The 62500-nt window shown below is 36.3% G+C and overlaps 3 protein-coding genes across 3 annotated transcripts in view; 1 reads left to right on the top strand and 2 right to left on the bottom strand.

The window, feature by feature from the left end:
- The window catches only part of LOC144445256 (CMP-N-acetylneuraminate-beta-galactosamide-alpha-2,3-sialyltransferase 2-like), a 12540-nt gene extending 6034 nt beyond the window's left edge, over positions 1-6506 (bottom strand). Inside the window, exon 1 of the mRNA XM_078134799.1 lies at positions 6168-6506. Within this exon, the coding sequence (XP_077990925.1) occupies positions 6168-6506 (339 nt within the window). The remainder of the gene's footprint in view (positions 1-6167) is intronic.
- Positions 6507-28502: 21996 nt separating this feature from the next.
- Positions 28503-34380, top strand: LOC144445255 (putative thiopurine S-methyltransferase). Its single transcript, XM_078134798.1, has 8 exons — positions 28503-28707; positions 29963-30055; positions 30672-30804; positions 31509-31561; positions 32082-32156; positions 32431-32516; positions 33233-33277; positions 34265-34380. Exons 1-8 carry the CDS (start codon positions 28577-28579, stop codon positions 34378-34380), a joined length of 732 nt encoding a protein of 243 aa, XP_077990924.1. The 5' UTR covers positions 28503-28576.
- A 12695-nt stretch (positions 34381-47075) lies between these two features.
- LOC144445254 (uncharacterized) lies at positions 47076-56685 on the bottom strand. The gene is made up of 7 exons (XM_078134797.1): positions 56424-56685; positions 54780-54992; positions 53507-53925; positions 52710-52926; positions 51520-52299; positions 50923-51069; positions 47076-50326 (listed from the first exon to the last, which is right to left on the bottom strand). Exons 1-7 carry the CDS (start codon positions 56683-56685, stop codon positions 47538-47540), a joined length of 4827 nt encoding a protein of 1608 aa, XP_077990923.1. The 3' UTR covers positions 47076-47537.
- Positions 56686-62500: the final 5815 nt, after the last annotated feature.

The following is a 62500-nucleotide window of genomic DNA, read 5'->3' as shown; positions in this document are numbered from 1 at the left end:
TTAAGCATGTAACGGTACAGGGACAGGCAATCCGATATGCAAAATAGGTAGTTAGAAAAAATTTATTACAGAACCACAGACGAGTCTGTGTGATAGAACTAACAAATTATCGGTTTAAATGTGTTGCTAAGATGAGACATGTCCAACATTGCATGATGGCGTACATCTGCCTCTGTTTACACACGACAACGCCTACGTATACCTCAAGGCTGAACAAATGCCCGCCATTATATAAAATCAACTGCATTTCAAAAGCGAACCTTTCAAATACGTCTTTTGTTAGTAAAGAGTGAACACTTGTGTAGTTCATTATTATATACCATGTGTTGGGCACACCCACAAATGAAAAGGTGTATGTGAAAAAGATGTTCATATGTCAAAACGGTGGTATATCCCTGCAGCCTGAATTGTTAACTATTAAATGATGCTTAGGATTAATGAATAAAACTTTTTATTTACTTAACTTGTTAGCTGATTGGACCATGGATGTATTAGAGAAGGCCCTCCCCTAATACATCCATCTCACCCTAATACATCTATGATTGGACACAGGTTGCCGATGAAAATGAACCTGATTATACAGGCCAAGGCCAACGTATACCTCAAGGCTGAACAAATGACCCGCCATTATATGAAATCAACTGCATTTCAAAAGCGAACCTTTTGAGTACGTCTTTTGTTGGTAAAGATAAACCTGTGTTGGCATTGTTTTATTTACCTGGACTTCGCTAAGGAATTTGACACTGAACACTTCATTGACTGCATGGAATAATTTACCTGCCTTTGACGTCACATCACAAATGTTGAACTTCTTCAAGAACAGCTTAAATATACATTGAGAAATTGAAAATGCTCTGCGACTATTGACCTCATTACTCTACTCATCATTTAAGTTACCTGGAGTGAACTGTGGCGATCTTAATTAACCTTTGAACAGCTTATAGTCTTTCAGCCATACGTATTTAATAATATAATGTCCTGTGGTATGATACGGCATAGCATGGTATGATTATAAAACAACCTAGATTTTAACTGAATGCCTCCCGTAAGGGCAAACCACAGGTTTTTGTTCATACACACAGTAGTTAGTCCACAGGCATTTCAACGGAGTAAAGGTTGCACGTGACTCAGTGACAAACTGGGGGTTTTCTACTTCACTACCCTGGCACCAGTTCATTAGGATGTTTTTAAAAAAACAACACAATTTTAAGAGTTGGTAGATCATGGGAGTTTGTCACCTACTAAATCATTAACGACCTTGTTTTGTTATGTACATACATTTTATAATTTTCTTTTCATATAAGGTTTATTCATTTTGTATTTTTTTTACTTGTCTATTTGAAAGAAACACTTTGCTCTGCGAGATTGTTCTGCGCGCGGTCAATTATTAGTCTATAGCAAAAGGTGTATGAGAAACCATACACGGATTGTCTCTTGGGTACACGATAGAAACCGTCCACAGACGGTAGACTGGCCTTGCTACCACTCGGCCAATACACGTCTACGGACGGTATCCATTACCTTAAAGTATAACACGTATATGGTTTCTTATTTGTACTGCTTGGCTGTAAATCAAACACGGCTAGCAAACACTTACATATGAAACGGCAAAATAAATCATTGAGGGAAAACTTTATTAACGGACAAATTCCTGTGAACACAGACAAAAGTTAGGATTCTAGATTTGTATATTGTCTCAATCTAGCTGATTAAAATCGATCTGATGTGGTGAAAGCGGCTAGGTGCTTTACTTATTTACCAGTATTTCCATTCGGGAAGGAGGCGATCACTCGGAACAAAACAAATGACACAAAACGATGGAAATAGAGGTAAATAAAGACATGTAGCCGCTTTCACCACGTCAGATTTTAATCAGATTGTGCCGACCCTAAACGTTTTTCGAAAACAATATTGAAAAATCGACAAATTGTGCAAAGTTTGCGAGAAAGAGCGAGATTTGGTGGCATTACCGTACTGTGATTTTAAAAACATGACAGAATAAAGTGTTGCCGATAACAGAACACAATTTGCTGATATTCACAAAGTTTTGATGTGACGCGAGGTCACAGTAAACTCTCAGCTGTCATGAATTAATACTTAGAACAAATGTTAGCATTTCGCGATTAGTATTCTTCGGAGATGACAACATTAAGTTATTACAAGATCAACAGTGTCAAATAATGACTTATTACGGGCAGCTGGAAGACCAATGACGTGATCACATTGTTTGGCTACTTTTCAGTATTGTTTGCATTAAATTACGACAACAACACGTTTATTCATTTATATTATTGATTATTTTATCATCCAATCATTTGAGTATTGTATAATTTATGTTTTTAAGAATTTAAAATTGGAATACAGTATGGATTTATTTTAGAATGGAGCGAGCTGAAGGAAACGGCTAGGGTTAGACTGGGAGCTTCGATCTGCTCCGTGGCTACTTTTAAAATGGTTCCAAGTTAACCATGAATATTGTATGTAGTCTGAGTGAATTACATAAAGTCCAAGATGGTCCCTGGTACAAGTGGAGATATGAGAGTGATTCTAGCATAGTGACATGATCTGCCAGCTAGGTGTGAAGATCAAAGAGTAACACTGGTGGATAAGTAACAATGATGGAGAATTAATGTTAACATTAGAGGTCAATATTTGTTACAACAGTGTAGCACACAATGTCGTCTGCATATTATACAGAAACTACGAACAAACCAATGAGAAATGTCTGTACGTACAATGTAATGACCTGAACCAGAACATTATAAAATAAAATAAAAAATAGAAAGTTCCCTACCTACCCACCCTGTTTTGAAATTGGGCGTTATCAGAACCATATCATGTATTTACTTGGCCCTACTATACAGGCATGTACGTACATCGTATACTTATGGTCTACGAGGAGGGTGGGCAATCGTTAATGGTTTCATACTGCAATTGTAACTTAGTTCGGTAATGCCCAAGATATATATTTGATGAGATTGACACATACATTCTTAAATGTACAGTATATTGATATCATTTGAATGCTGTTATTTATCAGCTTACGTATATGTGGTGTATAGCTTGCATATATATGCCTTATCGGAGTGACAGGTAATTCGTCTGTAAATGTGCATGGAAGATTACATCCGAATATAGCAGTTTGTTCAAACCCCGTTCTGATGATTTAGAATTCGACCAGGCTGCTGCAAGGAACATATGCCTTTCTGAGCTCTGAGTTCACGTGTACACTGCTATTTAAAATTAGCATACATTCTTTTGGACTGGGGCACATGATGTACTCCCCAACACACACACACACACACACACACACACACACACACACACACACACACACACACAAAGAATACCACCCCACACGATACCACCCCACCCCACACCCACGACCACCATCCAGCTCTTGAACGAATGACTCAGAAACACTGAAGTTCACCTAACTATTCAACAGTATGAAAAAGACGCACATGTCATATTGTTTGTTTGAAGACATGACATTTGTGTCACCCTGTACTATAGGTAACGCGGTACATAACCGTCAGAGTCGGTTGAATGACTATCAATCCAAGGTCATATGCCTAGATGTTTTATTCATGAGCAAAGTACTAAAGAAAGAAATGTCAGAACAGCAAATACACATGTTATCACAGCTCAAGTTGGAGTGTTCACCAAGTTTGGAATAGTTAGGGGGTTCACTGATACTGCACACATCAAGTCTCAGATTCGACTCTACTCTCAAAGAAAATGACTTAAAGTAGATATTTGTGGTCAGTTTAATTTTGCCCAGAGTTTGGCCAGATTAGTCCCAGTGAAAGTGAATGTCACTATATGTAAGTAAACCATTCAGGAATTTTAAAACCGGGTGAAATGTGAGTGCTGATTGTCAAAAGTTGACCCAAAGAAAAGGTTAAGTCGGGCTGAAGATGGCTCTGGCCCCCAGAACGTGATGGCAGTATTATGTATCATATGCGTTTATAATCGAAGCCGATCTTTCGGAATCTTGATGTTGTTGTTTTGCTAGATAGCAGCTTTGTTACTGCTAATTGAAAATAGAGGAAAGGAGAGTGGTTCGTGCTCTAGAAAAACAACACAGTTTTCTTGAATCTTGATATTTCAACTGAAGAAATAACTAAAATTGAAAATCATTCAAAATTCAAAAAATCAGTAGGGCTTGATAAATTATCATATGAGGTTTTCAAGAATGAAAATGCAATCAATCAACTTCATAAACTTTTTCAATTATACTTTACTTTTGGCAAAGTACAACAGTGTGGGGAAAAGCAATAATAAAACCAATAACTCAAAGTGCAATAAATGTTAATGATCCTCGGGTACCTCTAAATTACAGGGGGTATTAGTCTTCTCTCACTTGAACTGTTAGTAAACTGTTCTCAGGAATTTAGAATAACAGACTGGTTCAATACTTAGAATATTACTGTAGTTGAACAAAATGGTTTTAGGCAGGCAAGAGCCTGTATTGATCATATATATGTTATTACTACCATTGTAAGAAATGGAAAAGCCAAACCCACATTTGCAGCATTTGTGGACATGGAAGAAGCTTTCGATTGGGTGAATAGAGATATGCTTTTCTTTAAACTACTTCAAGGTGGTATCAATGGGAAATTTTACAACGCTGTCAAGAGTTTGTATGAAAATCCAATTTCATATGTAAATATTAATGGTTCATTCTCACCATGGTTTTCTACTATTTAAATTCTGGTGTTAGACAAGGAGATGTTCTGTCCCCTACCCTTTTTGTATTTGAATGATCTTGCCATAGAAATTAAGAATCTTCATCTTGGTATCCCAGTAGATGACCAAGAATTTAGTATATTTTTATATGCTGATGATATTGCCATTTTAGCTGAAAGCGACGAAAACCTCAAAAAAAAGTATTGACTGTCTAGAAAATTGGTGCAAAAGATGGCGTATGGTTATCAATCAAAACAAAACACAAATTGTTCATTTCAGAAATCAAAATAAAGATCCAATTATAAGTTCAGGTATGTAGGTCAAAACCTAAATATAGTCTCGAAGTAAATATACCTTGGGGTTATTCTGGATGAATTTCTAACCTCTGACCTCTTATGCAATGCTGAGGGGGGGGGGCTTTGGGACAGTGATTTCAAATATATATGGATTTAGAGACTTTCGTTATAACACTTATATTACACTTTTTAATTCATAACTATTCTGGTATGTGGGGTTGGGAAATGTCAAAAACTGTGACTCTATTCAAAATACGGCCATTCGTTATTTTATGGGATTACAAATATTTGCACCTAAGTTAGCTTTGAATGGAGATATGGGACCTTCGCCGGAAAATTAATATCAGTAGATTTAGGAATAGGTTGCTGATGATACCAGAGTACAGGATCTGTCTGAGTGGCTGGCCGACATATGTCTGTCTGTCTGCATGTGTATGTATGTATGTATGTATGTATGTATGTATGTATGTATGTATGTCTCTTTGTATGGTTGGCTGGCTAGCTGGCTGTCTCTGAGAATGTCTGTGTATGTGTCCACCTGTCTGTCATAATTTGGTACAAATTGAAAGAAATTTGGTAAACATATAGTTAGCTCTAAAACTGATTAGATTCTGCACAAAATTCGAACGTGATAATATTTGCACATTGTATTAGAAATTCGTTAGTTTTCCCCAATGTAGAGAATAGTTTTATTGCATACGTGGCAGACACATTCTAAATGGGTGACGTAATGTGATATTTTTCTTCTCAAGTAAGTTCTGCGTGCATTCCACGATTAGCATTACCTTTATGGTGCATATCAATTACCCCCATTTACATGTTATCAATAGTTATAGAGCGATATATTACAAATTCAAACAATACAAACAGCAGTTGGTAGATATTGCTTACATACTGTCTGAGCAATGTGTGACACATATTTTGGGATATCCTTAGAGGTTCACAGTACATTACCAAACCAGTGAAGACTGTGGGCATTAACCCTTTAAAATACCCAGTATTCGGGAGTTAAAAATACTTTTGAATTTAGTCCAATTATTCGAATAAGGTTTAACAAAGGTAAATGATGAAAAATACATATCCTGTGAAATACCTTTTTTTGTAATTTGAGCGTAAATGTATGCCCATTCTGTGATACAATTTCTTTTACACTTTTACAAAGAGTAAGTGACCACTCACCATCCACCATCTTCTGACGGTTTCCTCGAGTTCTCTATTCTCAATCGTCCAGATAGGTGAAGTGCTGCTGTTGTACCTGTCGTCAAACCACTTCGATGTACCTTTCCTCCACACTGCACATTCGCTGCAATGTTGACTCTGTTCATGAATAGCAACCGTTGACGCTCTGCTACAATACCCAGACACCTCAGTAGGTAGTGCGAGGTCTTCTAGTCGAACTTTTTCCCGTTCTAATGATGATACCGTGCACAACGAAACTTTGTACAAGAGCGGTATAAACACCAATGTGTATATTAACAAGCTTATGAGTAAGATTTGGGCTCTTGTTGACCGGTACATTGTAGACCAGCTCCGTACATGGTGTACACTCACTTTAGGGTTATTTGAAGTAGATATCACGTGAACAAAGTACATGCCTTTCAACATCTCACTACACTCTCATTAGCTATGTATGTGATCTCCCCATTGTAACGAGTTCGTGTATACAAGGTTACAAATACCAGCACTAGCTGTTTGCCATCAAGGTCAACTCGACAAAAAGACATATCTCGTACGATGAAACGTTCAATGTTTTCACTTTGTATGGAGAGTACACAATGATAGGAGATAGAAGTCTTACTGAGAAGGAACATTGGGAGCTGAGGTAGTCAAATATTGTTTCCCATGTAAGTTCACCTTATAAAACCAAGAGACTGTCATACATTGCAGTAATACTAGGGAATGGGTGTTTGTTCGCCATTTCATTAACAATAACGAAATGTGGCATTGTGGAATATTCAAAAACTTTATCAATTTTCCACATTATTATTAGGCTCGGTCATGGGGTAGAGGGGCCGGGGGGGGGGTCGTTTACTGGGGCGGTGTTTCAAAGTCAATGCTAGTTATTTCAAAATGATACCCGCTCCAACCAGGCTATACAATTCGACGTGCAACGTTTAATCAGCTTACAATCAAGCGCGGCAGGACACATACAATGTCGTGTCTGACAATTGAGGTCACCAAAAATAATAGAACCTCGTGGTTATCTCTTTGAAAAGACCTCCACCGCCACCTTCAATTCAGTACGATGAAACGTTCAAGGTTTTCACTCTGTATGGAGAGTGCTGTACACATATTATTTTGCTGATGACTAACAGTTGACGCATGGTAACTACACACTCTCGAATCCTTTGCACTAATTTCACATTGAATTTGTTATCTTCAACGATCAGTTTCTTACATTTATTGCCCTTATTTATGGGTGACCCTAAAACGAATGACAACCTGAATGACGGAAAACGAATGACAACATTTCTAGGTGGTAAACAGTGGAATGACACCCTTTTCTACATTCAGTTAGTTGAATGACACCCTCTGCACTGTAAAACCAGTGGAATGACAGCCGCCACTCTATTAAATAAGTGGAATGACAGCATTTTTAATGCTTTAGAACTGGAATGACAGCATTTCTAGGTGGTAAACAGTGGAATGACACCCTTTTCTACATTCAGTTAGTTGAATGACACCCTCTACACTGTAGAACCACTGGAATGACAGCCGCCACTCTATAAAATAAGTGGAATGACAGCATTTTTAATGCTTTGGAACTGGAAGGACAGCATTTCTAGGTGGTAAACAGTGGAATGACACCCTTTTCTACATTCAGTTAGTTGAATGACACCCTCTACACTATAGAACCACTGGAATGACAGCCGCCACTCTATAAAATAAGTGGAATGACAGCATTTTTAATGCTTTGGAACTGGAATGACAGCATTTCTAGGTGGTAAACAGTGGAATGACACCCTTTTCTACAATCAGTTAGTTGAATGACACACTCTGCACTGTAGAACCACTGGAATGACAGCCGCCACTCTATAAAATAAGTGGAATGACAGCATTTCCAATGCTTTAGAACTGGAATGACAGCATTTCTAGGTGGTAAACAGTGGAATGACACCCTTTTCTACATTCAGTTAGTTGAATGACACCCTCTGCACTGTAAAACAAGTGGAATGACAGCCGCCACTCTATAAAATAAGTGGAATGACAGCATTTTTAATGCTTTAGAACTGGAATGACAGCATTTCTAGGTGGTAAACAGTGGAATGACACCCTTTTCTACATTCAGTTAGTTGAATGACACCCTCTACACTATAGAACCACTGGAATGACAGCTGCCACTCTATAAAATAAGTGGAATGACAGCATTTTCAATGCAATTTTCAAATTCAATATAATTTGGCAAATACATCAACCATAACAAGCACAGATACCCTTTAAAGCCTGTTGGCATAGTTTTTATTTTTAATGATTAATTTGCATAATTAATTGTTTTCGGTAATTAGGCTATATCTTAATAAGAATGCATTCCAACATAACATAACACTAAAAACAAATGCTAAAATGTCCTAGGACTGGTTTAAAATGCGAATCACAGAGCTAAGTAGCCAATTCACTCAGTGAGCTAGGTTTCTTGTACCAGTGTTTCAAGGATCCCATGTATTTGACCTTTACTACTTTATTTTAACTCCCGTAAGGGAGTTATGTTATGCTTCTGTCTGTCTGTCTGTCTGTCTGTCTGTCTGTTTGTATATCTGTGTGTGCGTGTCTGTCTGTGGACACGATATCTAAAAAAGCTACTGTACTGATTTTAATGAAACTTGCTACACATCTTTCATATGCTAAACACGGGAACTAATTATACTTTGGTAAATATCTAATTAAGATTAATTAGTCAATTGTATAATTAATGTTTTTTAGGAATTAGGCTATATCTTAAGAATGCAAACTTCAAATTCAATACAATTCAGTACATACATTAAACATTAAGCATATATATAGTTTTAATGAGTAAATTGTATACTTAATGAGCATTGGTAATTAAGCAATATCATTTGCATAATTAATCATTTTCAGTAATTAAGTCCTATCTAAAGAATGCATACTTCAAATTATGCAAGATTTGGTACATACATCAACAAATTTAAGCATGAACGTCTTATAAAGTATGTTTATTTTAATGAGTATTTTGCATAATCAATGGGTTTTGGTAATTAGGATATATATTAAGAATGCAATTTTCAAATTCAATATAATTTGGCAAATACATCAACCATAACAAGCACAGATACCCTTTAAAGCCTGTTGGCATAGTTTTTATTTTTAATGATTAATTTGCATAATTAATTGTTTTCGGTAATTAGGCTATATCTTAATAAGAATGCATTCCAACAATGTCTGTAGGAGGCATTCAGTTTAAATCTGGTTGTCATGGAATCCATAATACTCAAACTGTTTGTCAGTGAACGTACCACGTTTCATAAATGCAATGTCTGGTGGTGACGTAATTAATTGTATTGAATAGTCAAGGTCAAATGTCAGAATCAAACAATGTCGTGAATGCTATGACAACGTGTGAAATAAAAATATTATATTTTTTTGTTCAAAATTTTGCGCTTATCAATGTGCTATTAGCATGCCCAGTTCTAGCTGTCTCTCTGCTCTGGACTTCATTTTTTGGACATTGTATCATGGACATGTTTGTGTTATTAACATGTCAGTTTTCGATAGCGAAACAAAAATATTGTTTGAGTTCGTAATACGTATTATCTGTTGACGTATGTCTTTCATGTGGCGGATATAAATACAATGGCTACGAGTGCACATACTTTATGACGCTGTCGTTGTTATGGCGATAATCATTTATTTTCTAAAACGCTGCTATTATTGGAAATATTCAGAAGACCAACACAAGATGATTATACGATAAAAGAAATGTATCGTAACGAAAACCATTAAAAAAAATACAGGTAAAAAAACCACACTGTTTAAAATTAGCAGTTCGATCACAACAGTTGAGTCTACAAAGAGCTTGTAACACAACCTGACAAAATCACACGGATCATTGGATTGATGTATATGCAATATCGCTTTGTACTTTACCGAAAAACTCCATATATCTTTACACAAATATCAAAAAGACACAAACCGACAGATTAGATATGGTCTGTGCACAAAAGTTCGCATCTGTTTGTTTGTATCCATTTCGTGCCCGAATCCCTTTCCTTTAGTGTCAATCGTTCCGGTACCTAAAAATGGAATTAATTGCCCAAACAATTTTCCAAATCACTGTTCATACAGTCGAGAAATCTATGATGTTGAGGGACATGGTATGGTTTCAGACTATGAACATTGTAAATGAGGTACCATTGCTATGACAAGCTAATAACAACACTTTATTAACAGAATGCACTGGAACAGTATGCAATTTAAGACAGAGTGGTAAAACCTGTTCGTATGTTTTACAAAACACTAGTTACACCTTTAGGGAACCAATCATAAACAGACGATTCATTTATTTTTTCTGAAAGACTACACATATAGAGTGTATACGCATGTCTACAGAGATTGCTACTGGTCCAGTACTTAATTTATCATAGTGAAACATACCAGACGACTTTGGATTTGGACACTCAGTGATAGAAACTGTGAATGATAGAGGAATGGCAGATGCTGAAAAGGCATGCCGGAACGTCGTATTGGCAATGATGTTGTATTGGCTAGTTATGAGTGCGGGAATTATAGGGCTATTGAGATTACTTGGGCCTGCTGCTGAAAGTAAGTCGTGTAATTCCTGAAACTCATATTGTTTTTCTGCAAGTGGCCATATAGATAATAAATGAGCATTTATAGTGGATTTTTAATTATTTAAACCTATTTACTATATTTTTTTCTATATGAATGAGAATAACGCCAAACAGCTACAAGACTTAAAATCCATATTTGTAACGCTGCAGTACATGACAAAACACTAAAAATTGTGTACAAATTGTGTTATTAAACGTACAGCATTTAGTTTATAAACAAATTGTGTAATCTCAAGTTATCTCAAGTTATCTAACTATTAGGTAACATTTCAATGTAAAGATAAACGACAGATACAGTGCAAACTGGACCGAGACGTGAGTACTTGTGTACAAATCAATAACAAACTGTTTCCACTCTTATCCTTGCCGAGTTATTGCGTTACAAAAATTGACTTTTGTCTACGTTTTTTCACTGTCAAGTTGTTTCACCCATTAACAACCCATTTTCAATCAATGCATTTTCCCACCAGATTTAAACAGAATGCCTCCCGTAAGGGAATCACTAATTATGCAAATAACTCATTAAACTAAAACAAAATATGGTAACAGGCTTTGTTTTTTGGACAAGCGTGCTTTCTTAGGTTAATGTATGTAAGAGTGTATGATACTACTTAATGCAGTCTTAAGATATAGCCTAATTACCGAAAATCATTAATTATGCAAATTATTCATTAACACTGTAAGGTACATCAACTAACTTTATAGGACATACACAATTTGTTATGGTTAATGTATGTACTGAATTGTATTGAAATTGAAGCATGCAGTCGTAAGATATAGCCTAATTACCAAGAATCATTAATTATGCAAATTATTCATTAACACTGAAAGGTACACCAACAAACTTTACAGGACATATGCGATTGTTATGGTTAACGTGTGTACTGAATTATATTGGAATTGGAGTATGTATTCTTAAGATATAGCCTAATTACCGAAAATCATTAATTATGCACATTATTCATTAACACTGTATGGTGCATCAACAAACTTGATAGGACATATGTGTTTTCTTATGGTTAATGTATGTACTAAATTATGTTGAATTTGAAGTATGTATTCTTAAGATATAGCCTAATTACCAAAAATAATTAATTATGCAAATTATTCATTAACGCTCTAAGATACATCAACAAATTTTGTAGGACAAATGTATGTTGTTATGTTTAAAGAATATACTAAATTATATTGAAATTGAAGTATGCAGTCTTAAGATATTGCATAATTAGTTGATTTCATTAATATGCAAATTTCTCTAATTAAACATTAACAGATCTGGCTCAAAACCTAATCAGGTCTAGCTATTACCCTAAAGATTATATATCCCGAATTTCATTACAATTGAGCCAGCCAATTTTTAGAAAATGATGACACAGACAGACAGACAGACAGACAGACAGACAGACAGACAGACAGACAGACAGACAGACACACACACACACAGACAGACAGACAGACAGACAGACAGACAGACAGACAGACAGACAGACAGACATTCCCCTTTTAATACCTCCCGTACCCTTACGGGAGGTAAAAATGGATTCTGTATCGATTTTGGAATATATTTGTATCTCTGATTATGTCATGTAGTCTGGTTAGCAGTTTCCTGATGCTGCTGTGGGGGAGGGGGGGGGGAGTTTCGTTAATCTAGGTGTTCAGGTAATGAACTGACGAGATAGGAGAATGTATTTAATACCTTGTGTAGAATAGTTGTAAATTTAAACTGATGTAGCTAGATTACAAGTATGTCTGGACAACATAGAATGGTACAGCACCTGCGTTTTTACCACCGTTCCAGCAATGTCGAAGCACTTGCATCAAATTTCAAATGGCTTGTGTGAACACTTACACCAGCCTAATGCCCTCTATCACTAGTACTGACTCAAACTATTCTCTTTGTAATTTAGTACAAAACAGTTATCCTCCTCTCCGTCTCGTCCCATCTGTGCTCTCAATTTCATTTAATGGGTAATGTGTCAGTTAACAGGACACTTTTTACACAACGAAAATGTCAATGTCCACAAACGCTTTAACCATGAATGAAACTGTCCTCATTTTTGTGAACAATGTCAATGTCAGTGTCCCCATATTATCAACTGTTACAATGCCACCAAACCTTTAACACATATGCTGCCACGCCTAAGACTGTGAACAGATGTGCTGCCATGCCCAAGTCTGCACCTGTTATTCTGTGAGTGAAGAAATTGCCTATACCGTACCTTCACCACGTCTTCAATATCATATAGAACCTCTAGCGCTGTACGTCTGTCTATCCAAAGACATGACTACTTCATTACAAAGTGACTTGTGCTGACAGTGGTTTTTATATAGAATTTTTTCATTAAAAAAAACGTTCATTTACAGAGCTACAGGAGAAAATGCCGATGTCAGTGGGTAAAAACTAAAATAACCTCAGACAAAATAACAGACGGGTTTACCCAAAAGTGTCCTCTTAAAAAACATGAAAATGCTTTGACCAGTACTGTAACTATCAGACAGACGATAAAGGATAAAATGACAAAATGTCCATCACCAACTCTGCACAGAAGGCGGCCATCTGTCTTACCATGGCAACAAAAATATATACATGTGGCACAAGTCGAAATTGCATTAAAAAGTAGGCTGAAAGTCCAACCTTGACAAGGTGCCTAAACTTGTACCCTTGCATCTAGATATGCCTAGTATAGTAGTTGGTATTTGACAGTATCTTAACTTCCCTATACATGTTTCCCAGCAATCCAAATATCCATAGCTCCACATATCATATCACTTGATATTTTACACTTTTCTTCAGCTTATATTTAGCCCGACTTCATTTCACCACCATACGCTTATATAAATGTAAATGGTTGTAGTATGATACCACCAACGTTCATCTCGGTTTATGCTTTTGTATAGTCATGTGATTTAGTTAGTCGTTAGCGAATTGCAGAAACATTTTATGTATCAGAATATGTTTCTATCAGAATACAATGAAATATCGATACTATTGACGTGTTTAGCCAATTGTATATGAAAGAGGTAAAATAACATGTGTTTCTGTGATCGCCCAAGTCCACTCACCGCGAGATATAGACAAGGTTTGCAACCGACAGTACGGCGACATGAACATTCAACCGGTCGTTTTGCTCAGCAAACATTTCGAAACTTTACCTTCTGTCACATTCGGATAATTCGTGTCGTTGTTACAATCGGACAATGCCTACCAAAGATATCAACCGATTTCTAACGCCATATAGGAGAATTGAAGGAAATGATTTGTTCAAACTACCTTCGATGAACGTGATTGGATATATCGCCAATAGCAGCGCTCTCCATAAACATCGATATCCAATCACGTACCACCACGATGTTGTACTAAGACGTTATCCTTTCACTTACAAACAGGTCGATGTTGTTGTTGTCATGAAGTACACAAAGCAGCGATGATACAAGCTAAAATCGAAGAGACACGAAAAAAGGAATCAATCACGGTCGAAGGAATAACATCGACCCAAAGGAGCTTCGTGTTGTGGAAGGAAAAGACAAAACTGAAAAGATCCGACCCAACAACCCAAAAGTCAGATACTGTGTCTGCTACCACCAGTGTTCATGTGTCCGCTTTCGCTATCGATGTCAGTACAACAACAACAACAACAACAACAACAACAACAATAGAGAAAAGTAAACAGCCAGTATAAACCGATATAACATATTTTAGCTTGCAAAGAATCACATCGCAATATTCATTCATTATGCATTTATCAATATGTTGATTTGTTTATTGATCATCCATCCATCCATCCGTCTGTATGTCTGTCTGTCTGTCTGTCTGTCTGTCTGTCTGTCTGTCTGTCTGTCCGTCCGTCTGTCTGTCTGTCTGTCTGTCTATGTATGTGTGTATGTATGTATGTATGTATGTATGTATGTATGTATGTATGTATGTATGTATGTCTGCCTGCCTGCCTGTCTTCATGCAAACATAAAGGCTGCTCTGTCAATGATTAATGATAATGACATTAAATTACACAGCAAATTCTACAACTAAAGTTATGTATAGGATATACGAGGTGAATGAGCGCTGAACTGATACAAATACATTATATTAGAACACCTAAACAAAATCAACAAGTACAATGTACTACACATCACATCTCATACATCACTAACCCGGGTTATTTAGAAGGTCGGTTGCAATATCTTGAAGAAATGTTTGTAATACTTTTAGACATTTTGTGTTTGCTGTGAATTTTTCTCGCAAACCATTTCCAAATATGTCTCATTAGACAACAAGCATTAGCATGCAACTGCTGGGTCAAAGAGGTCAAGTAATTTAAACGAACGTGCAAACCATATTATATATATGTTACTTAATGTATCAAAACAAATCAAAACAGTAGTTTGCTGCAGAATTCACGAAAATCAATTTCAGAAAGTATGATTTAATCACTCTTGGGCCTGTGAAATATACATTTTTTTTCAACCAAATATGGGATGACGATGGTTTATTTCGATTCTCCTAATATTTTAGATTTGTTTCATATTCAAAGACATCAAATCTAGTTGCTTTTTGGCCACTCGATAAAGACTCGTTGTTACAAGACACATCAGGAAATGGTAACCATGCAGTAGTGGTCGGTGCAGACCTTATACCAAATGCTGTTGGTACATCAGCTGGTGCTTATATGTTTTCTGGCACTGCGACATCCTTCATCGAATTTCCAAACAATGGTGCCTACGACACAAGGTATTCCATAACACTCTTGGCATACATTTATCCCACTGGTAACGATGGTCCTATTTTCCACTTCAACAGAAATGATTGGGGTGTTCATATGTGGAAGAATGGGCCGGTTCGACTTTATGTCAGGTTCAGACGTCGTGACATGACTACAACACCCCACTTGAATGAAAATGTCCTGACTTTGTATGAGTGGAACTTTGTGGGTTCTTCTTACAACTACGACACTGGAAATGCTAAACTATGGATCAATGGCAACGTAGCATCAACTCTGAATATTGGACAAATTGAATTGGCCACACAGTTTGAAGCGAGAATGGGAGCATCTATAGGAGATGGTAGATTCTATACAGGGATGGTGACTTGTATGCAAGTATACAATAAGGAATTGTCAAGTCAACAGATAAAAGCAGCCAGGGAAAAGTGTCAAGTCCGAGATAACATCATATAAACTTCTTTTCAGGAGTGCTGAAGAATTGAAAGGTTGAAGTCAGTACATCTTTGATTTAAACTGAAAGAAAGAGCAATATATAAAACAAACTCTTTCTCGAATTACATATTATACAAACATTTTTGTTAAAATTCTTACCAGTGCAGGTACTTTAAAGACATAATATAGCTTGTCAGAATTTAAGCCGTTGTGTTGGAAAGACTGACTAACTGACTGACTGACATCGTAAGTCTGAGTTTCAGAACAAATTCATACATATTTAGTACATCTATTTGAGGCATTTGTTGACATCTTTTATTTTGAGCTCAGAATACTAACATTCTCAAGATATTAGCAGAAGTATTATTATGCCTACTCATTTGTTTTCTTCAGTCTTCAGCTATAATATGACATATAGATTAGTTATGGAAAAATTTAGTTGTTCCACATTGACGAGTTTGGAGTTCTTGTCCATCGACTAACAGCAAAAATACCATCCCACCAAAATATCACACTCCCCCCCCCCACCCCATGCTATCTATTCAAACAGTTTGAAATGAAATAATGTGTAAATAGCTTCGTTGGCTGCAGCTGTGTCAAGCCTTTAGATGATAACTCAACTTCTCAAAATGTTACTTACTCTTGTTATAGAATGCATGATACTTAGCTTTAAAAAGCGTGTCAGTGAACGTACTATGTTGTATGAATCCAATCTTTGCTGATGTCATAGTCAAGGTCAAATCTCGAAATCAAACCGTGTTTGAATACCATGACCATTAGGTGATATTCCCCAATATGTTTCTTCGGTCAGTCAAGGGGTCATTGTCATTACGAGTCGATAGACTCGTAGTAACAACGCTTAGGTCACTAGTATTTTCTGGTTGAATGAAGGAAAATATTGGAGAATATATTAATTATACCAGCGCCAGTAATATTAAATTAAAATTAAGGAAAATAGTTGTAATTTTGAACGTTTTGACTAATATAACAGAACCAGTGATGTAGACACGCATTGTCGTGATGTAGAGCGACCAGAGTATATATTCCATATTGTTTTATCTGAACGGCTCCGTGCATGGCATAATGTGTAAAGGACGAGTATTGTGTACTTCCTAGTTCAATATACTTTGTCTTTCAGATAGCGGGATAGTATCATACCCAATTGTGACTGTCTCTCTGCTCTGGATTGTTTTAATGCATCGTGCATATATTTTGTATTATTAGAAATATTGAATTTCAACAGCATAATAAAAATATTGTTAGAGCTCATATTTTATTCTTGCAGCTCTCGATTTGTCAGATTTCACACATAGGTGATAGCATTGCCTCTGTTGTATGGATATAATCACCCCCATAATCATGATAGTGTAAACCGTGGAGGTCCTCAAAATGTACACTGCATGATCACAGAAGTCATCAGAAACGCCACCCTAATGTGAGTACAGTTAAACCAACGTCCCTTTAATAGCTTATATCAATATGTTGCAATAGCTTTCGTTTCTGTCTATCTTTAATAGCAAATCGAAACCTGGATTACCGATGTTGTAAATTGACTGGTGATGAGTGCAATACCATTATGACATTGTGGTTGTGGTGATAATTATATTTGCAAAACACATTTGACGTTGGAACCAGAAGTAAACTGTACGTTTAGCCATATGTTTTAACTGACAAAGTCTGTATCCGTACACAAATACAGGCCTCTAGCTCTTATAAGTAAGTCTTTATGGCATCGGTACCATCAAAGACACACCTGCGAGAGGCTTATTGTTTTTTTCTTTGCATCAGCGGAAAAATATGCCCTGGATTAATAGAATTAAAATGCAAAACCACCAACCGCGTATATCCCTGTGGTATGGGTCGCATCTCTTTATATCTTCTGCTCTGTTCCCGATTCCCTTTAGGGTCAATCAGTCCAATACCTAAAACTCAACTTACCCATGATTGCAAATATTGTCTTTCCATATCAATGTTGGGTTCTAAGCAAATTATATTTAGAGAAAAGGTGTAGTTTCCGACCGAGTCAATTATATTACAACAATTTACTGACCAAGTCAACACGGACAGCTTGACCTGTTGATGTAGGATGCAGTAACATATATGCTCTTGTGGGTGAGCATGGCAGATGTACCCTTAGGGAACCAACCGCAAATGAGGGCTTTTTTCTTTGATAAATGATTGTGATTCTTTAAACTGTTAAAAAGAAAATAGGCTTCAGACGAAAACAGTGATGCTATGTCTTAAGCACACCGCAGCAAATATGAAATGTGTGCAGATTTTTCAAATTGACACAGATGAGGAACATTTGTTTAGTATCTCCTCCATATCTAAGATTTGTTTCATTTCCAGACACATCAAATCTAGTTGCTTTTTGGCCACTTGATAAAGACTTGCTGTTACAAGATACATCAGGAAATGGTAACCATGCAGTAGTGGTCGGTGCAGACCTTGTACCAAATGCTGTTGGTACATCAGCTGGTGCTTATATGTTTTCTGGCACTGCAGAATCCTTCATCGAGTTTCCAAACAATAGTGTCTTCGACACAAGGTATTCCATAACACTCTTGGCATACATTTATCCCACTGGAAAAGATGGTCCTATTTTCCACTTCAACAGAGATGAGGGGGCAGTTGCTATGTGGAAGAATGGGCCGGTTCGACTTTATATCAGGTTCAGACATCGTGACATGACTACAACACCTTACCTGCACGAAAATGTCCTGACTTTGAATGAGTGGAACTTTGTTGGTTCTTCTTACAACTACGACACTGGAAATGCTAAACTATGGATCAATGGCAACGTAGCATCAACTCTGAACATTGGACAAATCGAATTGGCAACACAGTTTGAAGCGAGAATGGGAGCACGTATAGGAGATCAAAGATTCTATACAGGGATGGTCACGTGTATGCAAGTATACGATAGGGCATTGTCAAGTCAACAGATAAAAGCAGCCGAGGAAAAGTGTAAAGTCCGAGATAACATCATGTAAACTTCTTTTCAAGAGTGTTGAAGAATTGAAAGGTTGAAGTCGGTACATCTTTGATTTAAAGCTAAAGAAACAGCAATATAAACAAACTCTCGAATTACATATTGTACAAACATTTAGTTAAAATTATTTCCAGTGTTACAGTAGGTACTATAATAACATATGATTTAGAATTAGATGTCAGAATTAATCCGCTGAACTTGTGTATGAAGGACTACCAGGAACAAATGACTAACATCTAAGTTCGAGTTTCAGATCAAATTTGTAGATCAAATTTGTAGACCTGCTAAAATACATGTGTTTGTGGGCTTTTGTTGATATCTTTAATTTTGAACTCAGATTAGCTAAATCCTCAAGATACTAACTATAGTGATAGAACTATTATTAGGCCAACTGTTGCGTTTTCTTTACTCTTCAGCTACAATATGAAAGAGCTAGATAAGTTATGGTAGTCAGGGTGAATAAAATTGTACAACACTAATTGGCAAATTGAATGTGTTCCACCATGCACTGAAGTAAAACACTTTCTCTCCCAATGAAAAAAAAAATGTGTAACTTTCTTCGTCGCAGCTATGTCAAGTCATTGGATGATAACTCAACTTCTAGCTCAAACTGTTAATTGATTTATATATTTGTTTAACTTTTGGTTTTTATATTTTATTTTTATGAATAATTCTAATTATTTACAAATTTAAGCAAAAAGGATATTTACGTGACAGATCAAGCAAGACAAAGACAAAAGAGTAGGAAAAATGTGACACTACTCAATAATGAATTAAATTATGCATAGGAAATTAAAAGTCAGCATCATTCAGAAATGGTTTGAACCCAACATCACTTATTGAAGTATTAACCTAATCGAACCCTCATATTCCATGAATCCATCTGTAAAAAGGGTCCAAAAGGCTTGAGAAAGTGTGCAGTGATTTTTAAAAACTAGGAAAGTTTTAACCCTCTTTTTTTCATGGCATGAGGGGACGAGGAATGGTCACCGGTTGAGGGCGCTCGGTAGAACTAAATCATTAATGATTAATGAGGTAATCATAGTAAAGCTGGTTTATAAAAACCAACAAAAGAACAAGTTGATTTAGCAAAAGATATGCCGCCTTTTTAAATCATTACTTTTTTGTATGGTAACTTGTAGGGAAGATATTTTTAAAAAGCAAGTAAACATTAAACCAAAGAATACTTGTAAACAAATATAGCCATTCCAAGCCCTGTGTTTCTATTACAAAAATCACAGACAAGAAGACTTACTTGCCTGTGCTAAAACACAGTTTTCGTTTAAGAGCAATTGAACTTTGTATGTTTATGATCGCGCCTTGTGTTTTCACTGACAAGCTCTGTATCTGTAAAAAAAAAAAATACAAGTCTTTGAAGGCTTTACGGCATCGGTACCATCAAAGAAAACACTGCCAAGAGGTTTATTGTTTTTCTTTGCGTCAGCGGATAATATTAATAGAATAACAAATATGCAAAACAGACAAAAGCCGACAGATGTGCCCTGTGGTATGGGTCGCATCTCTTTGTTTGAATTTTCTGCTCCATGCCCAACTCCCTTTAGGGTCAATCGTTCAAATACCTAAAAGTAAACTTACCCAAACGTAACGTTGTTTCCATATCATGTCAGTGTTGGGAAATCTAGGCAAATGATATTCAGAGACAAAGTGTGGTTTCCGATTGATAAGTTAGTGGTTGAAATACCACTGATATGCCGCGAGTCAATTATTACAACACTTTACTAACAAAATGAACACAAACCGTTTAGGCAGGATGCAGTAACAGCTGTTCTTGTGAGTTAAAATGGCAGGTGTACCCTTAGGGAACCAACCATAAATGAGGATTTCTTTCTTTGATAAATGATTGTGGTGCTTTAGACTATAGATAAAATTGTTTAGTGTACACAGAAGACATAAATTGATATACCGAATCTTACCAGACCGATTTAGTTTCACTGCCACTGAGCTTTAAAGGAGAAAAGAATGGCAAACATTGCATGGCGGAACATCATATTGGCTATGATATTTTGTTGGCTAGCTGTGAGTGCAGGGATTATATTATTAATAAAGTTTGAGTTTGAAGGTAAGTCATCGTAATAAATCTCTAAAACTCACATTATCTACATTTATCAGGTAAGCCGTGCTACTAAATCGCTCGATTATAATTAATCCTGAATGGTTTAACGCATTCAAATTACGATCCAACTTGGTATTTTGGCACGTTCTCGATATGATTAAAATCTGATGTGGTGAAAACGGTTGGATTTCATTATTTACCTCAATTTCCTTCATTTATTGTTTGTTTGTTTGTTTGTTTGTTTGTTTGTTTGTTTGTTTGTTTGTTTGTTTGTTTGTTTTGGGAGTGATCGCCGCCTTCCAAGGGCAAAGAAGGAAGGCAATCACTCCTGGAACAACAAAACGAAAAAAAAACTTCAATAAACGAAGGAAAATATTGAGGTAAATAATGACATCAAGTCGTTTTCACCACATCAGATTTTAATCAGGTCTAGCACGTTCTGATACTATTGTTTCATGAATTAATAATTTCGAATTGTGTGGTTCCGATTACATTCGATTTTAGAACAGGTGGGGTAGGTAAATTTTTTATTCTTTTAAAATGAAATCATGCATGACTCTCCAGAACCCAAAATACCTTTATTTTTTGGAGTGGCATTCCCTTTGATGTACAGTAACCAAATACGGTTGCGGTACTCGTGTTACGATTAGTTACATTGTATTAGAAAGTGGGTATAAATTCGAATAGTTTGGCAATTTTGGCTAAAGGTCAAACAATCTTATGTACAATATTATGATGGAATGATTCCCCGGGATGATTCCATTGTAACTATTTTGTAAATGTATAAATGTCAATTAAAACTATCCAGTATCACTTCGTCAAGCTAGCTTACATATACAGGAGTATTACATGGAAACTCAAAATTATGAAATTGAACAAACATAACGGATTTATGATGGGTGACAGTTTATACAAAGTACGATTAAGACATGACTTGGTTTTGTATTATTTCAGAAATTTTTGTTCTGTAAATGTATAATGGGAATTTAAAGATACCCAGTAATCCTTTGGAACGTTAACTGGGAACTGGGTTTTTGGGGATGAGATTCTGGAATATCAATCTCAGTCTGAATTAATTCCACAGACAATTGACCAAGAATGATCCCGTTGTGAAACAGTCTGAGTAGCGTACGGGTTTGCGTGGTGTGCAACGACTTTTGTTTCCCCATTATGACCCAGTCCATCTCTACTCGATGTCCCTCATGGATCTGTCAATGGGGAGGGGGGGTGTTTCACCTCTCTTGGATCACCATTCACCAGGAAGTAAATGCCCTAATTCACCATTCACCAGTATCTCCAGATATCAATTCTTGTTCACCAGATATTAATGTAATTCACCATTAATCAGTAAAGGCTGTGTAAATTCACTGCAGTATCATCAAACATACAGTTTTGTCATAGTTTGAATAGCCTTAGAATGTTAACATTTCGTATAGTGTATGAGTTTGGAATGTAGACCAGAGACATGTACACATGAGTTAGGGACTGGTCAGTTTCTCTGGCACGGGGGTGGATTTCTCTATCGTGTAGACAAAAAGTCACTGACCCCCCCTGCAATACCAAAAAGGACAGATCCCTTATTTCTAAATGAAAAATGGTGGCACACTGTCATCTAGTCTCGCTGCCAGACTCGTGACTATCATCCCTAAGCTTTGTAAGCCGAGCGGCGTCGCCGCGAGAAATGTGGGACTAAAGCTTTATAAGCCGAGCGGCGAAGACTCGAGAAAGAGAGTAAAGTCCCTCACTTTTCACGGCTTCGCCGCGCTCGGCTTATAACGCTTATGGACTATAGTCACGAGTCTGGCAGCGAGACTACCTGTCATAGAATAGTGGTTAGATTTTTGTATAATCAAAGTCGAACTTCAGTTAATGAAACGGAAACATTGCAGTTGAAACCAAAGAGGTGTAATCCTGTTATTTAAAGGAATTTATAAGTTGCCAGATACAAATATTGAACTGAGAACCAAAGACAACATAGTAAATGGGGTGTAGGTTACATTAGTCTATTGTTTAGTAAATGGATACAGGTGTGCATGTGCCAACATATAAATCCTTTTACACTTGGCCAGTAGCTTATTATGATACCAAACAGAGCATTAATTCACTAGTGGATTTGCATAATCCCATATCGTTGGCCAATAGTGATTCACTGTAGGTTCATGTGACTGCTTTTATCCAATGACGTGTAGAGGGCTGGAGTACAGATGAATGCCTTGCCTATTTGACTTTGAAAATGAGGGAATAGGTCAAAGTGTCATTAGAAAGCTCTCCATTGATAACAGGGATGTAGAGTCTATCAACCACGTTTTCGATGTTACTTGGCAAAATGTGAATTTTCATTTATGGCCAAATTACCTTGAAGGTCAAGGTCAGTGTCATTTGCCAGTTTGTCGACATTCACAGATAATATGGGTGTAGAAACTAATACATAGTCTTTATATGTACTAAGCTTCCGATGCTACTAGGCAAAATGTTAATTTTTGTGACAAAAATGGTCGCCATTTGGATGTTTTTGGAAGAATCAAGAAATGAAGTGATGTGCATATGCACAGGATCGCTATAGTATTAGATATTTACCATGTTTTCTTGACATTGGCCTGTGTGTATTATGATAGAGGTGGGCATGGACGGATCCAGGGGTCGAAATAATAAAAAAAAATTTGCTTGTCCACAAAAAGTACTTGCCTAAATCAAAATGTGCTTGCCCATTCAAAATAGTGGGGTACTTTTTGTGGCTTACAAATGCACTGTTGTGATTGATTGGGCTTTCTTCTTTTCTTTATTGTCAAAAAATGTCACTCTGCAAGTTTCTGTGGGTACTGAAACGTTTTCTCCACAATAAACAGGTGTCCTAAATAATATTAATTTTCATGGCCTAATTAATATTCATACTATAGCATAGCATACAATTTTTTGTTCACTTGTAAAAAGTAGTTGTTAAAATAATTTTTTGAGCACTTTCATAAGCTATCAATATAAAAATTAACATTTATTTCAACACTGATGTAAAATCTTTCTTTCTAAGTATTTCCTTTTGCACCATGTCAATACATTTTCTTTCCTTCCTCATTCACACCAACTATTTTTCTCCCAGTATGATTTGTTTATATTTTCCTAGTAGTATTTTCAAATAAAATGACTGTTGTAAAATTTGCAGTTGATTCAAACACCCAAAACCTGAAAAATCATGCTGTAATTTACTATTGATGAACAATATTCAATGAGTCACTGGTCATTCCAGGTATGTTTTCTTGATAGAGTAAACAAAGTATGTCAAGGACAGCTGGTCCAGATTCTTTTGAAAAGTGGTCAGTCAAGAATGACGTCTTTTCAATATTGCTACAATGTTATAATTGTCAGACTTGTTGGCACCATGGGTTGTACAATGCATCCAAAATCCTATCAGATATGTGCCGTGTCTGATAAGTACAGCATGAACACAGGCAAAAACACATACCTGATCAATAATCATAAGAAATTCTCCTTGCCCCTTGGGACAAGTACTTTTTCAAAACAACTTCCCAAGCCTTGAAATCACTTGCCGAGGCAAGTAAAAGGCCATTATTGCGACCCCTGATGACCCTAGGGAGTAAGGTATTTAAATTATTGAAATAAAGTGACATGCATATGTCACCTACAGTACACAAAATGTATGCCAGGACTGATTGAACTTGAATTATGCAGATCAAGAATAGGACTGATAACAGATAGTCATTCCTATAGTCCTCTCCTGGCTCTAGTGGGAATAAATACGAATGGAAACTGTGACAATAGTATAATAATGCTTTATTGAATTCTATAAAAATGTATCACCTTTCAAAAAATATAACAGTTGAAACATTTTCATGATATTAATAATTAAAGTATTCTATGACATACATGTGCATATCCATTTTCATCATGATACGATCCAATATGGCCGCCTAGTGAATTTTCCATGTCCAAAGCCATAACTCAGACATGCTTGAACAGATCTCATTCAAAGTTGGTATTAGGACAGTGTTCTATGACATACATGTGCATATTCATTGTTGTTGTGATACGATCCAATATGGCCGCCTGGCAGCCATTTTGTTTGCGAATTTTCCATGTCCAAAGCCATAACTCAGACATGCTTGAACAGATCTCATTCAGAGTTGGGATTAGGACAGTGGTCTATGACATACATGTGCATATTCATTGTTGTTGTGATACGATCCAATATGGCCGCCTGGCAGCCATTTTGTTTGCGATTTTTCTATGTCCAAAGCCATAACTCAGACATGCTTAAACAGATCTCATTCAAAGTTGGTATTAGGACAGTGTTCTATGACATACATGTGCATATCCATTTTCATCGTGATACGATCCCCCATACCCGACCCATCCTTTATTGTTGTAGGCATGTTCCATGTCCAACAAGCAGACACAACATATCTAAGTCTGTTTGATTTAGGTTCACAAGTGTTGTTGCATGATCAGAGTAGTGATAATTCCTTCAAACCCAATCATAGCGGGTAATATGTCATTCTCAATGACTTGTTTAAAGGGGAATGCCACTCCAAGAAGTAATGGTAGTTTCATAAACTTTGGGTTCTTGAGAGTCATTTTAATATGTTATAAATTTCACTCGATAAGCATTTTTCGTCTTGTGTTGCAGCAGCGAAAGTTTAACCAAGATCACATGATTGACAACAGTTGTTGCTAGGCGTATTTACATAAGATCTGCAATGAGACGCAAAATCCCTGATTGCCAAGAACCACTAAATGAAACTCTTTTTCACCTCTGTTGTTCTTTCAGTGTTGCACTGTTGCCTCATGGGTCTTAGTAGACATGAATATGTATTAGTTGAGCAATGCATATTCATAACTTTATCTGAAGGTAATAAGCACTTAGGACTCATGAATATGCATTGTTCATCTGATATATAGTGATGTCTGTTAGACCCATGAGGCAGTGGGGCACCACTGTTATTGATCGGTACTCTCTGTTGAAAATTTACAGGAAATTATTCAACTTGAAAGGGAAATTTTCCTATTTGGTGAAAAATTTCCAAAAAATATTACATCTGTGGTAAATATAGGCAAATTATGGCGTTAATTATCTGACTGCAGTTGTGTTTAATTATTTGTCGCATATTAAAGGGACATGAAAGGAACATTAATGTCAAAAACATGATTGTTGACCAAATAGTACAACAGGGACTGATAACATTGCTAAAACAATTGCTAAAATATCTCCAATATTACAAACATTTGTATTCTTTTCTATTCAGGAGACAGATGCAGTGTGGAAAAAATTGCTGAAAATGATGGATTGAGGGAGTTCTGGAGAAAAAAGGGACACAAGTATTGGACAGATCTACTATTTCTTATCACTCTTAAGAGTTAAATCTTCATCACCAGGTGTGCTAAGGGGAATTGCTAGTGATTGGGTGATTATTAACCAATCAGAACACAGTACAGGTGTAATGTCAGAAAATTGTTGAATATGATTAATTGAGACAATTCTGAGAAAGAACAGACACAAATATTGGACAGAACTACTATTTTTATCAATTTTAAGAGTTAACTCTTCACCAGGTGTGCTAAGGGGAATTGCTAGTGATTGGATGATTATTATCCAATCAGAACACAGTACAGGTGCAATGTCAGAAAATTGTTGAATATGATTAATTGAGACAATTCTGAGAATGAACAGACACAAATATTGGACAGAACTACTATTTTTATCAATCTTAAGAGTTAACTCTTCACCAGGTGTGCTAAGGGGAATTGCTAGTGATTAGATGATTATTAACCAATCAGAACACAGTACAGGTGTAATGTAAGAAAATTGTTGAATATGGTTAATTGAGACAATTCTGAGAATGAACAGACACAAATATTGGACAGAACTACTATTTTTATCAATCTTAAGAGTTAACTCTTCACCAGGTGTGCTAAGGGGAATTGCTAGTGATTAGATGATTATTAACCAATCAGAACACAGTACAGGTGTAATGTAAGAAAATTGTTGAATATGGTTAATTGAGACAATTCTGAGAATGAACAGACACAAATATTGGACAGAACTACTATTTTTATCAATCTTAAGAGTTAACTCTTCACCAGGTGTGCTAAGGGGAATTGCTAGTGATTGGATGATTATTAACCAATCAGAACACAGTACAGGTGCAATGTCAGAAAATTGTTGAATATGATTAATTGAGACAATTCTGAGAATGAACAGACACAAATATTGGACAGAACTACTATTTTTATCAATATTAAGAGTTAACTCTTCACCAGGTGTGCTAAGGGGAATTGCTAGTGATTGGATGATTATTAACCAATCAGAACACATTACAGGTGCAATGTCAGAAAATTGTTGAATATGATTAATTGAGACAATTCTGAGAATGAACAGACACAAATATTGGACAGAACTACTATTTTTATCAATTTTAAGAGTTAACTCTTCACCAGGTGTGCTAAGGGGAATTGCTAGTGATTGGATGATTATTATCCAATCAGAACACAGTATGCAAAATGTAAATATGTACACATGTATTTGTTAACATCCATGACTTAATTCAACCAAACCTGGCACAATTGTCAAAATACTATAGAGTATGTATGCACATAAGTTGATATTGCAACCTTGACCATTTTGGCAAAATGGTGACCAAATGTGTGGTAAAAATACACGTTTTGTTCCTTATCTCCAAACATGTTATACATACGAACACCATTCAAGTGTTTACCTCCACATATCAATACTTAAAGCTCAAGCTCTGTAATGAGACCTTGACAAGTAAGATTGTCAAGGTCAAATAGCTAATACACGTGTATTACCATTTAGTCGGATCAGTAGATGTTCACACTCACGGTATAATGCGTTAATTTGGGCAAATAGTGAGTTTGTTCTAGCATGAGTGGGTTATATAATGCGTTAATTTGGGCAAATAGTGAGTTTGTTCTAGCATGGGTGGGTTATACTTCCATGGTTCTAGAAAGCTACTAATTAATGCAAAGCTCATAAACTCAGATAAGACATTGATATCAGGCAGGAAATAGAAGAAAAAAACAGTGATTAAACTTTATTTGAAATATACAGAAAAAAATATTAGAAATCCGGAAAATCGCGAGTACAAAATTGATCATTTGTCCTTTACCCTGTGGCTAGACCTTAGCTTTCTTCTTCAAGAGCAAATAGCAAATTGTTTAATAGCTTTGGAAGTTTCAGATGTATGTATATGTATGTATGTATGTATGTATGTATGTATGTATGTATGTAAGTATGTATGTATGTATGTATGTACGCCTACACTGCTTACAAGCAGTGGTGACTGACATGAACATTGTACAATGGGTTAGACTAGTCACGAGCTCTTGTTTGTTTATGTATATGTTTAGCGCCAAGGGCAAAGCAGGGCAAAGTACAGTATTCTTTGTTTATTTAGAGCAATGGAATTTCTTTAGAATTCACGACTACAAACCATCCCTGCTGAGTGTGAGGCCACGCTTTTCTGTACAAAGACAATTTTCTCTGTCGTTGTTTTCAAACTTAAGGAATTGTTGACTGTGGTGCAAACTTAAAAACTATGATGTCGGAAGAGAAACTCAAAGATACTGCACTCCTACAAGAACAAGAGGCCGACGTATTAGATCCCGATCTGTGGGATGAAAGGTGGCGAAAGGGAAGAACCGGATTCCATTTGCAAAATGTGCACAAGTAAGCAATGTTTTCATATTTACATTAGCAAGGAATCCGTACCATGGCCAAGTGCAGCATCTTAGACAGGAATCCCCCACTCCAGGGGACGGGGAGGTAAGTACTTCCATAGTATGAGGTCAGCTTTGGGCTCATATATCCTGCATTATGTTGTAGTCCTACATTTTCAAGCATCAAGTTATGTACGTTTGACCCACCTTTTTGTAAATCGTATACATGTACGACCTTTGACCTAATGGCCTAATAATTTTGACGACGTATTTTCCAGGCTTCAGGTGTTCAAAATTTCCGGGCTGTTGTGCCCACAAAGTCATAACCTGATGCATATGTACTGAATCACATGTATTCTTAAAGATGTTTATATGTTATTCCACAATATTTTTCTTCGTTCGGCCATATAGACCCTACACGAAGGGTCTATAGTTCAGCCAGCAAGGAAAATACTCATGACCTAAAGTTTTTTTTGTCACAGTCACTTGTGAACTAATATTTCATTCCAGGATGGTGATATTCTAGTCTAGGATGATCATAATACAAAGTAATGTGGGATATTAATATAATAGTATGACCATTTTGCATAGCAATTCTTGTTGTATGGAAACATTGTTAGTACTGATTTGTAATAACATGTACTCAACTTTCAAAACACTCTTATTTATCCCATAAGATATCTCATTACTTTCTTGTTAGATCCATATATTATTTGTTCCCATGCCAACAGATGTAGCCTAGCGATGCCAAGGAAGGGATACATGGTAAAGTGTCAAATCCTATTAATGCAGGTTTCTTTGTTAGTTCTAGGACTTCATCTCTATGGTATCAGTCTCAGCTTGTGCCCTTATAAGAAAACGAAATATGCAGCCGGCGTACACTTATGCAAGCATATATGAATTAATGACACTATAAATCAAAGATGTGGAAAAATATACGTTAGCAACTACGTTGTTGGGTTTACCTTCTCTAGTATTTTTGTGTGATCATTCATATTTTTTTTTAAATCACCAATGGTATCCAACGATAAAATGAGTTGTATTTCTCGTCCCCACGCACGTTATGTAAGATCGTGCATGTCGGAGCTTTTTCGTATTTTCATATTTTTACAAAATTCTCATGCAGGCCACACTCACCAAAACAAATGATATTACAAAGACTAAGAGATTGTGATAACTATGATGTCATTTCCTGCTTGGTTTTCCCACAAACCCTTGCAATAAATCCCCAGAATGACTGAATTGTGATATTTTCATTCTTGCAGACTACTAATTTCATATTTAGACGTACTCACAAATGGAAGAAAGGGAATTAAGATATTCTTTCCTTTGTGTGGAAAAACTGTGGATATGAAATGGTGAGTAAGTTATGGCATTTAAATTTCAGAATAATATTACTTGTTTATAATTACTTCAAAATGCTACAGAGATATTGGTATTTGGTCCTCCTTGTGCAAATCCAATTCTACAATCATGATTTTTTAACAATTTTCTACAAAGAATTTTGTAACATTTGGTACAAAGAAATGTATAATGCAAAGAAATTGCAACATGGTTATTAAATGAGGACACACATACTGTAACCTAAATATTTTCATTACTACAAAATCTTGTGATTTTACAGTCTTCAGCAAGTTCTCAAAGATCAATTTTCTCTAATTACCAGACTGGTACGTTGTGTTCATATACAAGAAGGCATTTTAGTCAGTACTTATTGTTTGCGTTTTGTAATCCAGCGAAATTAACGAAAATAAGTCTTTAGCGGAAATTTCCAGGTGTACAGTATATACATAATTATGAAAAAAATTCTGGTTTGAAAATTAAAGTAAATCTTACCTGTAGAAAATGGCTGACACAATATTGTTGTCTGACGTCACACATTCATATATGAATATCAATATTTATTTATTTATTTATTTATTTATTTACAAATACACCAAACTTTTACATTCTTGTTGTTTGTGGTGTACAAAGGCTAGCAGACCAAGGTTATTACGTCACTGGTGTAGAGTACTCCAAACTTGCCATTGAAACATTCTTTGAAGAGAATCGTATGGAATATAGTACACAGTGTGTTGACAACATAAAGGATTGTGTCCTATATAAGGTATGAAAGTCATGTCTTCACTTGCTAATATACATCACCATTCACTGATCTGTAGAGTTCAGAAAATATAAGAGCAACTCGAGTTCAAATTGTTCAGACGAGATAGTTAGTTAGTTAGTTAGTTAGTTAGTTAGTTAGTTAGTTAGTTAGTTAGTTAGTTAGTTAGTTAGTTAGTTAGTTAGTTAGTTAGTTAGTTAGTTAGTTAGTTAGTTAGTTAGTTAGTTAGTTAGTTAGTTAGTTAGTTAGTGGGTGGGTGGGTGGGTGGGTGAGTGGGTTGGTTGGTTGGTTAGTAGTTAGTATAGTTAGCTAGCTAGAAATCTTGCTAGTTAGTTTGTATGTTAGTAAATTAGTTAGCTAGCTAGCTAGTCATATAGTTAATTAGCTAGCTAGTCAGTCAGTTAGTCAGTCAGTCAGTCAGTCAGTTAGTTAGTTATTAAGTTAGTTAGTTAGTTAGTTAGTTAGTTAGTTAGTTAGTTAGTTAGTTAGTTAGTTATTAAGTTAATTAATTAGTTAGTTCGTTAGTTAGTTAGTTAGTTAGTTAGTTAGTTAGTTAGTTAGTTAGTTAGATAGTTATATAGTTAGTTAGTTAGTTAGTTAGTTGAACACCTGTTTCTTCAAATTTTCAATTTCGAATTAAGATTATATATATTTTAGTAAAGTTGACAAACTGATCAACAACTTACTTTTTTTTTTATAAATTACAGAGTGAAGATGGGTTTATCACAATCTACCAGTGTGACTTCTTCAATATTTCTGGGTATGTATGAATGACAGAAATATAGACGTAACAAAAAAAACTAATATGTACGTATTATTACATGAGTTTGTTTCGAAACCCATATAAAGATCAAAGTTGCCAAGACCCCTTTATATAAGTTTACATGTATATTAAGTCTTTCAAATTGGTCATTTTATTTTCCGTAATATTCATTATTGTGAAGAATTGTAATGAAAATATGTAAATATAAGTAAAGAATTTCCGATGTAAAAAATCGGGTGTTTGGGTATTATATGTATATGTACCTGTATTGTATTGGTGTATTTGATCGGACGAAGGGGTGAGTTCATGAGGTAGAAGGGTGCATGAAATGGGTATGCATAAACTGGATGCATTTGATCAGGCTAGGTGGCAGGGTAAATTGATTGCCGAGTATCAATGTGTGTATATACTAGGTTATTTGATCATGTGGAACGGTGTGTTAATTGACAAGTTTAAGTATTTGGGTGAAATGTAGATGTTTCTATACTTGATTTATGCACATAATTTTGATATGTAGGGCTCTCATTGGTCAGTTTGATGCCATTTGGGACAGAGCAGCCTTGGTAGCCATTATGACCAAAGAAAGGCAGAAGTAAGTAAAAGTACCATTTTTTAGCAAATTCACTAACCTTGCAAAATGATCACGTGACTTCATTGGTCAACTCCAAAATGTACTGCGCATGCTTGATGCCATCCTGGGAGATGTAGACAGTGCTTTACGTATAGCTATCGTTATGGCCAGAATTGTTACTCATAGTATGGTCATGGCTTCAAAGTTACATGACCTGTACAGGATTCCCATAGTCGCATTCTGAAATTTATCAATATTAATCTTTGTACACAGTGATTTTCAAATTATTCCATAGATACAGAGACGTCGTAGTTTCGTTAATGAAACCAGATACAAGATATCTCCTGGGAACTGTGAATTATGATACAACTGTAACCACGGGTGAGTTTTGAATCTGTTTGATTGAAATTTAGACTACCTTTATTTACGTATTAAAATAAACTATATGATGGTAAACGATACCCAGCGAAATATGGATTGTGCCAACCGATGACGTCATCGCCAAGCTAGCGTCAATAGCCAACCGGACACACCCCCAAAAGAGGATTCTACTTGCTAGAGTGTTGACGTTTTAGATGGAACTGTAAAATGAGTAAATTAGGAATGTATGCTCCTTGAAATGAAATTCGATTTGTTCACACAAGAATTTAAAGTAATGAAATCTAAAGCACTCGTAGACTTTACTTTTGGACTAGTTATTCTAAATGTTCGGTTGAATGTTAGATATTTTTCCCCTATGTATTCTTCGTTCAGCCAAGGCAAATACGAGTGGCCTAAGGGGCCTTGTCACTACGAGTCACTAGTAGTGACAAACCTTTAGATCATCGTCGTCGACGCCTCTTGGATTTTCCTGCTGAATAAAGAAAAATACTTGCAGAGAATAATATAATTATACCTCTTCAGGCATATTTATCAAAAATCGAGGAATATAATTCCGATTTGGAGTATTTTGACTTATAATTCGAGCAACGAAGAACCAGTGACGTAGACGCGGCTTGCCGTGACGACATGTAGAACGACCAGGGTGTGAAATCATCATTTTCTGTTCGAAGATAATAATTTGACTTGTAAATACTATAATATATTTTATCTTGCAGCGCCACCATACTCGATTTCGAATGAAGTTGTGAAAGAATTGTACGGTAAGATGTAGATCTTCTTACAAGTTGAAATAACCTCTGACCTTTTCTTGATATAGTCATTATTCCTTGTTTTACTTTTGTTTGGTCGAATTCGTTTGTATGGTAAACATACACGTCGGTACCATGTATATCAGACCGTGACTCGTCCAGCCCCTGCTGGGAAATGAGTACGCCACCAGCGGTAAGTCCGGGTAACTGAGACTCTACTTCTTTCAGGACAAGGTGTCTTTTTCACTTCAAGCTTCCTGTCAAATATCTTATTGACTGCTACATAACATTTCGTGTCTTGTATCACCAGTGAAACACGTATAAATAGAGATTTGTTAAATGAAGGTAACTTTATTCATCAAGAGTTGTTTTTTTCCATAATTAGGTATACATTTTATTAAAATCACGTCTTCTTTTTTTCATATTATTTAATCGGGGCAATCAGAATTTGAAAATTATATTCTATTCTATTCAAACCTTGGTGATGAACTAAACTGTAAAGCAGTTGCATAATATATGTTAAAGTCTTTCAGTATATCAAACCATTTAAATACATTCTTGAGTATAGAAACTGTTTTTGAAGTGAAAATTTTTCAAACCTAAGTGCTAAAGCAAAAAAATGAATTATTTCTGGTCAGCGCGCGCAATACTTAAATACCCTCATGTCGTTTTTTATTCGTGTTTGTCCAGCCCATGCAGTCTGCAAATCTGGGGGAAACATGGAAAATAACCCCCCCCCCCCCCCCCTCAGTACTAGTGAAGACAACTGCAGAGCCAATGGTGAACAAGCAACTGACATCTGCCCCACATACACACTTGCTGTAAAGTACTAAATAAAACGAACAGTAACTGTCATAAATAGTAGATTGAGTGACAGGTTTGATGAGAATCGTAAAAATTAAAAGTAACATCACTTTAGACAGAATGCCCTGACCAGAAATAATTCTTTTTGTGGCCTAAGAAGAATTGTATATCAATATTCGTTATTTCCTTTTACAGGAGACAGATGCAATATTGAAACAATAACTGAACATGATGGACTAAGTGAATTCTGGATAAAGAAGGGACACAAGTATTGGACGGAAATCCTACATTCTATCACTCTCAAGAGTTAGCTATTTACCAGATGTTCTAGGGTGAATTGCGTCAGTTCAGTTTAGTTTAGTTTAGTTTAGTTTAGTTTTGGTCAGTTCGGTTCGGTTCAGTAAAACAACAAGATCGACAGAACAGATATACAAATAAACACTGGTGTAAATTGTTGAATTACTTGGATAACCCACAACGTCAAAGACGTGTTTCCAATGGGGTCCATACAGTGATTCAAGACAGTGGCGTGATGGAATTGATATTGGATACTTATCAGCCAATCATCAGAATACATTTCATAACCAAGGCTACAAAATTGCAATTGAAGGTACTATTTTACTGTTTTTTGCTGATTATGTATTTTAATGATTTCAACTACTAATACAGTTTACATTGAAACATTCACCAGATGTTCTAGGACATTGATACATGTTGATTGGATAATTATCATCCAATCAGAGCACAGCACTGAATTAAAAGATGTCAATGTATAATTGTCACATAATATTTTGCATATCATTATGTCGTGCTCTCCCAAAACATGAGAAACAAACATATCACTGAAATACATTCATGAACATTTTAACACATTTAAAGAAAACAATCTTTGATGAACTTGGTGGATACGTCATACTTACTGATATATTAAATGAATAAAGTCTAGTTTCCGAGCTGGACTGAATCATATGTTCTGATATCGATATTACAGTACAAAAGTCGGTATGGGGGAAAACGTGAGATATTACCAATGGATCGTAGGTGGCGCTATGCGTATAAGAAATAATATGCAAAGTCACATACAACGTAAGTTAGTAGCTACCACGATTTCATGGTATACTTCCATAAAAATCAGATTAATGACTGCAGTTCGTAAGGAGCCTTCAGAAATTACAAGGCGGAGAGCCGGGCAATCCATGCTGTCACACTTGAAAAGGGACACGAGTCCAAGAATCCCGGATGAGGACTCAGTCCCACCGCTGCCACCATATTGATATTTTAAAGGCACTGGATGTTTCTCACCATTAGCCTTGTGTAAAGGCACTGCATCTAATTTGCAGAGCTGAAGGCCAGAGCTCCCAAAAGACTAGATGGGTGCACTACGTATACCTACACTTGCGGCACCGAGGTCAAAATCTCCACTTCACCACATGATCCCTAATATTTTACCACGCTGTATTCCTTTTACTCCTGTGAGACCCACTCATCTACTCCCATCAACTAACAATTGATCCACTACATAGTTATCAGCAATGTTTTGTCTGAATTACATATATTCTGATAGCATGGTACAAAGGTGGCAGTGGTTGGATTTGGCAGCAATGGGAGGTAACACTGGTACCGATGGCATATACTTACCAAAGTCACAAAATTAGGGGAAGTTAGATAACGTGACAAATACGACCCTCCCCTAATTCCGTCTGTCTGTCTGTCTGTCTGTCTGTCTGTCTGTCTGTCTGTCTGTCTGCCTGTCAGTCTAGATCTGTTTATCTGCTCTTTCCCTCTCTTTAGACTTTATTGATCGCCAAGTTCTCTCTATCTTCTTATGTCTTTATTTGACTTATTGCCTTCATTCCATCATGATTCTTACCTCCCTCTCTCTCTCTCTCTCTCTCTCTCTCTCTCTCTCTCTCTCTCTCTCTCTCTCTCTCTCTCTCTCTCTCTCTCTCTCTCTCTCTCTCTCTCTCTCTCTCTCTCTCTCTCTCTCTCTCTCTCTCTCTCTCTCTCTCTCTTCATGAGATGCCCAGTGAATTTAGGTTACTGCTGGTTTCTCTGGTACAGAACAATACCCAAGCACTATTATAAGTAGTGATTCTATGTATGACCTTTGACACTTTACAGGAATCATTCATTGGGCGTGGTTATGATCTCTGACTTGTCCCTTCTATGTCTTGTCACTTACTTTATAAAGTTAAATTTTAGAGGTGAACGAATTTTGAATAAAAAATTTCAACCAGACACAAAATATTTCATAACTGTTATTTTCATATCAATTGTTGCAGTTAATGTCGACAGTATTTATCCACAAATGAATCTCAGACAAAGTGTATTGTATGTACGTAAGCTTATTACATCGTTAACAATTGAACATAGCGACGTCGTGTTTGAGTCATTTCATTAACTTTGTTGTCTGTCCCTGTGCGAGGTAAACATCGTTGTTATAAAAATAGAAAAGAGAGAGAAAGCCCTTTATCTTCGTTTATCTAACACCGTGAACGTAAAATATTCATCCTGTTTATAAATTACTATTCATTGCCGACGCGTGATTATTGAAGCGTTTTGATTGATCGGCCTTTGCTGAATGTTTTCAAAAAGCGAGGCATTTCTTTTTGACGATTTAAGCTATACAATGGAGAGGCCATTCAGTTAGAATCAGTCATCTGTGTGCATATCGCTGGCTATATGTTATTACCGTGCAATGAACACTTTTACAAACAGGCCAACAAAGCAAGTGTTTTGTACATGAAAGTGTACTTTGTGTGTAATCGTTGCAGTGCAATGTGTAATGAGCCTGTGATGTGGTGTGGTGTTCACCTTACGATCGCCACTGGTGTATATAGGCTGAGTTCGAACACTTAATTGTGATGCATATGTTTGACAGACAGGCTATAATTGTAACCGAAATGTCCATTCACAAGTTTCATCATTTGAAGTCCATGTTCAGATTTACTACTTTGTATATTACCCATTTTGAGTTTAATATATCCTTTTTTCATCTTATTATCATACCTTCATGTTAAATATTAATCTAGATTCAACCATGCGTTTACTACATGTAAGGCCGAATAAAATCCGATTAACACGATTTAGAATAGGTTGGGTAGGTAGATTTTTTATTTTATTTTATCATTATATTTTTATTTCATGTGTAAGAGTCTAGTTCAGGTAGTTATGTTTTCCATTGTTTTCCATATAGTATCTGTGTTATTGGTTTCTTCTCATCAGATGTACAGTCATTACAGATTGGAAGAACAGTTTTATAGTGTCTTAAGTTGATGGCAGTTCCCGCTTCCACTACTTCTGGCAAGACTGCACAATTTTCGTGATTCTATTTTTTTCTCCAATAATGTAAAAAAAAAACAAGTTTAGGGTCGGCAGCAGTCAACAACTAGGTGAGGTCGGGTAACCGGAACCACACAACTTTTTTTAGGCCTAATAAGAGAGCGATTCATGCATTTACAACTGACAAAAAACCGTACGTTTGCTATAAAACAGACATCCTCTGCAAAGTTCGTGTTCAGCTGATCGTTGTTTAACAATCATATGTGTGTGCACTGCTTACACGTTAATATTCAAGGATTCCATATACCATATTTTAGAAATTCACATATAACCTAATAAACTTGCTTTGATAACATTTTAAACGTTAAATTTATGAACTGTAAGCAAATTTCTGGCAAAGTTCTTAGACCATATCCTATGGCCCATGTCATGTGTCGCTCTTGCCACCAAGGTGTGAAAACTGTGTACTTTCTTCAAGGTCGCAGTGAAAACCAAAGTTTAGCCAACCAAACAGCTTGGAGCAACTACATCAGAAAACTGTACGCACAAAGTGGCAAGCCTTAGTGATATACAACGTTGGAATGGTAATCAATAGAATAATACCTAGCTAAGCTATTCCCGTATCTAAAGCCTGTAATGCATGTGTCACCTACCTTTGGCCCTTTAGTAGCCATGGTACAGGATTAGAACTGTCTTGGCTACGGAGGCAAAATTAAACAAACTGTGCCATTGTGAGTGTGTCACCAATACAAGACCTTTGTTGTGAAATGTGAGGATCAATGTGTGTATCCAAGAAACAAGTTCGAAATATCAGAAACCCCTTCACCAACTCAGTTCTCAGAGATCTACCAGTTTTTGTTTACACACTACGTAGAATTCAATAGCCTCCCATTGGATATAATTATATGTAACCCAAACACGAGATTAGTGAAATATTATAATAAGGGTTCTTTTTCATATGGTACACACATAATTATTTTCAACTCTGCAGCTCCAACGACTACCCGCACCTGTACCCATGTTTTTGTTAGACAAAAAGGTAAAGAGGTGCATGCATTATAATACCCATTGGAACCCAACCCCAACAAACTCTCCTGGAACATTGACCGATTTGATGTTGATTTTACCGTTGGTGCATTTCATATACATGTATTAAGGACATGAAGTAAGGACAGTTTCCACCATAAATAACCAACTTCACCTACAGAGTTACATGCAACATCTAGAATAGATCAATGAAATGAGGGAGGGAGCGGGAGGGAAGGAGGGAGGGAGGGAGGGGAGAGATAGGGAAGGAGCAACAGACTCTAGATCTGTATGTGAAAGGTTTACGTGAATCATACATGGAAAAAATCTATCTACGGTTTAAAGCCTTCTTTCATAAACGATTTTAGAAGACAAAGCTAAGATCTTGTAATAAGAAAATTCCCCGTGGTGTTGTAACAGAATTGTTTACATTTATAACACACAAAAGGACTTGGAAAGTAATGCAAATCTCTTTTTTCGGTGCACAATACAGACTTTCTCTAATAGAACTGGCCGCCGCGCCGATGGGTGTGGTGATCCTAAAACGGAGCTAAAGCTATTCGGGACGGTTTCTCAAGATTGGCCTTATATCAATAACAGTTACAGTGTAATGTCAAAATAATTTGTAAACTACGTCTTCTGTTAACGACAATACTAGAGAAGCTGCGCAAAACTTGTATCGCTCGAGTAGATGACGTTATCAAATGAAAAAACTTTTTTTTTCCAGGGTCATATCCTTGGATCGATTTGGGGATAAGGCATTTCCATTTGGACGTACCGTGGATGTATAAATGTTATGCCCTTGTACTCCATGGACTTACACTGGTTGCCTAGCATCCAGCTGGTGGATGGGGATTTTGATGCATTCAAAAACCATCATCCGCCGCCTGGATCCGAGACTAGTACACTGACAGCCTAGGGGGAAGAAAGCAGCTCCGCTTGTGACTGTTTTCGCTACTTACGTACTCGTACTTGCTATGAAAGCGGGACTATCGGTAGATCCAACGCCTAACTAACGTAATGACAGCTCGAATTTGGTAGTCAATCGAGAGTAATTAAGATTGAAAATAAATTAATGTCATTAAAGATACATAGCTGCATACGCTTGCAAAACTTTAAATATCATGAACTGATTACTAGACTGGGTTATTTTACGTAGATATGATAGGTGAATGGATAATTTCAATTCAGTGGTGTTACAGCATGCCTTCGGATTTGATTCAACATGGTTCAATAGTACGACAAACTAACTAATTCGCTGATTGCTAAATGTAATGTCACGTTGATATATTTTTCAACTGCGTACTTTTTACTAATAAATACAGACGTTGTAGAACCAATTACTAGTAATATGGATGCAGCTATCTGTTCATGTCTACTTTAAAAAAATCTCAAAGATAGAACACGCGAAGGGGATTTTATTATTACGCGTTGTAAGGAAAAGCGTGAAACTAAACTTACATAGTGTTGATGGTATAAGACCCTACACGTGTAGGGTATATGATTGTAGTAACTCCATTTCCGAGGTTATCTGCTGTTTACGTTCGTCTTTAAACTGGCATCAACACACGTTTTAACTGTGGTGTTCTGAAAAGAAATATCGACTAGGGCTATAAATATTCAGAAATAAAGGCTCTCTCATTAATATATTGACGCCCTGCTTTATATTGACATATTCTACGCACTTCTACTTATTTGGTGTAGCTGTATGTCACTAAACGAACACCATGGTGAATGCATCAAACCGTAAACTTTCGTGTTCAAAACTAGCTGCAACATAGTGAACGTCTGACAAGGGGACTTGCGACCACTGCTAAGACGTGCTTTAGGACGGCTTATCGAAATCCCCGGTGACATTTTGTCCTTTTTTTAACAATGACGACACGTGAAAGCACGTTAAGGTGATTTGAAATGTTACAACATCACAGAGAAATTGAGTCTCTTGTAGAGAGGGAGAAGGAGAGAGCGTTCCAAATACACCGTCAGAAAGTCGAGAGCACCAACAGTGTAGTAGATTCTCACTGTTCGTCTGCGATGTTTAATCACCGTTATTATGGAGATGACCCCTGGGAGCAAAGGGCATATGAACGTCATCGCAAAAAGATTGAACACGCTCGCTCTATTGTTGACAACAAAATGGCTTCGTACGATGTAATCAAGCGAAGGAAACTCAAACAACTACAAATGGACCAGGAAAGGTTAGCTCAACGGGATAAGGATCGAGTATCCAGGATAAGGTCAACTCTGGATAATAAGCAGCCGACCAGTTCCATGTACATGGGGTTGAAAACAAAAGCAAGCCGAGATCGAGCTGTGAAAATACAAGAAGAAAACCGGAAACTGTTGGATCGCTTGCTCGCTATTGACGAAGGAAAGGCACGTTTAGACAATCGCTTGGTTGAATATAAACCAGAGAGTCAGTTTTACAAGAATCGTGACAAAGCTGCGGAGAAAATATTGAAACAAAATCGTGAACTGCTTAGGCGAATAGAAGATCAGGAATCACACTACGATCAGCGGCGGACACACCAGGAATACAAAACCCATGAAAGAATGGTTGGGAAAATTTCCAAATATCCGCTATGGAATGGAAGGGGAAACGAATGGAGGAATTACTGATCTCACACACTCAATATATTTACAAAAAAGTACCAATTATGTAAGTTTTTTACGAGACCTTGCCTGTGGTGTATACATGTATATGCAAATAGTGTTTTTGACTGTAATGTATACATGCGGACAATCAAGAAGTGCAGCCATGCATACAGAACGACGTCTTTACTACAACCACCTGTTACCTTGTAACTCAATCAAAATAAACAAAAAACGATCAACGTTATCGTTTTATTTGCCTTGACGGAAAAAAAAACAGAACTGGAATGGATCTTTAGGTTTTTAGTGATGTTTTAATTCAACAATATCGACTTTAAATTGGATTGTGAACGCATTTGAAAGGGTTTTGGAAGTGGCTGGACGTATTGACATATTCTGTCCGGTCGACCGCAAGGAGGCGGGCTTCGACACACGTCTTCAACAAGTAGCAAGTCAAGACGGGACAATACCGGATTTGGGCCATATAGCTGCATACCACCAGACATCGCCTGCTTACACGGTTTGTTCCAAGACTCTCAGACTTGACGACTGTCAATAATAATACTTATGTGGAGCTATGTGAATTAAAATAGTTCGGTACGTCAGATCACACAGTGGTTTTACAATAAGTAGTCTGGATGCAAATATCTTGAGATTCGATGCTACGGACGGCACTAGACTATAATATTAAGAAGCAAATACAGTCGTGTCATGTTGAAATATAACGTCTTTTTGTCAACTCCAGGTTATGTATGTGACCTCACACCACACAGACACTCGAATCAATCTGTATGATTTAAAAAAAAAAATGTATAGTATGTATTCATTATACATTTTTCCCCAAAATCATACAGATTGATTCGAGTGCCTGTGTCACACCACTACAGTGGTATAGTCTGTAAGGTACGCCGTGACGGTATAGAGTAGTCTGATCTGAGATGCGTGTATGTAACCAAAGGTCAAAGGTCACTATACAATCAATTTCTCTGAATGTTTTGTTGCATACATGTAGACTCTCTCACCAGTCCACGGGAGTATTGCTATTAGCTATTTTTGTATGTACAGATGTCTACCCAGACTGTAAGATACGTCATGTTGTTCAGCCCTATAAGTGCCTGCTGATAGCGTGACACGAGCGTCTTTCTCTTTCCGACCAATACATTGTATATATAATTGTACTAGAATATAACTGTACTAATATAATAGAGTAGAACAGAATGTCATACTGCGGGCCCTTATATTGACTACATAGTGCTAATATTAAATCATGAGTTGATGTGTTACTCTGATACTCTGTGTTGTTGCGATGCGATGTTCCGAGCTCGGGCATTGCGGTTATACGTCAACGCATGAATGATTAACCCTATGTAGTCAATGAGGGCCTACAGTACAATTATGCAGTAGATAATGGTACTTACAAAATAGTCCTTTTAAGTTTTAGAGATGCGATGCTCTGAGGACTGTGAGAGAGTCTACATGCAATGTATACTGTTTAGCTGTGCTTCAACTCACTTTATAGTTTTTTTATGTGTGTATGTCCATATTACCAATCTCAATGTTAATCAACTCACAATTGACACGACATTCACAACTTTGCTTTTATGAATATTTATTGGAAATATTTTATTTTCATATTTTCAAAACAGGTGTGAAATATTTATGTTTTTTTATTTTTTTTTATTTGTACACTTCAAAATAGGTTTATAACTATAGCTTAGTGTAATAACAACATATAAAATATATATATATGCAGGAAAGTACAAAGTAATATATAATATTTCTAAAGAAAAATATCTTTCTCTCGTGCCTTAGACTATTTAGATTCGTTATCGGTACTCAGGAGTGTCTTCTTCAATAAATCTTTCTAACACACAGACATCCACATACATGCACACATACATACATACATACATACATACATACATACATACATACATACATACATACATACATACATACATACATACATACATACAGTATACATACATACATACATACATACATACATACATACATACATACATACACATACACACACACATACATACATACATACATACATACATACATACATACATACATACATACATACATGCATGCATGCATACATACACACACACACACACACACATACATACATACATACATACATGCATGCATGCATGCATGCATGCATGCATGCATGCATACATACACACACACACACACACACACATACATACATGTGAATCTTTATTCAACCAGATATAAATAAATAGAACAAAGTTGAATATAAACTCAAGTATTACAAACCTACAATTCAAAACAAACAAAATATAACAAAAGAATACTAAATTACATACATACATACATACATACATACATGCATGCATGCATACATACACACACACACACACACACACATACATACATACATACATACATACATACATACATACATACATACATACATACATACATACATACATACATACATACATACATACATACATACATACATACATACATACATACATACATACATACATACATACATATTTATTTGGTTTATGTGCATGCTATGTTCTTCCACAGTGATATCACATAACTGATGATAATGTCTACTAAGAGTACAGTTACATTTATATCATTTAGTTTTTTTAAATATATTTTTGAATATAATAAAACAATATTCAATCATTTTCATCTTGACACCTTGCCGTGAAATATGACATTCAATGTACATGTATGAGTCTATGACTTGTTAAAATTTCAGATTCAGTTCTGTTTACAGTTGTATATATTGATACAAACGTCATTAAAAAGAGAATACAAAGAATTCTTTGCAAACTGTAAACGTGAAACCTTTGAGAGAGAGAGAGAGAGAGAGAGAGAGAGAGAGAGAGAGAGAGAGAGAGAGAGAGAGAGAGAGAGAGAGAGAGAGAGAGAGAGAGAGAGAGAGAGAGAGAGAGAATCCAGTGTTAGTAGAACCACAGACACTTCTCTATGGTAGAACGATCTCAAAAAGACAGCAAGAGAGACAACAATCGACAGGGGAGAAACAGGAGAGATACATGAAAGAATGATAGAATGAAGGCATTAAGTCAAAAAATGACACAAAACGATAGAGAAGAACTTGGCAATCACTAAAGAAGTCTTTCCACAACGACAATAAACCGATGAGAACCAACGTAACCGTGTTGTAAAAATACACTTTTGCAGATAGAAGGGTGTCTTTTTTCAATAATCTACAGTTTACTAAGAATTACATATATACTACACCATAAATACTATGCAGAAAATCCTTAAAATATAACACAATTTAATGATAATCTTGATTACATTTGAAATACGTGTATTTGTCAAGTATTATTCCATTTTGACGCTTGTCAAAGTACATTTTATTTTATTTGCCCTAATTAGACGAGTCTTTAATATTAAACGTTGACTATTTCGTCACAGTCTGCGACTCTAAAGAATTTTGGGTCATTCCATTTCGTTCACAGGAGAGGTTAATCACCAACCTATCGTCTTCAGCATGAGGTGTACATGTGCATATATATTCAACATCGACTTGTTACATTTCTAATAACACTAAAGACAACGGTGTGTTTCGTCTTTTCATAGATTGTTGTCATGGAAACAAGAACGGCGATCCCTTTTTTCAACTTACTATCTTGGGGTAGAAATATTGAAGACCATATTATTTTTAATTTTTTTATGAAATTGACATCACTTTCACAAAAGTGACACCATGTTGTACCTGATGTCACATTCCATCACGATTCGTTGATCCTTACAAATATAACTTAAAAGTGTAACACTGCAGGCAAATCTCCGACACTTTCATTAGTTAGCTTTAACTTTAATATTGGTAGTATAGAGTGTTTAGGGTATATAGCTTGGTATTAAAACTGACTTATACATACAAATGAGTCATTTTAGTAAGTTAGATTTTAAATCAGTGATCAGTGTTAAGGTTATCTTTTGATATATTGCTTCGGTGTATCCAGAGCAAGTGTTTGGGTAAACGTATTTAACATCTCTCCCATACTTATTGTATCGAGACACACCCATGACAAAATGGTTGGTGCTATTCACATAGAATTAATGTCACCTAGCTACTTATCATTATTATTGCTAACCAACAAAAACCTTCTATGGACATTAATGTCTTCAAGGCATACAAAACAAATGATACTTGACATTCTCGATCTCGAACTACTAATGAAATTAATTTCCCTCTTTTGGAGTGCGCCATCTGGTGGTGACGTTCCCCTAGCAAGATTGCAATGTTCTACACTCGTACCAATACGTGTATAAATACTTCGTAGTGGTAGGATTTTTAAAAATAAGTTTTTATGAAATATTCCGCTTCAATAACACAATGTCAATGCTAATATAAAAGCATAAGAGTCATTACAATTCCAATTTATATAAACTGCGTTAATTTTTATTTATTTATATCAATTATTTATTTAATTCTGAGTTTTTTGTCGTTCGGGGGGGGGTATGCAAATGAACACTGCAATTTCAACTGTACAGATCCACAGCGCGATATAGATCGCATCGGATAAGTTGGAACTATTTTCCTTCAAAAATGGTGCCGTACCTCCCAAAATATTGGACATTTCCTAACTTCAACATTATACATGAGAAATGTGAAAAAGTACCCAATTCCGTCAAAAAACGACACAAATAGTGACACACTGCAAAGTTTTCAATTGGGTAGTAATGCGAAATCGCGCTGAAAACGACGTGGCCAAGATCTCTGAGTCTTACTCCATACTATGTTTCAAAATGTTGGCAAAATTCATATGCTCATCACAACAACTATAATTTTTGACAAGAGTGCGGTTGATAATAAAGTAACAAATGTAATATGTCTCAGTAAATAAGTTACACTCATGAAGTGAGGTGAGGGGAGGGGGGTGTTTGTTGTAATGGTTGACGAACTTCATGTTTAGCACATCTGGATATTCGACCATAATTGTTCAATATACACACTCGTATTCACAAATAAAAATAAAAACGTCTGGACTCGATATCTTCTGTTTACTAAGAATACTAACAAAAGAGGTTTAATTAAAAAAAAAATCACTAGCACACTATTCCTGTTACACTAACAAAGGTCCAAAAAGTTGACCCCAATACTTGTTCCCAACGACTAGGACTACTATAGAAAATGGTCTGAGCCTAGATTAATGACAAAAACTGAATTTTAACGAAAAGTTGTTAGAGTTGACGACAGATTATACATTTCTACTTGATTGTCCTTACTATTTAACATAAAATATTTTAATTTAATGTGATAACGGTGTGAAATTATGAATTTGTTGTTAGATGTTGATTCATATCATCACTGATGTGCTGGAAGACACCACTCAATAAAAACAAGGTCAACATTCCTTTTGGTTTGACTGGTTGGGGGCGCTGTTCATATTGCGATGATACTGGGTTCATTCACCATCAAGCCAGACTAGATACACTTTGGGCAATGTATTTTTGATGTCTGAAGATATGAAAACACAACAGACTGTGAATTCTAGGGGAGGCAACAATTCTCTCATTATGCTAAAATTGTGAACTTTTCAAATATTTGTAAATATATCAAAGTTACATTCATGGATATTACAGCCTGATCAGATGGATGTATTAGTAATAGGTTTCTTTTTAATTTGGATTTTTATTTGAAATGTGACGTCATCCATACCTGTCTACACTCATATCATTTCATAATAAATACAGACTACCAACTCAAAAATGTCAACTTTTCCTTCAAATATTTATTTCCATAATGTGTATTATGATAACAGAAGTGAAGCTGAGTATAAATACATACAAACCATATCAACATAACAAGTGTACAAATAGAGTCTCTAAAATTCAAAATACTGGGCTCAGGTAAAAAAGAGAACTTGACAAATTTACTTCAAAAACTAACACAATCCACAAAAATATATCTCCATGACAACAAAAAGTAATATGATTTTACAAGTTTATTTCCACCATATATGTAAGGCATGAAATATGACTAAGAAATGAAAATATGGAGCACCAAGATTTTTATAAAATTGAAAACTATAAACTCTGTCTCATCAAAATATAAAATCAATTATCCCTGAGATAAAAGTATTGTACATTATTAGTTAAAAGTATCCGATATTTGAATTTATTTATATTTATATACAAATTATAAAAATAAAGTATATATTTATTGTGATAAATAACACAGAGTATAAAAAATATTAAAATATTTCATCAAAGACAAGTAGACAAAGACTTCTTTGTATAAATACAAAGTTTGAGTAATCATGACTTCATGAAAATAAATAAAAATTATAAATACATGTTATGAAAATATCAAAAATATAAGCTTTATATAAAAATATAGTTAGAAAATTTAAATCACATCACTGTACAGTGTAATAAAGCACAGTGAATATTTAAATTAATTAAGTTAATTATTAAAACATATCAAATTGTCAGAGTAAAACCTATAAGTACCAGTGTTCACCTGACATGGTGTAATAAAGATCCATGAGGTCAAAGGTCAATGTATTAGCATGTAATGTTAACAGTATCAGGTTTAACATTCACTGTGTTTGGTAGTAATGTCCTGTACACTGAACTGAACTGTGTGTTTGTATCTAATTCTGTCATCATACAAATCAAGGAATGGAGTCACATTGTATTCATAAGACCAATCTGTTGGTTTCTGTTGACTAGCAATGATATCCTGAATCTCAGTAACTTTCTCATCATGGACATGATGACTCTTAGTATAGAATGTGATTGACTTCAGTGTACACTGATTTGTCTCTACTGATCTGATAACAGATGGAAATAAACATTGGACTGCACCTAGTATCCAAGGATGTAGAATTGAATGGTCATATGAATAGTACCTACAACTAGACAGTGTTAAATACTGAATAATCTTATTCTGTTCCAATGCTTCTTTGATAGGATCCCACATCTCACTATTATACTCCTTGAAATCAACACTGAGAGACTTCACACATCTGTTATGTTTTATAAATTTACATACACTATGAACTGCTTTACTTGGTAATTCTCCAATCCCTATCTCAGTCAATGTAGTGTTGGTAGATAACACATCCAATATGTCATTGTCAGTGTCAAATACTCTATAACTGGTCAGAGTAAAGGATTTCAAACTATCACTTGGACACTTTAAAGATTCAGTAAGTTTTGGTATTAAACTCTGGGTTCTAGTTTCTAAATTCAATTCAACTGTATGTGTTGTTTGACACTTATGAATAAATTCACAAAGTCTTTCCTGTACATTGTCAGATAATTCACCTCTGTATTGCAGTGTCACTCTACTAGGCCCATTCTGTATTAGTTGTTTAGAAACAATGGTAGACAGTTCACATACATGGTCTGCATAAACTGAATATGTCAAACTTTGTATTGACTGACTCTGACAAATGGATTCCTTTATGCTTTGCATACTCTTCTTTACTTCTTCATCATTGCAATCTGGCTTTTCTTTCCCACATAAAACATGAATACTGATATCACTGAATTCAGACTGTTTAATCATTTTAGGCATTTGTCCAACATAATGAATTGTGTTTTTGATATTGTAATGCTTTAGCTCATCAGCACGCACTGACATCACTGAAATCACTACAGACAATGATATTCTACTTTCTTTTAATTTCGTTGATAGTAATGAAACCTGATGTGGAGTAACACCAGCTATTATCAGTGACTCTACAGTATTAGTAGTAGAGTTTACAGATTGGATTTTCTGTAGTAATTTAATAAGATGTACAATACAATCAATACTACAAATACTAGAATATACTCTGACTACAGGGTAATTCACATCTAATAAATTATCATAATAAACATATGACTTCAATTTGTCTTTTCCTCTGTAAACCAATCTTGCGTGTAATAATGGGGAAATATGTGATATACAGTCCTCACCCCATTTAGATTCATACAAACACAGCAAACAGACACTCCATAGCTTTGACAATGTGTTTGCTTTCTTAGCGTCAAAAGAAGAGTTGAATTGACTCAAACTCTGTACTCTGAGGCTGAATTCTTCAAAGAGGTGACACATTTCTTGCTTCTCCATAATTCCAGCAAGAAATTTCCAAACAGATAAATGGGTCTCCGGATCAATGAGAATGTTATCAAGAAATGCAAAATTTCTATTCTTTGCTTCACAAGCAAGATGTAGAGCAGTGAAATATTCTAGCCAAGTCTTATGATAGAAGAAATAAAGTTCTTGTACTTCCGTTCTAGGGCCTTCATCTCTAACTAGCAAACCTAACTCTAATGACATATCTAGAGAAATGTCTGCTTTGTTGAACATAGACTCACCTTGCATGTATAACTTACAAGAATCTGAAATTAAGTTTCCCTTTGCATTTATGACTTCTTTGGGTAATATACCATCTTTTAACTCTATATTATTCTTATTACAATACCTTCTAAGAATACAATTTAGTATTTCTCTGTAAAGCCCTGGCAATGTTTTTGGAAACTTAAATTTAGCTCCAACATGTTTGTCTTCCCAAAGAATACACAAAAATGAAACATGCAGTGGGTTAGCTAAGAGACCCCTTTTAAACACCTTCCTATTAACTCTCTTTTGTTTGATTATTTCCTTCATGAAATCTTCTCCTGTAGTACTTTCTTCAGATCCCTGAAAATATTTCTTAATATATTCCTTCATTCTTTCATCTGTAAATCCCTTCACATCAAAATGTAAATCACACTCACTCACATACTTATCACACTCACGAGGTCTACTGGTAACAACAGCAGTACTAGTGCTAAGTCTTTCCTCTGAAATCACTTTTGGAATTTCAGTTTGTTTTAGTTTATTTTTGCGAATCTCATCTAGGCCATCAAGGAGAAACAACACAGAACTTTCATTAGTAGAAATTATTTCCTCAAGTCTCTCTTTAGGAATGTTTTTATCCTCAAATAATAGCTGGTTTTGTATTTCATCTGAAATGCTATATCCTGTAACATATCTCATTTTCAAAAAGAAAACTAGTTTATATTTGTCAAGTCTACCTTGAGCCCATTCATATGCTATCTTTCCACATAAAGTGGATTTACCTATAGCCGGTGCACCTTCTATACGGATACGATTTGTACTATCTGGTCCTTCACTAACTGACTTAAAAATATCGCTAACATCTTCCAAAATATCACCAACTTTAAATTTTCCTTTTGTAACATCTTTAACTTCAAGCTGAGTGTAAACGTCTTCCAGGTTCAGGTTACACTTTTCATTCCATGGAATTGGTTTGTGATTCCTGAAGTATTTTATGTATTTTCTCTTCAGCACCTTTATCAGTTGTACTTCAGAGTCAGATACATCATCTGAAAGGAAAAGGAAATATTTCAATCTCTTGGTCAAATTCAAAACTTTACAGCTGTACATAACTATATGGTTCATTCTACAATTACCTGGATGTGTGTGACTGTATAAATCCTGACGTTTGTTACTGTAATACCAAACTAAGTGTTGAATGTGTCAGTCTTCATAATAACACATCAAATACTCACCTGGATGTCTGTAGAACTCTAATCTAACTGTAGACTGTTTCAGTGTTTATGGTATATGCTAAAAAGACACCAAACACTTACCTGGATGTCTGTTTATAAATACAGAACTCTGTAGACTACATGTATATTGTTATACCAAACTAACTGTATAGACTGTGTCAGTGTTCATGGTCTACTACTAGTAATAACACATCAAATACTTACCTGGATGTCTGTGTATAGAACTCTGCAGACTATGTTGTTATACCAAACTAACTGCTGACTGTGTCAGTCTTCATGGTATACTAATAACACATCACAATACTTACCTGGATGTCTGTGTGTATAGAACTCTATAGACTACAGTGATATAACAAATGAATTGATTGTATCAGTGTTAATCGTATACTAATAACACATCAAATGCTTACCTGGATGTCTGGTTGTCTGGCTAAATGTAACATTACCAGAACTTTCAGGCCGGGATGCAGATGAATGGGATTCCTGATATTGTGCTGCCATGGTATCATGTTGCTGAGATGATCTGCTGTTTTGATAAACTGATGACGTGGTTTTTTCTACAAAAGTGAAAGGGATTATATACTTTGTTAGTTTTTGATTTACATAACTGAAATGTTATTTACATGTATTGGTAAGAATAATAAAGTGATAATTTTTTTTTCAAGTTGTCTCTTCTTCTGCTTGACGTCATGAAGTTCATCAGAGTAAATATATTTACCAAGATCTACCAATTCAGGACAAGCTACACACTTTGATAAGATTGATGTCTATCAAAAATACAATTTTTAAAAAAAGAGGCTAGTGTTACAATATCCATCAAAGCATCAAGCTAATACCACAAGATAAACAAAGTACATGTAAGCTTGTTTTGAATAGGAGGTGACATTTGTCTACTGAACATTTTCAAGTAATGGTCTTGTAATTCTTCCAACTCGAAAAGGTTTGAATGTCAAAAAACAAGCATCCTACTTTGTAAAAAGTAACAATCAAGTGAAAACATGGCATACCATCAATTGGCTGACAAGATCTAGCTGGTCCAGATAGTGTTTGGTGAGATCTAGATGGTTCTGGATGTGCTTGGTAATGACATGTTGTTTGAGGCAGTGATTGGTGATACCCAGTTGATTCAGGTAGTGATTGGTGATACCCAGTTGATTCAGGTAGTGATTGGTGATACCCAGTTGATTCAGGTAGTGATTGGTGATACCAAGTTGATTCAGGCAGTGATTGGTTTGACATAGTTGGTGCAAACAGGAGTCTATAATACCTAGCTGCTTCAGCTAATGATTGGTGATACCCAGTTGATTCTGGTAGTGGTTGATAAGACCCAGTTGCTACAAGCAGTGGTTGTTGAGACCCAATTGGTTGTGGTAGTGGGTGGTGAGACCCAGTTGATACAGGTAGTGGTTGGTGAGACCCAGTTGATACTGGTAGTGATTGGTGAGACCCAGTTGATACAGGTAGTGGTTGGTGAGACCCAGTTGATACAGGTAGTGGTTGGTGAGACCCAATTGCTACAGGCAGTGGTTGGTGAGACCCAATTGCTACAGGCAGTGGTTGGTGAGACCCAGTTGATACAGGTAATGGTTGGTGAGACCCAGTTGATTCTGGTAGTGGTTGATAAGACCCAGTTGCTACAAGCAGTGGTTGTTGAGACCCAATTGGTTGTGATAGTGATTGTTGAGACCTAGTTGTTTCAGGAAGTGGTTGGTTAGACCCAGTTGCTACAGGTAGTGGTTTGTGAGACCCAGTTGATACAGGTAGTGGTTGGTGAGACCCAGTTGATACTGGTAGTGGTTGGTGAGACCCAGTTGATACATGTAGTGGTTGGTGAGACCCAGTTGATACAGGTAGTGGTTGGTGAGACCCAGTTGATACAGGTAGTGGTTGGTGAGACCCAGTTGCTACAGGCAGTGGTTGGTGAGATCCAATTGCTACAAGTAGTGGTTGGTGAGCCCCAGTTGGTTGCGATAGTGATTGTTGAGACCTAGTTGTTTCAGGAAGTGGTTGGTTAGACCCAGTTGCTACAGGTAGTGGTTGGTGAGACCCAATTGATACAGGTAGTGGTTGGTTAGACCCAGTTGATACAGGTAGTGGTTGGTGAGACCCAGTTGATACAGGTAGTAGTTGGTGAGACCCAGTTGATTCAGGCAGTGGTTGGTGAGACCTAGTTGATACAGGTAGTGGTTGGTGATACCCAGTTGATACAGGTAGTGGTTGGTGAGACCCAGTTGATACAGGTAGTAGTTGGTGAGACCCAGTTGATTCAGGCAGTTGTTGGTGAGACCTAGTTGATACAGGTAGTGGTTGGTGATACCCAGTTGATACAGATAGTGGTTGGTGAGACCCAGTTGATACAGGTAGTGGTTGGTGAGACCCAGTTGATACAGGTAGTGGTTGGTTAGACCCAGTTGCTACAGGCAGTGGTTGGTGAGACCCAATTGCTACAAATGGTGGTTGGTGATGAGACTCAGTTGGTTGAGGTAGTGGTTGCAGGTGAAACCCAGCTGCTACAGGAAGTGGTTGTTGAGACCCAGTTGGTTCAGGTAGTGGTTGGTGAGACCCAATTGCTACAGGCAGTGGTTGGTGAGACCCAGTTGATACAGGTAGTGGTTGGTGAGACCCAGTTGTTACTGGTAGTGGTTGGTGAGACCCAGTTGATTCAGGCAGTGGTTGGTGAGACCCAATTGCTACAGGCAGTGGTTGGTGAGACCCAATTACTACAGGCAGTGGTTGGTGAGACCCAGTTGATACAGGTAGTGGTTGGTGAGACCCAGTTGATACTGGTAGTGGTTGGTGAGACCCAGTTGATACAGGTAGTGGTTGGTGAGACCCAGTTGATACAGGTAGTGGTTGGTGAGACCCAATTGCTACAGGCAGTGGTTGGTGAGACCCAATTGCTACAGGCAGTGGTTGGTGAGACCCAGTTGATACAGGTAATGGTTGGTGAGACCCAGTTGATACTGGTAGTGGTTGGTGAGATCCAGTTGATACAGGTAGTGGTTGGTGAGACCCAGTTGATACAGGTAGTGGTTGGTGAGACCCAGTTGATACAGGTAGTGGTTGGTTAGACCCAGTTGCTACAGATAGTGGTTGGTGAGACCCAGTTGATACAGGTAGTGGTTGGTTAGACCCAGTTGCTACAGGCAGTGGTTGGTGAGACCCAATTGCTACAAATAGTGGTTGGTGATGAGACTCAGGTGGTTGAGGTAGTGGTTGGTGAAACCCAGTGTGTCTTTGTAGAATATCACATTGATGACCTGTAAATAAAGTTTGGTTTGGCTGTTGTTGGATATTGTATGGGTTCTGATACACCAGTGGTCTGTGGGAATTAGAACTCTCACATGCTGGTGTTTCAACTGTACTATCCTTTGTGGTTGGTAGATCAGTTTCCCTTTGCTCTTCTCCTGTACCTGGGTATAATAAATATGAAGGGACAGAAAATATTAGTTAAACTAATTAATGAAATAAATGCTCAGATTCAAGTAAATGGATTTATCCAAATTATTTTTGCGGTTGAAGTCATAATTCTGTATTGAAAACCAAATACATACATGCCATTCTGTTCTATTGAGACATAAATCGAGTCTTGTCTATGCTGGGACCAGTCCTTTAAGAGACATTTTTAAACGCCTCAAGTGTTTCAGTATGTTATTCACCTTTAATTTTTTTAAAGAAAATTTTGTCCTTTTTTTTTTTACTTTTCCCAGTTTCAATTAGTCTTCCAAGGAACTCTAAGTATCAGTCACTATAGTGCTTATATCTCTATTGGACAGAAATGTGCATGGCCATTTCTATAATATTAAAGTTAATATATTAACTGCAAAATATTGAAAGTGATAGACAGGTACAAAAATTACTCAAGCTAATCAGTCAAGAGGGCACTTAAGATTAATTTGCATAACTGCACTTGACATGTATACAGCCATTTTGTGTATTTCTTGCAAGGGACTATGGGAAAACTGTTGATGACATCACAACTATTCTTATCTCTTTGTCCTGACAAATACAAAGATTGTCAACATAATTAAATCAAAGAGATTACAGTACTTATAATGTGTATTTTTCAGTGTTTAATGGATAGAATTATCTGTGTATAGTTTTCTATAGCATACACCACCTAAAAAATTACATAGCAAAAGTATTTAACAGCTACTGCAAGACTTATTTGGACACATGTCAATAAAGATTGCTCAAAGTTTCACTTATCTAATGAGTATCAACATCTCACATATTCCTCTTTTCCTCACTAATTTAAGCATTTTACCTTGATGATATCTTCTTCCTTTCTTCAAATACTTCTCTACCAGTTGTTGTCGTCCAATTTTACACAAGACTTCTTCTAGTAATGATGTATTAGACTCTTTAATATAGTTCATTCGGTATAGTTTAATAAACAGATTTCCTGGAATAACCATTCTCTCCAGAGCTCCAACAGGCAAGCGTTCTTCAAATAGTATCTTCATGTGTTCAAATTCCTCTGTTAATGTAGAAAACAGGACAATGACCAAGTTTTTCTGTTAGCCAGTGTCTAATTTGAAGCACTGCCTTATTACTTCCATGTTTTTTTAATAAATTATGATAACGCAGTCTTACATAACACTGAGTCAAGAGTTGTAAAGGCCAGTCACACTACTTTTGGGCTTTCCTGAGCAATTTGAATGTAAGAAAGTTTGAGTTGAAATCCACTTTCAGTCAAAATTTAATGATCTTTTATTTTAATTAATAATATCTGGAGTATTTCATAGTATGATATTCTTTTTATTTTCCATTGATGATCACTTTAACCAAAAACATAGTTCCAAGCACAGTTAAGGTCATTTTCAAAAAAAAAAAAAAGACTTCAATGTTTTATTAGTTGTTATGTTTTATTGATCGTTTCATCAGTAACACTGCATTCAGTTCAAGAGAAGTAAACAGTTTTAATATACCCTGCCCCTTTACTGGGCAAGTCAGGTATTTTATCTGACAAAGTTAACATTGACAAACTGTAATGACTATGTTAAATGAATGTGAGGAGGTGGAATTGTAAAATTGAGTGCCTTGATATTAGGAAACTTTAGACTGTGTGCATAACAAATGAAAATCAAATTGCATTCCAAGAACAGCCAGGTCCTACACAAACCCTGTTACATTCCTGTGGTACAGGTCTGTGTCAGCAAAGAATGGCAGCAGACTGGAACAAAACTATGGCTACATGCAGGCCTGTCAACAGTGATGTGGCTACATTACTGTATACATTGCTGTTGGTACACTGCTGATACATTGATGTGAGATGTGGGCTGTCTTTCAACACTTGACACTGAGTACTTGTATTAGCAGTATGTACATGGCTATATGGTAAGTATATGGGTGTGTCACATGTATGACTTTATCTTAATGTAATGTTTGCAAATGCACTTAAAACATTTGAGATATTCTAAGAAATTGCACACCACTGTATATATTCTGTATCAATAGACCATGTTTCAGGTCTGTGAATACAGTCCTGAAATCTACCCTAATTAACAGACCCTGTAACAGATCTAGAACTTAAATATACACACACCACTGGATACACATCTGTGTGCACACATGTTTACATCATGTGATTACAACAATTAATTACACACCTGCCAACAGACCTGTATGAAATCTTACCAGATTTACCAACCCTATGACTTCATTTGTTTCAATTGACATACCTTATTACAGGATTTGCACAGCTCAGGTCTGTTACAGCCATGTATCTGACAGTCATTCTTCAAAAAAAAATATCTTTGACATCTCTAGCATAACTTCATATAAATCAGTCTAGTATTATATAATAAAGCATGGTCGAGAAATTGGGTCATAACCATTCACATAAAAACCTTGGGTAAATGTCACAATGAAGTGATTATAGCTATATCTATGTAGAAAATGTACAAACCTGGAGTAATTTCTCTAGATAAATTGGCCAGTGTCTCCATAAAAGGATCAAATCGAGATCGTTTAGGTTCTGGTTCACCTGGTTGTAACAGAGGTCGCGTTAACGCGTTATTTGTGCGTATTTGACGCACTATTTGACACTTGGGACGCCTTTTTTTGGATGTATGCGTCACTGGGGACGCGTCATAAACAGGGGACAAATGGGGCTTACTGTTGGCAAACGTACGGTTATCATCTTTGCTTCGAAGTTGTAGAACAGACATCGTGGAATTAGTCAGTTCTGATTGTAACTGTATTTATATGTGCAGTGTGACCTGTGAAATTTGAATATGACCCATCGTATATAAAACGTTCCAACAGTTTCATGTGCCCCATGACCATTTCCTGACGTGCCGAGCACGTCTTGGGTAGTTTAGAAACTACGTGATATTATAATTACTTATCCACGTGATTAGTTACTTATTAACAGACATGGTTTGGCAGAGTTTCCATCGATAGCACGGCCTTACGCTACGGTGAAGCATCTTCCCTCACGGGCGAAGCGATGATTAAATAGACCACATCGGTGGACAGTAGTCTATGCTGAAACTTCACGTGGATAAATTCATACTGCCAAGTCGCCATTTCATTCTCTCTAAAACTGAAACTTATTTTGAGCTTCGTTACGGGATCGAACGCATTACGTGAATTTACAGTGAACATGGCACACGTAAGGCGTCGTTCAAGAATAAACGATTACAACGTAGTGACACAAAATTTGTATCGAACTTTTACAACTGTGTTTCTGTCAAATTGAAGTTCACGCTGTCGTTCATTCTTCATCATTCATGTCATGGAACTTAGTTTATGCATTGCGGTTTTGTTATTGTATCATGGAGTAGTTTTATGTACTCCGTACGGTCCGACTCCAAGAACCGCCCTAACATTAGCTATGGATTTATACGCTATGGGGTTTCGACACGTCTTCTCCCACTCCGCTATATACTAGTATTCACCCGGAGTTCTTTCTCGGAGCACATATTTTTAGAGAGTGATTACCATAGAAAATCGAAAGTCGAGAAAGATGAAGTTAAACCTCTGTATAGCGTATTCTTGCATATAAATGTTTTCTTTTTCTAAGTGCAAACTATGTACTTGTATACGGTGTGCGGGAGAATGACACTGATGTGTTCATGTACATGTATTTACATTTGCAACGTATTTAGTGTACATCTGAATGACATGTAGTGACTGTGTGCATGCAAATTTGGAAAAAACGCACGTAACAGGATTTTGACGCTAATTTTGGCAGGAACGCGTCCCAGGGACGCATCAGAAAAAAAGCTACCGCGACCTCTGTTGTAATCCTTGATCAGCCATTGTTGGTGATTTGGTTGTTATTCCCAATTTATATGTCACTTTCCATTAAGGCATAGTCTGGAGTTACAATAAGAATATATTTAAGATAATAAGATTTTAATTTGATAGGGAAATAGTAAGGCATAAAAAAATTGTGTGTTTCCAATTACATTCAATTTTAAAATAGGTGGGGTAGGTAGATTTTCAAATTTTATTTTTTAATTTTACTTTTTTTATGTGAGTGTCTAGTTCAGATAGTTATGTTTTCTGTTATTTTGCATATGGTCTCTGTGTTATTGGTTTCTTCTCATCAGATGTACAGCCATTACAGATCAGAAGAACAGTTTTATATTGTCTTTTTTAGTTGATGTCAGTTTCCTCATCCACTATTTTTGCAAGACTTCACAATTTTTTTATTTTTTTCTTGAATATGTAAAAAAAAGTTTAGGGTTGGCGTGAAAAACTAGTTGGGGTCAGGTAACCAGAACCAATCAACTTTTTTTATTTGGCCTAATAGGAATGTCATAGTAAACATTTGACTACATTTGGCTACAATGGTTCTATCATGCAAAGATGCTAGACTTTGTGGACATTACTAAAACGGATGGCCTAGCTCACAATGATATTTCTTTAGTTATTCTTCATCATAACAATTGGGTGTGTCTACTTCAATGGACCTGAAATTTTTGAAATTTGAGTCAAAACATTCAAAATTTCCCTGTTTTTCATTAATCATGATTGAGAGGTATACTTGATTGTTCCCTGATATTTTTCTTCATTCAGCCAGAAATTACTCATGACCTATCTAATAAGGGTTTGTCACTACTCATCTATAGTTACTCGTAATGACAATGCTCCTAGGATACTCATATTTCCTTGGCTAGACAGGGAAAAAATATTGGGTGTTGATGACAGAAAATAACTTTAACAAATCTACCAGGAACAATATAATAGTCATATTTCAATAAAATATTTGTTTACCATGTCAGGTTTTACAAATAACCCAAATATGGACACTTCAGACTTTTGTAGAGACTAGAAGATTCATATCCAGTGATAATAGAATACATCAAATTTGACGAAAATAAGGTGGTGTATAAAATATGAAGTACTTACTTCTATTTAATTAATTTTTATTCGAGAAAGAACTAATGCTGCGTACAGGATGGCAGTGTACCAAACTGAATTCTTTATTACCATGAGTTGATCACGTCATGTCAGGTGATTGAAAGTTCTGAAGTACACCTTGTGATCACGTGATTGAATGCGGACACAACAACCATGCCATTTTGCACTCAATAAACACTGTTTTCTTGCTGCGTTTTTCACTACAGTGCTTGCCACTAAAATTGTGGCTTTGATACTCTAAATATCTATGAAAATATATCAATGTATCTCAATAATTATAATATACTAATAAAAAAAACGCACCAAGATAAGAACAAGCAACTGACGTCATGCTATTGTAGACCACAGTCACTTGTTGGCTCGGAATACACTTTTGAATTTATTAGTTTTAAATCAAAATTTAGTATTTGATCGATTTACTTGCACATTCCACTAAATCTGACTTCCAACCAGTCATTTAAGTAAATGTTCTCAAATCATGGACTGTATGTGTATACATCTGTAATTATCGGTCATTGAGATGAAAGCATACTGTGAATAATTACGACCCACAAGCGACTGTGTTGTAGAATCAGGTACACTGTCCTAGTCAGCCAAAAAGTACAGACAGTATAACTATAAGGAAGTAAAATTTCAAGAAATCGTACTGTACAAAACTATTTCTGAAAATCATGAATTTTGTGATCAACGTATCGCACAACTTATCCAACATAAGTTTTGAGTTTCAAAATTGTGATTTTTACCTTGAAATTTGCTCGTAGAACGTATTTTATGGTCAGCGCTATTACCAACGTCTCCTCTGACCTGGTGCGCGGTAGTGTAGTGTCAACAAAATGTCCAATTTTACATAGGTCGATACTTTAACATCTCGTAACTGAGAAACTGGAATATGGTGTATGATGACAGTATAGGTTATAAATAATCTTAGAAACATGTATATTGGTCCATGCACGTCTAAATTGGAGTATTTTTTACCTAAACCATCACGACGGGCCACCAGTACACCACCACCATATCCTGACCCTAGGTGACCTTTGCAATGTTTGAAACTCATTGAAATAGCGCCCTCAAGGGAAAAAGAATTGTTATGTTGACGTATTATAAGACCTAATAAAAACATTGTGTGGTTCCGATTACGCTCAATTTCAGATTAGGTGGGGTAGGCAGATTTTTTATTTTATTTTATTTTTATTTTTATTTTTTTCATTTGTGAGTGTCTAGTTCAGATTTTCTGTTGTTTTCTAAATGGTCTGTGTTATTGGTTTCTTCCCATCAGATGTACAGTCATTAAGATTGGAAGAAGAGTTTTAAATTATCTTTTTTAAGTTGATGTCAGTTTCCGCATCCACTGTTTCTCGTGAGACCACATTTTTTGCGATTTTATTATTTTTTCTCTCAAGTACATAAAAAAAGTTTAGGGTCAGTGAAAAACTAAGTGGGTCGTGTAACCGGAACCAAACAATTGCTAGGCCCAATACTACGTTCACATCATAAATGATAAAGTCTTTTAGAAGTTTGAGCTCATGGGAGCCACAATAATAACTTGACAATGTGATTGGAGAAAATGTGACTATGGGTAAGTAAGCTTTTAGTAGTTACAAGGGGGGAAGGGCTGGGGGAAATCAGGCTCGGGCTCTTGTGTAAAAATGTTATCTTCCCACGACTCTGTCGTGCTAAAAAGTGACCCTCTCCATCTTCTTTCTCGAGCTCTAACTCATGACCCTCCCCTTATTAAAGTAGTTCAGAACGTGAGTTAAATGCTGCCAGATATGTATAAAGACATGAGTCCCAGAATGAATGGTAAGGATTTAATCCCACCGCTGCCACCATGTTGATAGTTTTAAAGGCATTGGTTATTTTCCACTACTACTGCCATGTGGATGTATATGACGGCACTGCATTGATAAATACCTGTGTTTAGATCTCATTGGCTTAGCTGAAGGCCACAGTTCAACTCCCACTGATTAGATTGGCACTCTCCTGACAGAGGTGAACATCTCCGTAATGGGTACGTTACATATGTACCTTGGTGACCCAAAATTACAGCCACAGACTCTACAAAAATTCAAATGTTAGGGGTCAAAAATCTACATTTTAGCCAGAAAAGGGATCAAATGTCATGAGTTTTGAACACTTTTGATACACTTTCACGTTACACGTACATGCTTCGGTCATCGCTAGTTCATTGGCTGCCCAGGGCCGGGGGGAGGAGAGGAGGAGCGCCTAGACTGAAAACAACCCGTGGAAACAACCTTGTTCAAAATATGGGGTCAAAAGTCGTACGTTCATTCAAAGAGGTGGGTCAAACCGCTACATAATGCTTTAAAAATCAAGATTCAAAAGTCTACATGAGTCGAGTTGGAGTACCCCCCTCCCCGAACATCTCCACAACATTATCCTTAGTATGTTACCCAACTGCTCCCGTTTTACACCTGTGACACCCACTTACACCGTACCTGTGCAACCCCTCTCCTCACACCATAATTAATTCATTGCATGGTTGTCAGCATCAATTTGAATTGATATAGGCTGATATAATGTTACCTAACCCTAACCCTATTAAACCATAACTATAACCCGAATGGCAGCAACACGAATTGGAACTGGTGGCAGCGATGAGATGAAAAAAAAAATAATGCAATATTAGACAATAGCATGGAGCAAGTTAAATGTTACCCGCCCTAATTTGCACGTTCTAAAATATGGCCCTCCCCTGAGAACGAAACAGTTCAAACTGTCCTGCTTGAAGACACCACTCAATAAAAACAAGGGTCAACATTCCTTTTGGTGTGACTGGTTGAGGGCGCTGTTCACATTGCGATTAAACAGTGGTTTATCAATAAGTAGTCTGGATGCAAATATCTTGAGATTCGATGCGCCGGACGGCACTAGACTATAATATTAAGAAGTAAATACAGTCGTGTCATGTTGAAATATAACGTCTTTTTGTCTACTCCAGGTTATGTATGTGACCACACACCCACACAGGCACTCGAATCAATCTGTATGATTTTTTAAAAAAATGTATAGTATGTATTCAATATACATTTTTTCCCCAAGATCATACAGATTGATTCGAGTGCCTGTGTCACACCACTACAGTGGTATAGTCTGTAAGGTACGCCGTGACGGTATAGAGTAGTCTGATCTGAGATGCGTGTATGTAACGAAATCAACTTCTCTGAATGTTTTGTTGCATACATGTAGACTCTCTCACCAGTCCGCGGGAGTATTGCTATTAGCTATTTTTGTATGTACAGATGTCTACCCAGACTGTAAGATAGGTCATGTTGTTCAGCCCTATAAGTGCCTGCTGATAGCGTGACACGAGTGTCTTTCTCTTTCCGACCAATACATTGTATAATTGTACTAGAACATAACTGTATCAATATAATAGAGTAGAACAGAATGTCATACTGCGGGCCCTTATATTGACTACATAGTGCTAATATTAAATCATGAGTTGATGTGTTACTCTGATACTCTGTGTTGTTGCGATGCGATGTTCCGAGCTCGGGCATTGCGGTTATACGTCAACGCATGAATGATTAACCCTATGTAGTCAATGAGGGCCTACAGTACAATTATGCAGTAGATAATGGTACTTACAAA

Source organism: Glandiceps talaboti, chromosome 14 (genome assembly GCF_964340395.1).
Source record: "Glandiceps talaboti chromosome 14, keGlaTala1.1, whole genome shotgun sequence".
Lineage (NCBI taxonomy): Eukaryota > Metazoa > Hemichordata > Enteropneusta > Spengelidae > Glandiceps > Glandiceps talaboti.
This window is presented reverse-complemented; position numbering and strand designations above follow the sequence as displayed.

Coding starts and splice junctions, on each gene's coding strand:
- LOC144445255 (XM_078134798.1), top strand. CDS start 28,577: ATGATGTCGGAAGAGAAACTCAAAGATACTGCACTCCTACAAGAACAA. Junction 30,805..31,508: donor AGGATTGTGTCCTATATAAG/GTATGAAAGTCA, acceptor TATAAATTACAG/AGTGAAGATGGGTTTATCAC. Junction 32,517..33,232: donor TGATACAACTGTAACCACGG/GTGAGTTTTGAA, acceptor TTTATCTTGCAG/CGCCACCATACTCGATTTCG.
- LOC144445254 (XM_078134797.1), bottom strand. CDS start 56,685: ATGTCTGTTCTACAACTTCGAAGCAAAGATGATAACCGTACGTTTGCC. Junction 53,926..54,779: donor AGGAAGAAGATATCATCAAG/GTAAAATGCTTA, acceptor TATTATACCCAG/GTACAGGAGAAGAGCAAAGG. Junction 51,070..51,519: donor ATCTTGTCAGCCAATTGATG/GTATGCCATGTT, acceptor TCACTTTTGTAG/AAAAAACCACGTCATCAGTT.